This window comes from Phyllobates terribilis, unplaced genomic scaffold, assembly GCF_046119375.1.
Source record: "Phyllobates terribilis strain yellow unplaced genomic scaffold, ASM4611937v1 Scaffold_11__3_contigs__length_659146591, whole genome shotgun sequence".
Taxonomy (NCBI): Eukaryota; Metazoa; Chordata; class Amphibia; order Anura; family Dendrobatidae; genus Phyllobates; species Phyllobates terribilis.
In genome coordinates, this window is record NW_027362771.1 from 190223117 (window position 1) to 190295205 (window position 72089).

The window sequence follows — 72089 nt, forward strand, 5'->3', positions numbered from 1 at the left end:
ATAACTGCACTCAATACTTGATTATTAAACTTAAACATACAGGCTGAAGACTGGATCATACAGTCTTACATGAAAATCCCTATTTATTATAATTGCTAGACCTGAAATAACAAGCACTTTCCACCTATTGTGTCCCCTCAATTCCCTTGTAGCTTGTAAGCTTGCGAGCAGGGACCTCACTCCTAATGTAACTGTTTTACCAAGTATTGAATTTATTGTCTGTACATGTCCCCGCTTAATTGTAAAGGGCTACAGAATGTTGGCGCTATATAAATAAAAACTATTATATTGCTGATACAATGTCTAATTATTAGATCTGAAAAAGAAAATAAATTGCAGATATAATAAAAACATTGTTTCTAAGAGAATATTGCTTATATCTCTAGCGCCCCCTGGTGTTCCTTTGTTTTCATCCCAGCATATAAATTCAATGTGCCCAGACTGGTGAGAGGAAGCCATTTTTAGTGAGCCAGATGTTAGTGCCTGGCCTTCACGGTAGCAGACATCACTCATCGTACAGAAGGATTGCAGGGCTGGACACGAAGGTGAAGTTTCTGTAAGGGAGTTTAAAAACAACCCCCCCCCCCCCCCACACACACACAAACGAACAAGTAGGGGGAAATCTAACAACTACACAAAGGGGAATTTAGAGTTTATAAAATTGTTTAACAGTCTAATAGTTCTAAATTGTCTAAAGCCTTTATTACAAATATACCAAGTTGTATCTGCAAAGTGTTGTACTGATGCCCACAACACACTGCTACTCACTGCTGTGGACCTACACATGTGGTCAAAATTGTTGGTACCTCTCGTTTAATGAAAGAAAAACCCACAATGGTCACAGAAATAACTTGAATCTGACAAAAGTAATAAATTAAAAATCTATGAAAATGAACAAATGAAAGTCAGACATTGCTTTTCAACCCTGCTTCCACAGGATTAAAAATAAATTAAACTCATGAAATATGCCTGGACAGAAATGGCACCCCTGAAAATAATGTGACAAAAGGGACATGTTAAATCAAGTTGTGTCCACTAATTAGCATCACAGGTGTCTACAGTCTTGTAATCAGTCAATGAGCCTGTATATACAACTACAGATACACACCATGTCAACAAACAGCACAGTGAGTAACACACCCAAGATGGACCAGAGGACGCAAAGGGAGAGAGTTGTCTCAGGAGATTAGAAAGAAAATTATAGACAAGCATGTTAAAGGTAAAAGGTTATAAGACCATCTCCAAGCAGCTTGATGTTCCTGTAACTACTGTTGCACATATTATTCAGAAATTTAAAGATCCATGGGACTGTAGCGAACCTCCCTGGACGTGGCCGCAGGAGGAAAATTGATGACAAATCAAAAGAGACACAATACGAATGGTAACAAAAGAGCCCAGGATAACTTCTAAAGAGATTAAAGGTGAACTTCAAGCTCAAGGAACATCAGTGTCAGATCGCACCATCCATCGTTGTTTGATCCAATGTGGACTTCATGGGAGACGACCAAGGAGAACACCATTGTTGAAAAAAAAATCATAAAAAGCTAGACTGGAATTTGCCAAACTACATGTTGACAAGCCACAAAGCTTCTAGGAAAATGTCCGATGGACAGTGGAGACAAAAATGGAAGTTTTTGGCAAGGCAAATCACCTCTATGTTCACAGACGGAAAAATGAAGCATATCAAGAAAAGAACACTGTCCCTACTGTGAAACATGGAGGAGGCTCTGTTATGCTCTGGGGCTGCTTTGCTGCATCTGGCACAGGGTGTCTTGAATCTGTGCAGGGCGCAATGAATTCAAGACTATCAAGGGATTCTAGAGAGAAATGTGCTGCCCAGTGTCAGAAAGCTTGGTCTCAGTCGCAGGTCTTGCAACAGGATAATGACCCAAAACACAAACACCACCCAAGAATGGCTAAGAGGAGTTTGGACTATTCTGAAGTGGCCTTCTAGGAGCCCTGTCCTAAATCCTATTGACCATCTTTGGAAAGAGCTGAAACATGCCGTCTGGAAAAGGCAACCTTCAAACACGAGACAACTGGAGCAGTTTGCTCATGAGGAGTGGGCCAAAATACCTGTCGATAGGTGCAGAAGTCTCATTGACAGTTACAGGAATCGTTTGATTGCAGTGATTGCCTCAAAAGGTTGTTCAACAAAATATTAAGTTAAAAGTAGCATCACTTCTGTCCAGGCCTATTTCATGAGTTTAATTTCTTTAAAAATTCTGTGGAAGCAGGGTTGAAAAGCAATGTCTCACTTTCATAGATTTTTAATTTATTACTACTTTTGTCAGATTCAAGTTATTTCTGTGACCATTGTGGGTTTTTCTTTCATTAAAAGAGGGATACCAACAATTTTGACCACGTGTGTAGTACGGATTACATCTGTGCTATCAGTAGCAGTACAGGGCCTGTTCACATTGCTTTTCAAGTCCGATGTTAATGCTGGAAAATGCTCCAGTTTCAAAGGCGGCTGTTGAGCATCTCATTGTATAGGCCTACAGCGTGACACATTACCCATAATCTACCATCAAATTATCAAAAAAAAAAAAAAAAGACTGCACAGTACATTTTATCTCCATAGCCATGCATGATAGCGCTATGGTCCGGTACAAAGAAACTTCTATGAACGAGTCTCTGAATTGGTCTCACTGGGGTACAATGACAATGTTTGGCCATCTGACCAAATCCCCACCCACCCAGCAATTTCTTTGACTGGCTACAGATGAGAGGTGTTTTGGCTGCGGTGATTTAACCTGAAATATGTGTTCACTTGCAGTGAAGATGCTATTCTTCCATTTTCAGGAATAAGTTAGGTGATTTGTCATAAGAGATTTGCACGCAGAGAAATAGAAAATCTGCATTTTAATGTCACATTGAATTGTAATACATTTCAAGTGCAGAAACAGAAAAATAAACTGACAGACATGATAAGGAGTACAGGATTATATATATATTACAGTTTGCCTTGTTATAATACATCAGCGGCTATGTAATAAAATAAGAGTTAAGGGCAGACGGATTTCAAGCCAATTTGAATAGCTGTCATGGGAAGAAAGCATTTAATATATAAATGTAAGCAATGTCTTATTTATCAATTCCGAAATGAGCGCGCTCAGCTTTAATCTTACTGTATTTACCTTATAGGGGTTAGTTAAATTTAGCAAAATATAAAAAGGTACAACAGAGTATTCACACAGCAAAGCCCCCGTGAAGAGCCTGGTTACAGAGCTGGCACAAAGGAGCAGTACTGCACCAGGTCTAGATATTCGCACATTATCCTTACGTCATTAGCTTCCTGTTCGCTCTTATTCTGATATATTGGAAATCATTAATTACAGTACGTATACCAACCCCAAATGTAAACTGAAATGAATCTAATAAGGTAAATGTTGTGCTGTAGCTGAATTATTGGAATTACAGTGATTTAATAGCAGAGGGCCATGCTGACCAGGCGAGTTGGCAGTTCCAAATACTTTTGTAACCATGTTTATTTATATGCACAGACACGAAAATCATCCAGTCATGCAATGTTCAACGTTAGGCATTTTGCATCTCTTTGCCAATTTTGTAACTAAGAATCTTGTTCCAGTCAATCTTGGTGCGTGTCACTGGCAGTTGCCGGCGTAAGGCCTTGAAAGTAGTGTCCGACATGGTCTGGTAGTTTTCACTGATTGCAGTCTAAAAAAAAAAAGAAAAAAAAAAAAAAAGGAATGCAAATATTAGGGTTATTTTAATGTCTGACACAATGTATATAGAGATCACATGTGTGTGTGTGGGGGGGGGGGGGTGGCGGGTGAGTGCATAATATAATAGCCATGTCATAAAAACAAAAAAAACCACAAAAACCCAACCCATACGTTGTTCTGAATGCCACACGCTAAATGGCAATACAAAATTAGTATACTGAAGTCTCATGACTAGTGATGAGAGAGTATGTTCTGTTAACCCTTTTGCCGAGTATGCTCGGGCCGAGCTCCGAGTATTTACAGCTGCTCAGTGATATGGTTGAATCGCTCCCGTGTGCATGATTTGCAACTGTTGGACAGCTTTAATACATGGGAGGAATGTGTAAGAAGCAGACATTCCTCACATGTAATAAAGCTGTCAAACAGTTGCAAATCATGCACACGGGAGCGATTCAACCATATCACCGAGCAGCTATAAATACTCGGAGTTCGCCCGAGCATACTCGGCGAAAGGGTTAACAGAACATACTCGCTCATCACTACTCATGACCGCAGCGCTCATTGATTACAATGAAAAAAAGTCTACACGCAAAGAGCCCGATTCCTCAGAGCCTTCACATGATAATTCTAGCATATAAAGTTTTGAAAAAAGTCGCAATATTTTGGTGCAACTCAAGACTGCATTAAAATTTAGCGACTTTTGGCGTTATCCTATTTTCGTCCAGCTCTAATGCAGTGATTGAAGCTGGGGCGGTAGGACGAGAGTTGGTGTTCGCTATGGCGTGCACCACTTCATGAATCAGGAGCATCTGACTCCACCACACCTCTTCAAAAGCCCAGCGTGAACACCACCCGTCTGGCTTAATCTGCTCCATTATGCCTTCTTTCGTATGAAAACAAACACTTGATCCTGCAGTTTGGATGCTAGTAGGGTCCTGGTCCTAGACGTCACATTGTTTGGAGTACGTGACTGTCACACTATTTAGATAAGGTATGATTGCAGGATCAGACTACTCCCAGAGTATGATCTGTATTCATTGAGATGCATAGGTCTGTGATGGAGCTTCAGAGACTTAGTTTAGATGAGATTAAATAATTGCAAAGATTTCTCAAATCTTGAAGACATACCTGGTACTCATTTTCAGCATCCTCTATTATTTTAATGAACTCTTTAGCTGTTTGAACTTCATTCTAAATAGGAGAATAAAAAAAAAAAAAAAAAAAAAAAAAATCAAAGACTTGAAAACAATACAAAACACAACATACAGTCTTCGCTGGCTGAGGAATAATGAAACGTCCTTGTAAACATATCAGGACGTACTTTGCTTGGCAACACTGGCAACTAGCCCCCCTAGTAATTTAGCGGGTGTTCCAAGTACAATAACAGTCAAAATTATTCAATTGCCACACTAGATTTCCAGTGCTAGAGGAAATAAAGGAGAGACTGATCATCTCTTACAGCGATCACCAGGCTCCTCCAGGCATATTGTTGATCCATGAGCAATTAAAACTGCACCGTTTGGGGCTTAACAAAACCCTAAAACTTTTTTTGTTTTAATGGGTCAGGAGAGGAGTTGGTCTTTGAGTTTGGGCAGGGAGACCTTCAGGATCTAGTGTGCGCATTAATGTGAAAACTGAAACCTCAACACCTGTTGCCATCAAATCTTGCTGCACGTCTTTTGCAGTCACTTGAGGGTTTTTGACTACCTGCCTTCTCAGGAATGTGTGGCAGCTCCCCCCCCCCCCTTTCTGTCACATCCAGGTAGTGTAGCCAGTGTTCCTATAACTTAACTATGCTTCCAATTGTAAATTTAGGAACATATGATGCCTTTGCTATTTTTTTGTAATATTTTCCTTGTATGTGCGAGGCACTGATCTCATTTCCTAACTTTTTGGACCTCTCTTGACAACCCAAGAGTATTAATGAACTGGAGGCTATTGCCCATGAGGAATGGGCTAATATTCCTCTAATGCTCGCAGAAGCTTGTGTCTGGCTATTCATCACATCTGCAGCAGGTCATAAAAGTTAAAGCGGCTTTGCTAAGTACCAATGACATTTGTAGAATGTAAGCCAGCAAGGGCAGGGCCCTCTCCTCTCTTTACCCATCTGATATTTTTAGTTTGTGAAAGCGCCCTTACAGAGAACATCGAGTTCTGTGTCCCCGTTGGGGAATACTTCCAAATTCCCAGCAAAACGAGGTCTGGACGTATGCTCTGACAGGGGCCATAGACCGCAATGGTGACAGCAGAGCGAACAGGAGCTCTGCCATGCACTTTTTTCGGCAGTGTACGCCCACAGGAGGCAGACACTCAGACGTAGGCTGCTGCCACTGAGTGTCCGTCTCCTGTGGGCGTACACTCCCTAAAAAAGTGCACAGCAGAGTGCACATTTGCTCTGCTGTCACCATTGAAGTCTATGGCCCCCCATGAGAGAATACATCCAGACTCCATTTGGAACGTATGCCCCGATGGGACACAGAACGCAACGTGAAAGCACCCTAATCTATATTTATATCCTGTATGTAACCCCTTGTCATGTACAGCACCATGGAATCAATGGTACTCAGAATTATTCAACACTTTAATTATTATATTTAGAGACTGCAGTAAGCACTAAAACTGGCATTTTGTGTAGAATTTGGAAAAAAACACTTGTTATATTAGTTGTGTCGAGCTATTTAAAATTGTTTGTTTCATTGGTTTATTGCAAACAGAAGAAAATGTGAACATTTTGCTACAGAACCAAATTTGCATTGGAGTTTAAGTAATTGTTATTGCATCTGTACACAGACAATGGAATGGCTACATGCCAGAAAGTATAGCTGCTCTGGTGGACTTTGGCATCCACAGATGACCATGTGTGTGATCGGCCAGCATGTATTGCTACAAAGCAGGCATCCACCACTAACAGCAGCAACGTGAGCTTGCTACCCATCACTGATAGCAGGACTGAAGTGAAGTGATCTAGCCTGGGCATACATTCGGGAAACCATCAGCCCTCCCTGTGATGTGATCACAGTGTGTGGATGGGTTGACATGACAGCCGGGGGCCGGCTTCCATGGCTGTCACGTGAAAAGCCAAGCCACAGCCTGGGAGTCATTGAAGCCCATGATTTTTTCTACATACTGCAATACTGAAGAATTGAATAATATACCGTATTTTTCAGACTATAAGATGCACTTTTTCCCAAAAAAATTTGGGAGGGGAATGGGGGTGTGTCTTATAGTCCGAATGTAGCTCACCAGGGAAGGCGGCAGAGCAGGTTCACAGGAGGCAGTGGCGGCATGAGTGGGGCGATGCTGTGGGCCCTGGGGGTCAGCGCATGCACAGATTTAGAGCTCGGCTCAATGACAAGCAGAGATCTCAATCTGCACATGCTCCACCTTTGGCGCCATTTTCCTGCAGCCCACCGCCAGGAGACCAATGTGTGCAGCAGGGACTCCGATCCTGCCTCACAAAGCTGAAATTTTCCAGAAGCCCACCCCCAGAAGATCAATGGATCCTGCCTTGCACCACCAGGACACCCCATGCTCCTTCCAGTCCAAGGTCTGCAGCATCGCCTTAGTCCTACCGCGGCGACCCTGCTCCTGTGACCCCCGAAGCTGCCCCCCCCCCCCCTCTCCCCCATAAGCCAAATTCGGACTATAAGATAGACCCCCATTTTCACATTAAAAATTATTTATTTCTTTTCCATTTTCGTCTTCTAAATTTGGGGTGTATCTTCTAGTCCAAAAAATATGGTACTTAAACTTGGGGGGGAAAAAAAAGGTGGGTAGGGAGGGTTTGAAGAAATAAAATATGAATAAACGCTATTTTTTCTTTAAAAATAGACATTTGAAAATAAATCAATTTAAACATTTTTGAAATTGCAGTTTAAAAATTGGTTGTTACTTCCCAGTACGTGAATGAGCTTTCCTAGCTTCAGTAACATTGTGAACTCACCGTCACTGTTAGTGATTCTGCAATATCTTTATGGCTCACTAGCTGAACATTACCATCTTCATAATAATGGACCTGTATGAAAAAAAACAACTAAAAAGTGAGAAATGTATAATAACTAAAACATATATAAACTTAGGTTTGAAATAATGTATCAAATCCACAGAAGCAAGAAGATAATGTAGTCCTGTTAAAAACCATATAACGATCAAAATATCAAACATGAAACTGTCCTAAGTTTCCCGAATATTAAATGTCGCAGGACAAGAATGACAAAGGAAAAAACATAAGGTGCCCCTCTAAGCATCATTACCAGTCCATAAATGTGGTGGCTGGAGATGTATATAATTGTTGTATCTTGCAAACCTTGAAGTAGAACAAAATGTTTGGATATGCCAATCAGACAGACTTCAGAAAGTTTACATAGTCTTTTTTCAACCTTTAAAAACTAAGTCCATCTAGTTCAACCCATAGCCTAACATGTTGATCGAGAGGAAGGCAAAAAAAACCCATGTGGCAAACACTAAGCTCCACATTGGGGAAAAAAATTCCTTCCCGACTCCATACGACAATCAGACTAGTTCCCTGGATCAACGCCCTATCAAGGAATCTAGGATATATAACCTGTAATATTATACTTTTCAAGAAAGGCATCCATGCCCTTCTTAAATTTTAACAGTGAATCACTCATTACAACATCATGCGGCAGAGAGTTCCATAGTCTCACTGCTCTTACAGTAAAGAATCCCCGTCTGTGATTATGAGTAAACCTTCTTTCCTCCAGACGTAGAAGATGCCCCCTTGTCCCCGTCTCAGGTCTCAGAGTAAAGATCAGTAGACAGGTCTTTGTACTGTCCCCTCATATACTTGCACATAGTAATAAGATCACCCCTAAGCCTTCTTTTTTCCACAGTAAATAACCCCAAGTGTAATAACCTGTCTTGGTATTGCAGACCCCCCAGTCCTCTAATAACCTTGGTCGCTCTTCTCTGCACCCTCTGTAGTTCAGCTATGTCTTTCTTATACACCGGAGACCAGAACTGTACACAGTATTCTAAGTGTGGTCGCACTAGTGACTTGTATAGAGGTAAAATTATGTTCTCCTCATGAGCATCTATGCCTCTTTTAATGCATCCCATTATTTTATTTGCCTTTGCAGCAGCTGCCTGACACTGGCCACTAAACGTGAGCTTCTCGTCCACCAATACACCCAGGTCTTTTTCAGTTACAGTTTTGCACAGTGTTTTACAATTAAGCATATAATTATACATTTTATTTCCTCTGCCCAAGTGCATTACCTTACATTTATCCCCATTAAAGCTCATTTGCCATTTATCAGCCCAAGCTTCTAGTTTACATAGAAACTCCTGTAATATAAAACTGTCCTCCTCTGTATTGATTACCCTGCAGAGTTTAGTGTCATCTGCAAATATTGAAATATTACTCTGTATGCCCCCTACAAGGTCATTAATAAATGTTAAAAAGAAGGGGCCCAATACTGACCCCTGTGGTACCCCACTGTTAACCGAGACCCAGTCTGAGTGTTTTCCATTAATAACCACCCTTTGTTTCCTATCACTGAGCCAGTTCTTAACCCACATACAAATATTTTCCCCTATCCCCATTGTTCTCATTTTATCTATCAACCTTTTTTGAAAAGTCCATATACACAACATCCACTGCATTTCCTTGGTCCAGTCCAGAACTTGCCTCCTCATAAAAGCTGATCAGATTAGTTTGACAGGAACGGTCCCTCGTAAACCCATGTTGATATTGGGTCATGAGGTTATTCTTCTTCAGATACCCTAGTAGAGCATGTCTTAGGAAACCCTCCAGGATTTTACCTACAATAGAGGTTAAGCTTACTGGCCTATAATTTCCAAGTTCAGTTTTTGTCCCCGTTTTGAATATTGGCACCACATTTGCTATACGCCAGTCGTGTGGTACAGACCCCGTTATTATGGAATCTTTAAAGATTAAAAATAATGGTCTAGGACGTTACTTAATTCCTGCAGTACTCGCGGATGTATCCCATCCGGGCCCGGGGATTTGTCAACTTTAGTGATTTTTAGACGCCGCCGTACTTCCTGCTGGGTTAAGCAAGTGACATTTAATGGAGAATTTTTGTTATCACTAATCATGTTTTCTGTGATGCGATTTTCTGGTGTAAATAAGGTTGAAAAAAAATCATTTAGCATATTGGCTTTTTCCTCATCCTCATCCACCATTTCACCCAGACTATTTTCAAGGGGGCCAACACTATCATTTTTTAGCTTTTTACTATTTATGTAGTTAAAGAATATATTGGGATTATTTTTACTTTCTCTGGCAATGATTCTCTCTGCCTCAATCTTTGCTGCCTTGACTTGTTTTTTTACATAATTTATTTAATTTTCTATATTTATTTAATGCCTCATCACTATCTACTTGCTTTAGTTCCCTAAATGCTTTTTGTCACTTATTGCGCCCCTTACAGCTCTATTTAGCCATAGTGGTTTCTGCCGATTGCTAGCATGTTTATTCCCAAAGGGTATATATTGTGCACAGGTCCTATTCAGGATGTTAATATATGTCTCCCATTTGCTTTGTGTAGTTTTATGTCTCAGGATATCGTCCCAGTTTATTGCACTAAGATCATCTCTCAACCGTTGGAAATTTGCCTTCCTGAAGTTTAGGGTCCTTGTAACCGCAGCAATTCCCCCATGCAACCCCTCCATCCTCAGGGGGGGGGGGGGGGGGAGAGAGAAAAAAAAAAGTTAAAGAGCAGACGCCACGTCAATTGTGCTGCAGGCAATAATTGAGCACACCGACTCTGCCCAAGTTGACAGCATGAGTCACTGAGCTCACCGATTGGCTGAAGCACTGTAGACAGACACTAGGAGCAGCAAAGGAAACTCAGCTGCACCCAGAGATGGCGAGTAAAGCACCTTTTCTTTTTTTTTTTTTTTAAACAAACTGCTGCTAGGGCAGGGTTCCCCAACTCCAGTCCTCGAGGCCCACCAACAGGTCATGTTTTCAGGATTTCCTTAGTATTGCACAGTTGATAATTACATCACCTGTGCACTACTAAGGAAATCCTGAACACATGACCTGTTGCTGGGCCTTGAGGACTGGAGTTGGGGAACCCTGTGCTAGGGGACAGGGATTTAGAAGACAGGTTTAAATACTTGGAACAGAAAGTTTAAAGTACATATGTGTACATGTGTGTTTTAACTCCAAGGCTTCTTTCACACAAATCTTTGTGGATGTAAAAGACAATAAAATGCTCTTTTTTTTTTTTTCACATGTTCAGCAAATCTTAAGACTTTTTAGAAAACGTTGTACATTTAAGCTTTTGCTTGCCTAACACTTCTGGCTACAAACATGAATTGTTATACATGTTTTCTTTGCACTACGCTGTGTAAAGTGGTAGGTGACATTCACAGTTTCTCAGAGGCCTACTTTATCAACATATTTAGACATGAGAGTGTACTGTATTGTATACATCGGATTTAGTTTATTTGCCTTTGTGGGCAATTTGTCTTGGCAGCAAAAATCCTACCTGAATTTTCAGACTGCCAACCACCCTGGTAGTGGATTGTGTGATTGTAAACTTCCATTCTGACCTCCAGCGTCCATTCCTGTACAAGAAATTAGACTTTTTTAATGAGCAAGATCACAGTATGTACATTGTAAACCCTATAAAAAGTAGCTCAGTGAAAATAGGCGATCTATGATTCACCTTACTTCTAGATCTGCTTAAACTTCATACAGTAGCAAGCAGTTGCCTCATCTAGCCGAATCCACAATATACAGTGAGAATCGCACATTGAGGCTAAATAACTTCCTGCCTCATTAACACGTGTCAGTAATTTACTTCTGTACTTTTAAAGGAGTTGTCCAGTACTTTTTATTATCTCCCCAATGTATTCACTCTGAGCCCATAAGGCCTTTTGTAAATAACTTTGGTTGTTCTTCTTGCCTGTGAGCGGTGCTATTGCTGACCGCTCACCAGGCATCACGTGACCCGGCTCTGACATCCGCTGATGTTACGTCAAGTTCCGGCTGCAGCTGGGCGTTACTCAGTTCCACGGTAAGTGATGGGCTGTGGGTGGGGTTACCCCACGCGCCACACCCAGCATCCACTGCACGCTTTCCCTCTCCTCATTCATTGGGAAAGTGTGCGGTGGATGCTGGGTGTGATGCACGGGGTAACCCCACCCACAGCCCAGCAGCCGTCACGGGGAGCGCGTTACTGATGTCACGCCTCACTTGACGTGACCTCAGCAGATGTCAGAGCCGGCTGCAGCCGGGGGTCACGTGATGCCTGTGAGCGGCCAGTGATAGCGCCACTCACAGGCAAGAAGGACAACCAAAAACATTTATGGGCTCAGCGTGAATACATTGTGGAGACAATAAAAAGTACTGGACAACTTCTTTAAGCCAACAGCAGGAGGGTAAGCTACGCCGAAATATTATGGAAAGATTTACATCTGCTCTAGGTTTCGGACCTAGTCCAGTTTCATCAGCTTACAAGCACGGACCCAAAATATGCAAGCACCTACCGACTATAAAGTTCCCCACCAAAGAGTTGCGGCACACTAAGGCTATGTTCACACGTTGCATTTTTTAATGCAAATGAAAAACTGCTTTTTACAGTACTAGCCAAAGCTATGAGATTTCAGAAGTCTCATGCATGCATATTGTTTTTTTTTTTTCTTGACTATATTGGAAAACTGAAGTGTTTTTGAAAACTGCAGCATGTCCATTCTTTCAGCGTTAATGCACTGTTTTTTTTAGCCATAGAAAGCAAATTTGTAAGTGCAAAAGTCACTTTTTTCCAGACATAAAAAAAAACTTCTCCCTAAATAATTTGATCAAGTTGCCAGTTTCTCAAAAATGATTTGTGATTTCACATAGGCCACCAATGCAGGACAGGACGTAACACCTTGTATTAATTTTGCTTGCAAGATGGAAGCAAAGATCTGTGGGAACGTGAAAAAAGCAACACAAAATTCAAGAAAATGCAGTAAAACCAGTGGCTCTGTGGTTAACACTGCAGCCTTACAGCGCTAGGGGTCCTGGGTTCAAATCCCACCAAGGACAACATCTGGAAGGAGTTTGTGTTCTCCCTGTGGGTTTCCTTCCACACGCCATACTGATTGGGGCTCACAATCTACATTCCCTACGGGGACAGTGATGATAATGTCTGTAAAGCGCTGTGGAATTAATGGCGCTATGTAAGAAATGCATAATAAATACTGGTAAGAGATCAAGTTTTGTCTACAGGAAAAAAAAACAAAACAAAAAAAACAGCAAAAAAGCAACGTGTGCACATAGCCTAACAGACTTCATGCTCACAGCTGGTTCACACACAGCATTTTTGCTGTACCAGCAAAGTGAATGAGATTTCTGACATCTCATACACCTGTTGCTTTGCCTTTGCAGATTTGAAGCAGTTTCAAATCTGCACCATGCCCATTCTTTCAGCCTTTTTCACCTATTCAACTGAATGGGGGGAAAAAACCATCACAAACGCACGCAGAAAAGTGTATTTTACTCATTTTTCCTGCCAACACTCCAGCATTTGCAGCAGATGTCTCTGCTGCAAATACTGAATGTGTGCACATACCTTTACAGACCTGCATGAAGTCAGGTTAGTTGTTAAAGTTTGACAATAAATTAAGAAGCTTAAGGCGGCTGCACTAACAAGGGACAAGAGGAGAACATGCTGTCCCTATATATTAGCAAGTGCCACAAAATCTTCAAGAATGACAGTACAATGACTTACCAGAAGTTCTTAGCTTGAAACTGATGACTCTCAATGCATACAATTATCGTTTGTTGCCCATCTATTGTTTTGCCATACACCTGAAAACATTAAAAAATTTTATGGTTCAAACTTGGCAAAGCAGTGCAGAAACAAATACTTAAAAAGGGAACCTGTCAGTTGATTCATACTGCCCAAACCATGGGCAGCATGAATCAGAGCCGGGCTGCACGTGTGCAAATAGGTATGCTTTTCTCTGAAACACTCTGGCATTTCAGAGAAAGCATAATTTAATGATCCAGCCTTGGACTGTAGGGAGAGATGAGAATAGCCCATGGCCGCCCCCAGTCATGCTTCTCCTTGCTGTGCTCTAGTTGTTTGACAAGTCTCATGTGTTTACATAGAGTAAGACCAGTCAAATAGAGCGTGGAGGGAAGAAGCCAGCCAGGGCCAGCATCAGACTAGTCAGATCTCTGCCTATAGTCCCAGGCTGGCTTTTGAAACTATGATTTATCTGAAAAGGATCAAAGTTTAAGAGTAAAACATAACTAGCTGCAATTGCACAGCTAGGCTCTAATTCATGCTGCCCATAATGAATCCAATGACATATTCCCATCAAATTAGAGAGAGGGAGGAGGGGGTCTCAAACAGACTTACAGTACAAACTCCATTTGGATAATGATCTTTCACATAGGATCTCACTGCAGTGTCAACCACATTTCTCCAAGACTCTATGGCATTTTCTCCTTCATAGGGCCTTGGGTCGCTTGCCTCCTTTCTCAAGTGATCAAATTTGAATGAAATCTTGTTTTTAGGATCCAGGTATCTTCCATTGCCAAGATCTCCATGCTCTGTTATTAATACCTGAATTAAAAGATTCAAGTATTAAAATAGAATTGATGGCTTTATGACAACCATGGAGCAGCACCGGGGTGTACGGAAACAGAGGAAAGGTATCAAACCAGTAGCTGAACCGTAGAATGTTATTGCTTCTGGGATATGACAAGTGATGGTGATGATACAGTATAAAAACGGTCAGCATTTCTGTATTTTACTTCGTTGTAGCAAGTATTCCCTAGGAAGCACATGAGAAAAATCCCAGAAATGAAGTCAAGATTGGGGTAGTGGATGTGAACCAAATACCAGAAAATAACCAACAAACGTTGGAAGGAGGGTAAGTAAAGATTATCTACCAAAAAAGACAATTACCCATTAAAAATTAACTTTTAATTTAAAACACACTAAAATAATGTACTCAATAGTACAGTTGGGACAAACTAACATATAAGAAAGGAGACAGAGGGATATAAAGGTGAAAAAGGAATAGAAATAGTGTCAGCTAGGCCGTGAATAATACGCTATAAGGGATAACAGACTAATCCTTTCTGGCAGCGGAGCACATCAGCCCCCAATATTCAAATAGTGCCCCCACTGTGCCACGGCTATCCTTCACCTAGTCCCCAAGGAACCTTAATAATGCAATTCAACAAGTACACATATGAATTTTGCAAACAGCGTCCTCAGTAGCGTATTCAGCAAATATCCAATAATGGCATCAATGGCATATACAGTAGAAAGCTAAATGTCCACAGTAATACTAACACCCCAATAAGTCAAAAAAATATATATAAAAAAAAAAAAATTATTGAGGCGTGTGGAAATATAGTCCACAAGCATGCAGAGTCACAAAAAACAAAAAACAAAAAAAACGCTGCTAGTCAGAAAAAACATGTATACATGTAATCAAAATCAATGGACTTATCTTGTTACATCCAAGAAATGTTCAGGCTGGTGTAAAGGCGAGTTCCACTTGTTGATCCAAAAATATTCAGTTTGTAGAGACGATGCGATCACCAGAGGAAGGAGTTAACATATATCCAAAAAGACATCAGTGCAGCAGGTTTCACTTCAATATGAAAATATACCAATGGATCAAATGTCCAAAAAAATTGTTCCCATAATCCCTACGCGTTTCGCCCTCCCTCCTTGAATGTGGGGCTCATCAGGGGAAAAAAGAAAGTTTAAATGAGGGATAGGGTGCATCGATAATAGATGCTACCAAACCAGAATGCAGGGGGGGCGAAACGTGTAGGGATTATGGGAACAATTTTTTTGGACATTTGATCCATTGGTATATTTTCATATTGAAGTGAAACCTGCTGCACTGATGTCTTTTTGGATATATGTTAACTCCTTCCTCTGGTGATCGCATCGTCTCTACAAACTGAATATTTTTGGATCAACAAGTGGAACTCGCCTTTACACCAGCCTGAACATTTCTTGGATGTAACAAGATAAGTCCATTGATTTTGATTACATGTATACATGTTTTTTCTGACTAGCAGCGTTTTTTTTGTTTTTTGTTTTTTGTGACTCTGCATGCTTGTGGACTATATTTCCACACGCCTCAATAATTTTTTTTTTTTTATATATATTTTTTTGACTTATTGGGGTGTTAGTATTACTGTGGACATTTAGCTTTCTACTGTATATGCCATTGATGCCATTATTGGATATTTGCTGAATACGCTACTGAGGACGCTGTTTGCAAAATTCATATGTGTACTTGTTGAATTGCATTATTAAGGTTCCTTGGGGACTAGGTGAAGGATAGCCGTGGCACAGTGGGGGCACTATTTGAATATTGGGGGCTGATGTGCTCCGCTGCCAGAAAGGATTAGTCTGTTATCCCTTATAGCGTATTATTCACGGCCTAGCTGACACTATTTCTATTCCTTTTTCATCTTTATATCCCTCTGTGTCTCCTTTCTTATATGTTAGTTTGTCCCAACTGTACTATTGAGTACATTATTTTAGTGTGTTTAAATTAAAAGTTAATTTTTAATGGGTAGTGGATGTGAAACCAGAGCTGTGGAGTCAGAGTCGTGTATAAAATGGACCAACTCCTAAAATATATAATAAATTGGGTACAGTAGTTTAATGCAGTTTGTGGAGAACATTTTTTCATAAGAATTTGGGAGAGTTATGAAATGTCCTATAAATGTCTGTCCTATTCCTGATCTAAGGGTCTAGACTTTTAGCTGAGATGAATCTGTGCTACAGTAAATTTATCACTTAAACATGAGCCCTGTATGAGGGAGTCGGAGTCATGGAAATTGAGAAGTCGGAGTTGGAGTCTGAGGTTTGGCTTAAAAACACAACCATAATCATGCTAAATTACCAAATGCAAAGCCTCCCTTTTTACCTTGCACATTCCCATTTGTTGGAAGGTTATTAGTTAAATGCATAGATCCTTTATAACAGAGGTGCACAACCCACGACCTGCTCTGCTCCCAGTTATGGCCGACGCAGTGCTGACCAGATAGACCTGTTCGCACACCTGTGTGATCAGTGTCGCGGCAGAACGCAGGGGGCCGGCAGCTATTGTGGTGCTCCCGAACCAACCAGCACTTTCCTTCACCGCAAAGCAGAGTGTTCAGTGGCAGAGAATGTGTGACAGGAGCGCTCATTAGTTACTGAGAGGTTCCCATCACAGCTTCTGCAGTGGAGGAACTTGTTAATGGTTTACTTAGTCTCCACTGCAGGAACACTCATCTGCTGCTGTAGAGGGGGGAGGAACGTTCCTCCTCTACTTGTATGCCGTCTTGCTTATCACGTGGGGCACAATGAAAGTTGTTTATTTTGTGTACCCCCGGAAAAGGAGCTTAACAGCCAGTGAGGGCGGAGCTGGTCATTCCCATGGATCTGCTACTATCACAATGATACATGTATGTGTCTGAGAAGAGAAAGAAAATGTGCAAGAGAAGAAAAGTATTACACTGACTAAGGACCAGTTTACACTGATGACCACGGCTGTTAAATGACCGTCAGTCAACTACATGTAAGAAGGTAGTCTTCCTTTTAACAGCCTGTTTAAAAAGGTCGACCACACTTCAATGCACACAAAACTGATCGTTCTGTGCACACAGATCATCACATTGGCAGATGGCCTGCTTACACAGGACATTGTGCTGCCAAGATCAGCACTTTTTAAGTAAGCTTAAAGGGGTTGTCTGTGCTGAAAAAGTCTGCAGGCATTGTATGTGACAGCAGACTGACAACTTGTGACAGTGTGTAATTTTCACACTATCACGATTCACTTAGATCCCCGGTAAGGTCAGATGACAACATGTGTAAGATTTACATACTTGGTCACATGCCGACCAGTCGCTTCTGGCTTCTCTCCAGTCTCTTCTATTGAAAAGACAGTGCTCAGCATGCTAGCGCAAGTATGCAAATCTCACATGTGCCATCATGTGACCACCCACCTCATGATAGCGTGTGCATTACACATTGCCCTGTTTCGACAGACTACTTCAGACACCTTACAACCCCTTTAAATATTTTACCTACCAAATGAGCTTTTTGGGTAGCTTCATCAGACCATTCGACAGGAAGCAAGTGGTCCTAGGACTACTTATTCCTGATTCTCTTTAGTGTAAGTGGGTCTTCAGTGATATTGGTCAAATTGACAGACCTCAAGAATTACAAACATCTATCCAATATACTGGTGATTAAAATATATAATGTGTACGTGTGCTGCATGTGTCCGATATGTGAGCGGTGTGCGTGTGCTGCATGAGTCCGATATGTGAGCGGTGTGCATGTGCTGTATGCGTCCAATCATGATAAAAGCAACAATAATCTAAAACAGGGAAACAGTTGCCACATACCTGATCTTCATAGCCTTCAATTTTTACTGGGGTGAACTGATCCAAGTTGTATTGTGCAAAGGCACTAGATATATAAAAATGTTACAAATCAACACGTAGAAATTAAAAGGCCCATCATTAAATTACAGTAAACATTCATTAACCTGAACCATTTATACTTCAGTTCTTGTACAATGCTGTCACTAACTTTAACATGCACAAATGGTGAAATGTCTCCTCTAAACTGGCCACATCATGAAATAGTGGCTGCAGAGCTGAGTAAAATGTAGGTTTTTTGCTTTTCATTTCTCCTCTGCATTGAGTACATATTAGCTTGGAAAATTTAGGTTATAATTTATGATAAGCCCTAGGGAATGTTAGCAAAGATTTGTCTCTGGGGGCGTGTACTGCTTTCCCTATATGAGCTTGTCCAATCATAAGCAAGCAACAACACAATGGGAGAAAAAAAAAAAGAAACACGCTCCATAATTGTTTAGAACTGGTTTCTCCTATGTGAGACCTATGACGACGGAAAGTCTGCTCTCTTCACCAATATCACTGAAAAGCTGTTTGTGATTACAAATAGCAGGGAACAAAGCAGAGATGAGTGTACATACACCTTTCATCTCACTGCAGTCAGTGTGTGTGGGTGTGTGTTGATGGGGGAGCAGAACAGCAAAGTTAAGCCTTGTCTCATTACAAACACCTCTGCAGCGCTCCTCAGTGCTGTCAGCTCTGCTGTACTAACCCCTCCCCCTACACTGACTGCAACAAGATGAAGGCTGAAGCAATATTAGTAATCTCACTTAGCTCTGCTGTGAGATCAGACTTTCATTACATGTCTCACATAGGAGAAAACCTGCTCTAAGCTATTGTGGGTGCATGTTCTTTTCCCCAGTATATTCCTGCCTATGATCGATCTACCTTATGCAGGAGAAGAAGTACACGCCCCAGTGAAAAATCTCCTTGGTCTTAAATTATAACCTGTACTTTACAAGCTAATATCGTTGCAACCGAGTGGAGACATTAATAAATAAAACCTACGTTATATTGAGCTCTGCAGCCACTATTTCATGATGTTGCCAGTTTAACACTCTAGAACTTGTGAAAGTTACTCTTTAAAAAGGGAACCTGTCAGATTCATGCTGAATGAAGCATAGTCAGCCATGCACGATTGCAATCCGGTATGGTGTACTCTGAAACACTGTTTCAGAGAATACATACTTTGAAAAGCCGGACGGGAACTATGTCATGACTAGTCATGTGGTCTCCAGCCGGCTTCTCCCCACCCTACTCAACTAACAGAGAGACCCAGTCAGTCAAACATTAAGGCTATGTTCACACACGTTGGTGTTTTTTTCTGCTGCAAACTTGCTGCTAACTTTTCTCTGGCAGGAGTACAACTGCGTAAAAAACGTGCATATTTGCTGCGTATTTTTAACCACCCATTACTTCCTATGGGTGAAGAAACGCAGCAAATACGCAGCAAAAACATGGGTGCGTTTTCTGCTGCAGAAACACTGAAAGAAGTGACATACTCTATTTTCCAAATACGCAAGCAAGGCAGAAAATACGCAGCAATCAAAAAGCAACATGTGTGAACAGAGAATTCTGGTTTCTCAGACTTTGCTGGTACTGCTAGACACAGCTGAAAATTTTCATAAAAATCTGCTGCAAAATACAACGTGTATGAACATAGTCTTACTCTGTCAGAAAAATATTAAGAATTTCTCTCCCTGAAGCCCCTCTCAGCCCGCCCCTATAGTATTTGTCAGGAGAGAAGAGCTGACAATCCACCATCTGTTTGTATGCAAATCATCACACACAGCAGAAGTAGCTTAAACAAATGCTGGAACAAGGGAGGTGCTACCAACCCAATTAAAACGCGAGTGTAGCTTTCCTCTGACGCAGGCCTGTGATATTTACACCTGGGTGAGGAGGGAAGCACGTTTAGGCTTCAAACACACTCCCAATATTCCCAGAGCTTCAAAGGGAATACAGACATCTTTAGTCGGGCTGGCGCCGATACGGAATATGGAATATCTTAAGTTCCATATGTCTGATAACGGGACCTATATTTTTCGTGGCAGGGTCAGCCAAGGAACAATATTGTTATTTTTCCGTAGCTGTGAGCCCCTCTGGGGAGCTGTGGCGCAAAAGTGCCAGAATTACGGACTGCAGCTATGCCATGTGTAGTCTCTACGCAGAGTTAAATTCATATTAAAAAATATGGTAACATTTTCAGGCTTCTGCGATCAACCAGTGAGGGCTATCGAGGAAGTTAGAGTTTTTAATAAAAACATGGAAGGGTGGAGCCGAGCCCACATGTCGTCAGCACAAGGGGCGTGTGGGCAGCTCCCCCTTCGACATAAAAGATCCAACTGAACATTGATCCATACTCATGTTGGAAGTACATATTGATGTGTAATACGGGTCACGTTTGCTGAACTGGTCCAATAGGAGTGCTTCCCTCCAGCTATACTGAGTCGGATCTGCAAACTTTATAGTAAGTTTCTTCTTTAATCCTGTTTATTTTGTGTAACTGTCTATTCTGTACTGTAAATGTCCCCTTTGTAAAATCCTTGTATACTTTTCATAACACTGCCTCCCTTTCAGATTAAATATAAAATTTAATAGTCTTGTTTCTTTTGCTCTGTAATCGTTCCCTCCCCCGAAGCCATATACGTTACCAAAATGCAGGCGTCTCACCAGGCCTGTATTATATTTCAAATCTGGCCAATGGTGGCAGCAAATAATTGGGCTATCATGAAGCTGGCAGTAACCGTATGGGGGCGTATACACATTCCACGAGTTGGAATCCGGAGGTGTGATGCCATACGCTTTCTGCTCGCTTGCCGATAGCTACGTAGTGGAGTAGTCTGGATCGTGTGCTGCGAATCCCTGCTCAATCCTGTGAATTCTTAAATATTGCAGTTGCAATCACACATCCAGTGTCTGATTCATGCTGCCTGTGGTTCTGGCAGCATGAGTGATGTCAGGTTCCCTTTAAAAGGATATGGACACTTGCGTTTGGGCAAGTTTTTTATATTTAAATAGAAACATTTTTGGATAAAAACAAACTTTTGTTATAAAGAACATTAAAATGTTAGACTTGCTTTTATGGCCTCTATCACAGTATATGAGCTACAGAATGAGTTAACACTGTAATTTGTCAGTGAGTTTGACTGAAAGCAGACTATAGGGTCACTTTAGACAAGCCGATGAAAGCTGTGTGGGACAAAAAAAAAAAAAAAAAATTACTACAAATGGTTCAGACTCCTTTCAGCTTGCATATTATCTGCAGCAAATCTGACTTACATGGGAAGTGCTGCTGATAATGAATATTTTGTAAGCCATATAAAAAGAGGCGATGAGCCAATGTTTGCTTGTTCATCTGATAGCTACCATGTTTATATGGACCAATCATTTTGAACAAAGTGTCCCTAAAGACAAAATCAAAACTAAATTTCCGTTTGGTCTTACATCTACTTAACATGCATTTATAGCTCCCAACTGTGGTTGATAAAGGTTATTGCCTGCAAAGGATTCTCTACAAAGTATTAAAAATAAACATTTTATTTATGCTAAAGTTAATTTATCCAATTACTTTTGAGTAATTTTTTAAGCCTGAAATGAGGAGGCTTTGTAAAAAAAAAAAATGGCTGCAAACCCTAAACGTTTCACAGGATATTTTAGGTTCGACCCCTTTAATTAAACCTGAAAGTCTACACTTCAATTGCATCTCAGGTATTTAGTTTTAAATAAAAAATAGTGACATGCAGAGCCCAAATCACGGAGATTCAATCACTGTCCAAATATTTCTGGACCCAACTGTATCTGGCCTGAAATTCCTAGTTTGGCGGGGCATTATTAGTAATTAGGGAGCGCTGAAGTACAAGTTCATGGAAATACCAGAACTGTGTCAGGACTAACAAACTGATACTTACTGAGCAGCACCTTCCCTGAGTAAATTATCGTTGTTAAGCAGGAATCGAACATCTGCATGGGACAACATTTCACAGAACAATTAGTACAAAAGATTTGTATTAAGAAATAAAGAACACAAATTAGACAAAAAAGAAAGTTTAAAGTTACAGCAGGTAGTATTTAATATCCATCTACAGTAGTTATTTCATATAAATTTAAAGTAGATATATGGATACTTTGTAAGACTAATAAAATAGGAATTTTAGAATGTTTTCCCCAATTTAACTGAAAACACCTAGTTTCAAAATAGTTTCCTGAAAGACAGCTCAGTGAGGTGTGCCCATCAATAACCAGTCAGTCGCTCAGCAGTGCTTGAAGAGTCAATGACAAATTGGCAAACATGTTGAAGGCTGAACCCCTAAAAATATCAATATGGATTAAAAATAGATACAGTTCAGAAAAATCACAAAGCAAGTGACCCTTCAGTCCACATCAATAGTGTGATTATACATGTTACATGTACAGTGAACATTCCTAGAGCCCTCATGCTGCCGTTCCTCTGATTTGGAGCCTTCTTTGCATCTTCCCAAAAATGGCCCCTGTTGTCTGTGACTTCTTTCTGGAGAGTGTTCTTAGAAGTGTAACTTGGAATTGTCTGACATCTAAAAACACTGGGTGTTTAGCAGGGTCCATTTGGAAAGATGCATACAAAACTCTAAAACAGAGGAAGGGCTGCAGGTTTGCTTTGAAAGGTACTAGGTATGCTGGCTACACATTTGACATGTGGTATCAAATTTTCAGTTTGGACAGAGAATCACTTTAACCATACAGAGTACCAACATTTTATATATTTTTTTTTATTAAAAATATGAAACAGTATATTGAAGACAAATCAGATTACTACTTATAAGATTAAAACTGCATGTTCTTACGCACTATAGTCAGTAAACACCTTTCAGCTACATCCATTTTACGTAGGTCTGCAAAGAAAACCGTGCCATTTGCACAGTCTAACGCCCACCCATACACATTAGAACACTGTCAGCCCAACAGTTAGCTCTCCCACCACCTAGATCCACAATAATGCTGGGCTGAGTATGCCTGTGCTCTCTTTAAAGCCCCCGTCACACTAAGCGAGATCGCTAGCGAGATCGCTGCTGAGTCACAAGTTTTGTGACGCAACAGCGACCTCAGTAGCGATCTCGCTACGTTTGACACTTAGCAGCGACCAGGCCCCTGCTGTGAGATCGCTGGTCGTGTCGGAATGGTCTGGACATTTCTTTGATTGTTGAGGTCCCGCTGGCTAGCATGTATCAGTGTGTTTGACACCTTACCAACGACCTTGTTAACGACTCAGACACAGAAACACATAGGCGTGCATCGTTATACAGATCGTTACGGGTCGCCGCATTGTTGCTGCGTCGTTTGGAAGATCTGCCTGTTTGACAGCTCACCAGCGACCACATAGCGATGCAGCAACGATCCCTGACAGGTCGTATCGTTGTCGAGATCGTTGTAGCGTTGCTTAATGTGACGGGGCCTTTAGAGAGCTACTGCTGGACTGTAACTTATCTCCTGGGAGAACAAAAAGATCAGCTGTTGAAATTCCTATCACCAGATTAGTCTCTCCTCCAACATCATCGGTCCAGGAAGATTTGGGAGGTCCTCATACACATTAGACTGTTGACCAATCCTGCCAATATCGCAAGTCTGGCCATGTGTAGGGCACCTTAAAGAAGACCAGTCATCAGATCAAAATTGGCAAGCTTTTATATTATTCCTGCTGCTCCCCTAGGTACTACGCTTTTTTGTTAAAATTTGACATGGGGTCTGTGCACAAGTTGCAGTTTTGTTGCTTTTTTTCTATGAAGATTTGTCACAAAACCTGAAGGATTTCCTAGTCCCAGCAAAGTGAATGAGATTCCTGAAGTCTCATGCACACGTTGCTTATTTTTTCCATGCAAATTTACAGATTTAAATCTGCAGAATGTCAATTCTTTAGGCATTTTTGCTGTAGGATTTCACCCATACTAATGAATAGGAAAAAAAAAAGTGTCAAACACACATCATAAACGACTTTTATGCGGAGTTTTTCCTGCCAACACATCAGTATTTGCAGTAGATTTTTCTGCTGCAAATACTGAACGTGTGCATATACCGATAAGTGTCCAGAGATATGGCCTTTTTATTTAGTGCTTTAAAAAATATGGTCTTCACAAGAGGGCATGGCTCTCGTCTTTAGGCTGCTCTGCATTATTACTCTATGATCCATGCCCCCTTGGTAAAGACCATAGATATTGGCACTAAACAGAAAGGCCCATATCATGGGAACTGTATAGTAAAAAAAAAACCTCAGGGCAGCAGTGGGAATAAAGTGCAAAAACCTAGCCCCTTTTGATTTGGTGACAGGCCCTATGTGAAGGTGGTCATACACATTAGATAAAAGTAGGTTAATGGTTGTACAATCATTATGCCAATACAGCCATGAACATTTTAATCCATAATGGCCATTACAATCTTTCAAACTGGCTATACGTTTTTAATCACACCAGGTTCAGGAGAAATTCTTTGGTTCAACTACCAGACAGAAATTTCAACCACCACCAACTTCTTACCAAACTACGATGGTCTGTTTGGTTGGCTGAAATTAATAGTTAAATTTGACCAGTTGAGTGTTCATTATGGCTGAAATCGTCCATTTTCATCAACTTTCGTCTAGTCTAATGTGTAAGGAGATCTTAAAGATTATCATCGGTCTTAAAAATTAACTTCAACTGGGTAATGAAATCTGAATATTCATTTTGAATGCTAGTCTGGATAAAATCACACATGACCAGTTGCTACCTGCAATTTTTCTTATTGCTCTCATAGAAATAATGCAGTCAGTATCAGGGCTGTGGAGTACGTGTCCATTTTGGTGCAGTCGGTATAAAATGGACCGACTCCTAAAATATATATAATAAATTGGGTACAGTAGTTCAATGCAGATTGTGAGGAATATTTTTCCTCATGACCTATGGGGGGCCGTGAGGATGGGGTTTGGGAAACACTGGTCTAGACTTTTAGTTCAGATGAATCTGTGCTGCAGTTTATGTACATGATAAGTAGTGAAGCTCCTCCTCTACAGATAAGGGAAAAGAGAAAAAAAAAAAAAAAAAAAAAAACACTGAGAAGGAATGCCTGCACTCATCTCAGAACTGCTGGAGTGAACAGAAAAGCAGTATTAAGAACAAAAAAAGAACAGGTTCTTGCTATTATAACTTATAATGCTTCAAACATTGTAAGTACAATTAAACTGATGCATGAGAATAATGAAGGTGAACAGCAGCTAGAAGAACATTTCAGATTCAGTATGTTGGAGATGGAAGGCCACAGTCGTGTTCCCATAACAGAGGAGCAAACAGATATATTACTACAGAAGAACAGCAAAATGATTCTTTACAATTAGATGATCTTGTTGAAGCTGCTTCACACCTCTCTCCTATTCATCACATGCGCTGTGTTGTGCACACGCTGCAGCTGGCAATAAGAGATAGTCTGCAAGAGGGACATGCTGCAACTCTGATTAGCAAACTGAAAAAATTAGCTATTGCTGCAAGAACCCCTAAAATTGATTTCATCTTGGAGAAGTGCTGGAAAAGGGGCAATTGTGGAATTACAAAATTTTTCACTTGCTCTCAAAGAAGTAGAAGAGTTCAATCGTTCATCAAAACTGACAGTGCACGAGGCAATTCCTTTATATCCAGAAACTGTTAGAGATGTTGCCCATGTGGTTACTGCTTTGTCACCAACCAAAGTTAGTGTAGAGAGGTTGTTCCCTAGCCTTAAAATAATTAGATCAGATTTGAGGACATCTATGAAGGAGGATCTGATGGAGGCGATACTATTTCTCAGAGCAAATTCATAGACTGCACAAATGTTATTCAGTACGTTTTTGTTAAAAACTGTTTTTTTTCCCCAACATACTGCATAGGGTATAATAAATTGTAAATATGCAAAAGTTTATCCTAAAGTTGTATTCCAATAAATATATTTTATGTTCTAAGTAGCTTGATTATTGTATCATAATAATGATTAAAAGCCTGATGTTACCATTTAACTACAGTAAATTTATCACTTAAACATGAGTCATGTATGAGGGAGTCGGAGACTGTCATGGAAAATGAGGAGTCAGAGGTTTGGCTTACCGACTCCACAGCCCTGCTCAGTGTTGCCACACATGTAATTTACCAAAACTATAGTAAATGTGAAAATTGAACCTTTTACCACTAACAATCATGAAACCTCCAAAGCTCGATTGAAAAGTGAAATAGAGTTTCATCTATTTCACATAGAATACTTTCTAAGCCAGGTAGTACCCTCGGCTGAAATGAATGACATTCTAGACCCCCCAATGCTATGATCATGCCCTGTGCTACACATTAGAAGCACCATAGTGCATCCACGTAGGGCATGGCTTCATGTATTGTACATTATCCTTCACCCCTACTACAAATCCATTGGTGCTTTACATAATAGACCATCCATACAGTTGTGTCAACAGTACAGATTATATTATATATACATACATGCAAAAGAATTGCAACTATTTAACCCAAAGGGTCTTCTGCTTTTGCAAATATTGTAAAATATTCAATAATATTAGAGTAAAAATGCAAAGCTAAAACTGTTACTCACCATTAAACACTTCATTAAACTCTCCTGGAGGCGCATGAATGATGAATTTTGCTGCTACACGAACCTAAAACACAAAAAGGAAAACAACATTTGTAAGAAACTAAACTCACTCCCAGGAAAAATATAATCAGTCTCCCCTGGGATGGGCAATGCAGTGCCCCAAGACACGCATCTCCAAGTGCTACAGAATTACAATATGTCCAGTAGTTTTCAATGTCAACATTTAGATCAAGCAAAATGGTTATCCAATGACCCTCCACCTCCACCCATGCGGCCAGACTGAAAACTAAATTGAGAACTGAATCCACAATGACCACCAAAGCCAAAACTGAAGCCACCCACAGCCAAAGTAGTAGTTTATTTGAAAGTGCCCTCCAGAGCAGGGCCGGCTCCAGGTTTTTCTGGGCCCCGAGCGAAAGAGTCTCAGTGGGCCCCTTTAACACATACCGCGATTCATGATGCACAGATACCGCAGAGAAATATACAATACAGACCAAAAGTTTGGACACACCTTCTCATTTAAAGATATTTCTGCATTTTCATGACTATGAAAATTGTACATTCACACTGAAGGCATCAAAACTATGAATTAACACATGTGGAATTATATACTTAACAAAAAAGTGTGAAACAACTGAAAATATGTCTTATATTCTAGGTCCTTCAAAGTAGCCACCTTTTGCTTTGATGACTGCTTTGCACACTCTTGGCATTCTCTTGATGAGCCTCAAGAGGTAGTCACCGGAAATGGTTTTCACTTTACAGGTGTGCCCAGTCAGGTTTAATAAGTGGGATTTAATGCCTTATAAATGGGGTTGGGGCCATCAGTTGTGTTGTGCAGAAGTCAGGTGGATACACAGCTGATAGTCCTACTGAATAGACTGTTAGAATTTGTATTAGGCTGTGTGCCCATGATGCGTTTTTCAAGCGTTTACGCTGCGGAATTTCCGCAGCGTAAACGCTTGGTAAACCTTCCCCCATGGTCTCCAATGCAATTCCGCACTTTCAATGCCCATGCTGCGTATTTTTCCGCAGCGTTTATGCTGCGCTCAAAAATACGCAGCATGTCCATTAATTTTGCGGAAGCGCAGTGTAATCGCCGCCATTGACTTGCATTAGAACGCGCCAATTCCGCAAGACTGCATCTGTACTTGCGTAATTGGCGCGTTCTAATGTGCGGATGGTACCCGGGTGTGGAGGAGAGGAGAGTCTCATCCACACCCAGGTACCATTAAAAGCTGGAAAAAAAAAGAATTTAAAATAAAAAAATAAAGTTTATACTTACCTTCCGATGTCCTCCCGGTGTTTTGTCCACGCCGTCTGGTCTCTTGCAATGCTCGCGCTGTTGTGAAAGACCTGCCATGACCTCACTGAGTCATAAGACTCAATGACGTCACCGCAGGTCCTTCACACCACTGCGAGCATTGCAAGAGACCAGACGCAGCAGAGATGACACCGGAAGGTGAGTATAATCTTTTTTTATTTTTTACCATTCTTATTCTTTTTTTTAACTATTACTTGGTCACACTATATAAATCCATGCTGGTTGCATGGATTTATATTGTGTGACCAACTTGTCAAGCACTTTTCCAAGTGATGCTCAAAATCGCTTGGAAAACTGCTTGAAAAAACGCATGTAAAAACGCTCCTCTCTGGCAGAAAAGACGCATGTAAATCTGCATGCGTTTTTTTCTGCCAGAGAGGCAAAAACGCTCTGCATCAAATCTGCTACGAGGGCGCATAGCTGCTTTTTTCTTGCCATTAGGCTAAGTAAAGAAAAACGAGTGGCCATCATTACTTTAAGAAATGAAGGTCAGTCAGTGCGAAAAATTGGGAAAACTTTGAATGCATCCCCAAGTGCAGTTGCAAAAACCATCAAGCGCTACAAAGAAACTGGCTCACATGAGGACCGCCCCAGGAAAGGAAGACCAAGAGACACCTCTGCTTCTGAGGATAAGTTTATCCGAGTCACCAGCCTCAGAAATTGCAGGTTAACAGCAGCTCTGATTAGAGACCAGGTCAATGCCACACAGAGTTCTAGCAGCAGACACATCTCTACAACAACTGTTAAGAGGAGACTTTGTGCAGCAGGCCTTCATGGTAAAATAGCTGCTAGGAAACCACTGCTAAGGACAGGCAACAAGCAGAAGAGACTTGTTTGGGCTAAAGAACACAAGGAATGGACATTAGACCAGTGGAAATCTGTGCTTTGGTCTGACGAGTCCAAATTTGAGATCTTTGGTTGCAACCACCGTGTCTTTGTGCGACGCAGAAAAGGTGAACGGATGGACTCTACATGCCTGGTTCCCACCGTGAAGCATGGAGGAGGAGGTGTGATCGTGTGGGGGTGCTTTGCTGGTGACACGGTTGGGGATTTATTCAAAATTGGAGGCATACTGAACCAGCATGGATACCACAGCATCTTGCAGCGGCATTCCATCGGGTTTGTGTTTAGTTGGACCATCATTTATTTTTCAACAGGACAATGACCCCAAACACACTTCCAGGCTGTGTAAGGGCTACTTGACCAAGAAGGAGAGTGATGGGGTGCTACGCCAGATGACCTGGCCTCCACAGTCACCAGACCTGAACCCAATCGAGATGGTTTGGGGTGAGCTGGACCGGAGAGTGAAGGCAAAAGGGCCAACAAGTGCTAAGCATCTCTGGGAACTCCTTCAAGATTGTTGGAAGACCATTTCCGGTGACTACCTCTTGAAGCTCATCAAGAGAATGCCAAGAGTGTGCAAAGCAGTCATCAAAGCAAAAGGTGGCTACTTTGAAGAACCTAGAATATAAGACATATTTTCAGTTGCTTCACACTTTTTTGTTGAGTATATAATTCCACATGTGTTAATTCATAGTTTTGATGCCTTCAGTGTGAATGTACAATTTTCAAAGTCATGAAAATACAGAAAAATCTTTAAATGAGAAGGTGTGTCCAAACTTTTGGTCTGTACTGTATATATATAGTACAATGCTGAAGATTTCACTTCTTACATTACATGAGTGATCTCTATTGTAAATTCCACAATAGCTCAGAAACTGGCGAGACGCTCCATACAGGATACTGCCCCCCCCCCCCCCCCCCATATAACGCTCCATACAGGATACTGCCCCCCCCCTATATAATGCCCCATGCAGGCTGTCCCCCCCACCCCCCACTCCTATATAATGCCCCATGCCTCCATACATTAAAAACAAAACAAACAAAAAAAAAAACACATACCTCACTCCCGCTGCTCAGGTCCAAACTTCAGCATCGCCGGCGTCTTCCCGCTCTGCGCTGGCAAGGCGTCACCGCACCCTCTGACCTGAGACGTCACAGCGAGCGCACAGCAGGAAGACAGCGGTTCTGCAGAGGCACAGGGAGAGGTAAGTTTCTGGCTGCCGGGGCCTTGAGCAAGCGGGGGAGAAGGGCAGGCACTGGCACCGATTTCCTCTGCCCATAGCCTGGTGGGGTGCCCGACCGCGAGTGGGCCCCCCGCCTGCTCAGGGCCCTGGCACTTGCCCGGGTGCTGACGCCAGCCCTAGTCCAGAGTCAGGATCTTTGAAATCAGTAGATTGGGCTGACATCACACTTATGTTTATGGTTGGCCTCACTATTAATTGGGGTTCTTCACCTCTTTTTACCCTCCTTCACTAGAGGAAAAAAAAAAAAAAAGTGTGCTAGGGAAATATAGTGACCCCTATATTTATTTATTTTTGTTATTAACACAATCTTCTGTACAAAATACAGTAGCAACTTCCCAAACAATAAGAGGTTCTCTTCATCATAAATCTTTAAAAGTTGGCCCTATTTATCAATTGCAACTCAGTTTACCTCTAGAACAATGACTCTTAAAAGGGTTCTCCACTTTTGACAATACCTAGTGATCACAAAGTAGCCCCATACTAGGACACCTCACAATCAGCTTTAATCTGAAAAAAAAACAACCAAAGAGTTTTAATTTACCTGTATTGTCACTAGATGTGAAATTAAACAATATGTAGTTCCTGTTCAAAGCAATGAGGTGTCTGTGTAATGCAGGAAAGGACAGGTACCCCCAAAGCAAGACCCTCTTTGTAACCTCTCTAGCCAAGAGGTGAAGATCCTACACATAAGGACCCTGCATTTATTTAGGATGGCTGTGCAGAATATATGAAAGTTTCTAAACTGAACTAGCCCCATAAATACATTATTTAACCAAGAAACAGATACAAAAGACGCAGTAGATATCAGCGACAATGATGTGCAGTAACATTCCTGACAATTCCCAATCTGGAATCCGCCCTCATTCACAAATCATTTAAATAACAAGGCCCAATATTTCTCATTCTGCTCCTTGCAATCATGGCAGAGCATAAAAGGGCCCAATATTGTAGTCAAATGCAGGTTTGCTTTTAGCTTTCTTTCTGCTTCCCATTTCAAGTGGCAATATTGGTCTTCTCTTCAGCTGTACTTCTGACAGCAGAGAAATCTAAGCGCTCAGTAAGCAATTCTAAAATTAAAGGCAGCACACTGATCCCCCAGCAGGATCTTCACATAGGATACAGGTTCAGTTTGCAACATTTTCACATGATCTGAATTTGTCAGATTGTAGGAATTTATACTGATAGCCAATGACCATTTCTTCCTAAGCAATAAACATGCGCTGATCGTTTCACTTTACATACAGATTACACTACAACCACTTCCTCCTACATATGCTACAAACCAATAGCATCACAACAGTGTGACAACTGCTTATGTGTCCATTTATGGCAATAAAGACTTACTAAATGACATGGGGCAGGGAAGGGACAGGCACGCCCTCATACTTCAGCCTACACAGCAGCAAACAGTATGGGATCAGAGGGAACAGAGTGAGAAAATAGAATATGTATGTATGTATGTATGCATGCATGCATGCATGTATGTAATCATACAAGTCAAGTACAGACACACAAGCAAGGAGTCACCATACAGCTAGATGCAGACATGCTGGGACATGTAGTCTCTTGTTTATAAGACTGTTCAGTATTTTTCATTTGTTAATAAATTTCTAACAAAATTAATAGACATTATTAGATTTCAGTTAGGAACTTTAGCTAATCTAAAACCTATGGGGGCTGCAAGGCTTTATTTCCAGCATCAGGGGAAACATAGGCCTAAAAATAATCATCTTCCACAGCTTATGAACACATGGAGACCATGCACAACCTTATGGGAATGATGGATGTGGTACAAAATCCACAGAAAGCAACGTAGCAGCACAAGATCTGTGCAAACACGGAATATGCAGGGAATACTAATACTAGCTCGAAGACTGGTACAATCATGAAGGCAGTTTTACACTATTATTTAGGCTGCGTGCCCACTATGCGTTTTTCAAGCGTTTTTGCCGCGGAATTTCCGCAGCAAAAACGCTTGGTAATACGTGCCCCACGGTCCCCAATGATAATCCGCATGTGCTGTGCACAAGTTGCGGAAATTTCCGCTGCGGATTATCATTGCGGAACAATCCGCAGCATGTCCATTAATTTTGCGGACATGCAGCGTAATCGCCGCCATTGACTGTCATTGGACCGCGTGACATCCGCATCACTGCATCTGCACAAGCGGATATCACACGATTCAATGTGCGGATGGTACCCGGGTCTGGAGTATAGGAGACTCATCCAGACCTGGGTACCATAGTACCTGTAAAAAAAAGAATTTAAAATAAAAAAATAAAGATTATACTTACCTTCAGATGTCCTCCCGGTGTTTTCTCCCCTCCGTCTGGTCTGCTGTATGGGTCGCGTTGTTGTGAAGGACCTGCCATGATGTCATTGAGTCATGTGACCTGTCACATGACTATGATGACACCGCAGGTCCTTCACACCACCGCGAGCCGCCCAAGACACCGGACGCAGCAGAGAAAACACCGGAAGGCGAGTATAATCTTTATTTTTTACCATTCTTATTCTTTTTTTTTAACCAACTTGGTCACACTACTATAAATCCATGCCGGTTGCATGGATTTATATAGTGTCAACAAGTTGTCAAGCACTTTTCCAAGTGATGCTAAAATCGCTTGGAAAAGCGCTTGATAACCCACATGCGGAAATGTATGCAAAAACGCTTGACAAACGCTTCTACGTGGCAGGAAAAACGCATGTAAAATCCGCATGCGTTTTTCCTGACAGGGAGGAGCGGAAAAAATATGCAGCATTTCTGCATCGTGGGCACATAGCCTAAGGGTATGTGCCCACGTAGCGTTTTTCAAGCTTATATGCTGCGGAATTTCCGCAGCGTAAACGCTTGTGAAACGCTATGTTATCCACCCCCAATGGTCCCCAGGGGGTTTCCGCAAGTTCTATGCCCTTGCTGCGGATTTTTCCGCAGCGTTTTTGATGCGTGCAAAAATCCGCAGCATGTCAATTAATTTTGCGTTTCCGCAAGCGGAATTGCGTCTGCAATGCTATAAAAAACGCAAGGCAATTCCGCATGTCGAAGACGCGCGATAAACGCGTGCAGAATTCCGCATACGTTTTTTCCGGGAGAGGACATGCGGAAATGATGCAGAAATTTTCTGCAACATGGGCACATAGCCTTAGATCAACTCCTGATCCTTTTTAGGTAGAATTCAGTGCTTCGCAGTCAGCATATGTCTGCGATACATAGGGCAGCTATGGGTCTCCTGACCTCAGCCTGACAGCCACAAATGCCTATAAAAATGCTTAGAGTTCAGATCCAGAGACCCACAGCACTTCTCTTACTCAAACCACGGAACACAGGTGTGAGAACCTAGCCAAAAGATTATTACTACAAATGTTCTCACCACTGTTACTAAACAGATGGAAATTATTTCTTTATCTACATTGAGAAATGGTGTAGATGTATTAAAAGGAACCTGTCACTCGACCCAAACCACAAGCATCAATCAGACTGGCTGAACCATTGCAATCCTATATGTATGTTTTACACAATGGTGTCTAAGAGAAAACAGTTTGAAGAGCCGGCATAGGGAGAGACCCGAGTAGTCCGGTGTTACCCCCACCTGGCTTCTCTCCGCTTATGGGCCTGTCAACCAGCTAGTGTGATGAAGGGAGAACCTGTATGGGTGCAGTGCAGGATTAGTCACATGTATTCCTATAGTACCCAGCTATCTCTTTAAAAACTACCGTATGTTTTCTTTGAAACGCTAGGGCATTTCAGAGAGGGACCTACAATCGTGCAGCCAGGCTCTGGTTCATACTGCTCGTGGTTTGGGCAGCATGAATTGACTGATAAGTTCCCTTTAAAGAGAATCCATATAACCGCTTACAGAATTCTGAGTTAACAGAAGGGGGGCATTTAGTCATGATGTTCTACCATTTGTTGTAGTGGTTCTAAAGTATCCCTTTCTGGAGGACCTGTCCTATATTTCACAGACCTTGCCTGAATTTAATTGGGGACTGTGGAAAACTTTAACTTGTATGGTAACTGCATGGACAATAATGAAATTCCTTACAGATTACCACTGTTCAGTGAGTGCTCAGGTTATTGTCAATGGACCCTTCTACACAATTCGATAATCAGCAAATGAGCATTCATGGGAACACTCATTCCCTATTTTCTAACGGTGTAAAATTGCCAGCAAGCATCTGACGCTAGCAAAATTCATGTTCACTGGGTGATCAGATCATCTATACCGGCATAAAAATCACGATTGGCAGCACATCGCCCTGTGTAATAACAAGATGCTGTATGGGGACAGAATGTTCATATTCGTCTGTTCCCATCATCGCCCTTTGGCCAGAGTAAGAGGCCAGAAAGCAAGCTCCACACAACCTGAACATGGCTGGCGATTGTTACAAGCCTGACATTGACCTGTGTATACTGGCCTGAGGGATAGAGAGGAGAACCCCACAAGAAATTTTCTTCAGCGTTTTAAACCACATGTAAACTGTGCCATAAATTTTGTGTATTTTAATGGCATATTCTATTAAATTTGTCATCTCTGTTTTAAGTATAAGGCCACAGCCCCACTATCAGTATTTGTTCTCAGGAGTGGGAGCCAAAACCAGGTGAGGAACAGAGAAAAGGTATAATAGAAACAAGTCACCAATTCTGCATTTATCAAGTCACCAATTCTGCATTTATCACCCACTCCTGAGAAAAAATACTGCCCAAATACTGATAGTGGGGCTGTGGCCTTAGGAAAGAAAACGAAAACCCACAACATTAGCCCGGAAAAAACATTGCACAAATAAAAAGGAAAAACATCACATCAACTTTATTTTTTCTGTAGACTGAAGGGTAACCATCATTTGCAGAAGTTTCTATATAATACAGTGGCTGCAAAATGCCGAGACCCCCAGTGATTAAGCAAAACATCACTCTGAATTACACAGATCCCTCAGGAGCGCGCACACAGAGCAGTGTATACACTTAAAAGTCTGTGGGCCCAGACATCACAATCAGCAGCACAATTTTTATTTTTTTTCTAAATGATAGTTACCCTTGAACTTGGTGGAATTATCCACCAAAACAAGATGTGGAAGCAGGCATGTGGTTATGGTCTTTCTGTAACCTTCAGCATGTGAGCATTAACAGTTTTTGTTCAGAAATGAGTGGGGCATGTTATCCATTCCTAAGGATATTGGACATTGTCGTGGTTCAATGGTTAGTCTTAGATAAAACCCATACCACTATACGCCCTCCTGTTTCTTTTTAGACATATTCTAGTCCTTTCATTAACAATGCAACTTTCCAACTCTGTCTCCCATTACTGGTAGAGACTTTATATGTCTGCCACCTCAGAGACTTGGGCTTCTTGACAATGTGTGCTTGCTTCCCAGGTGATTCACCACTCAACCAGTCTTTACCCAAGCTGCCCATACCTTACTGCATGACTGCCTGGTCACCCCACCTCTAAGTGATCTATGTCCACTTTAGTAAAAGCATAGGTGGTTTTTAAAGGCTATTCCCAAAAAAGAAAATTATCCCCTACAAATAGGATACATTCCGGTGAAAAAAAACAACAGTACAATGTTCTGCCAAGCACTGCACTCGGCTATTTCTGGCAGTCCCATAGACTAAGCACGCACACCTCTGTTCCATTAAGGAATTAAGGACGGGACTGCAAAAGCCCCAGTCCGACTACTTGGAAATTGGGCTGGGCTTGAAATTTTAGGAATAATTTTAAGCCTACGTTCACATATCTCACCAAAAAATTTTTTATTTTTATTTTTTTTAACACTGCGTATTTTTTAAAAAGATGCAAGTAACTTATTAAATAAACTGTTGCTCTACATAAAGATGGCCTAGGCTATAACAACATTATCAACACCCCGATACTAAGCTGTAGTACGGAGGCAAAGACAATACATCGGTTTAACAAGACAAGTTCCACTCAAAACAGGACTTGCCATGGTCGACCAAAGAAGTTGAGTGCACGTGCTCAGCGTCATATCCAGAGGTCGTCTTTTAAAAATAGACGTACGAGTGCTCCCAGCATTGCTGTAGAGGTTACAGGGGTAGTGGGGTCAGCCTGTCAGTGATCAGACCATACCCCACACACTGCATCAAATTGGTCTGCATGTCTGTCCTCCCAGGAGGAAGGCTCTTCTAAAGATGATGCACAAGAAAGCTTGCAAACAGTTTGCCGAAGACAAGCAGACTAAGGACATGGATTACTGGAACCAAGTCCTGTGGTCTGATGAGACCAAGGTGAACTTATTTGATTCAGATGGTGTCAAGCATGTGTGGCAGTAATCAGGTGAGGAGCACAAACACAAGTGTGTCATGCCTACTGTCAAGCATTGTGGTAGGAGAGTCATGGTTTGGGGTTGCATGAGTGCTTCCGACTGTGGGGAGCTACAGTTCAGAGAGAACCATGAATGCCAACATGTACTGTGACATCCTGAAGCAGAGCAAGTCCCCCCCACCTCCTCACTTGGCCGCAGGGCAGTATTCCAACATGATAAAAGACCCCAAACACACCTCAGACGACCACTGCCTTGGTAAAGAAACAGAAGGTAGAGGTGCTGAACTGGCCAAGCATTTCTCCAGACCCAAACCCTATTTAAAATCTGTGCGACATCCTCAAACGGAAGGTGGAGGAGCGCAAGGTCTCTAACATCCACCAGCTCTTTGATGTCACCATGGAAGAGGATTCTAGTGGACACCTGTGAAGCTCTAGTGAACTCCAAGCCCAAGAGAATATTAAAAATAATGGCGGCCACACAAAATATTGACATTTTAGCCATTTTCACTTAGGGGTGTACTCACTTTTGTTGCTCGTGGTTTAGACATTAATGGCTGTGTGTTGAGTTATTTAGAGGGCACACCAAATTTACAAGCTGTACACTGTACATTGTATCAAAGTGTCATATCTTCAGTGAAGTCCCATGAAAACATGTAATAAAATATTAACAAAGATGTGAAGGGTGTACTCACTTTTGTGATATACTGTACCTTTATAGGAAAGCACATACATTCCTAGAAAGGGTCACTGAATAAAAAGCAAACCAGCAGTATATTCTTCTATTCGTGTTACAGTTTATATGTTTTGTGTGTCAGCAAATGCCTTAGAATCATAGAATCATAGAATGGTAGAGTTGGAAGGGACCTCCTGGGTCATCTGGTCCAACCCCCTGCTCAAAGCAGGATTCACTAGATCATCTCAGACAGATGTCTGTCCAGCCTCTGTTTGAAGACGTCCATTGAAGGGGAACTCACCACCTCTCGTGGCAGCCTGTTCCACTCATTAATCACCCTAACTGTCAAAAAGTTTTTTCTAATATCTAATCTGTGTCTCCTCCCATTTAGTTTCATCCCATTGCTTCTAGTCTTTCCTTGTGCAAATGAGAATAAAGATGATCCTTCTACAATGTGACAGCCCTTGACATATTTGTAGACAGCTATTAAGTCTTCTCTCAGTCTTCTTTTTTGCAAGCTAAACATTCCCAAATCCTGCAACCGTTCCTCATAGGACATGGTTTGCAGACCAGTCACCATTCTGGTCGCTCTTCTCTGAACTTGCTCCAGTTTGTCTATGTCTTTTTTAAAATGTGGTGCCCAAAACTGTACACAGTATTCCAGATGAGGTCTGACCAATTTCATGACCCATCAGGTGGTTCTTGAAAATAAAAAGTGCTAAATTGCCCCTTACGCATAAGCCATTCAAGGGGTTTTACCCAGTTTGTAAGTTATCCCCTTTTGGTAACACAGGATAACTTAGTGGTCGCCAACTGCCAGATCTTTACTACAGGGTTCCGCAGAGCTGAGGCTGAGGATGCACACCTCCAGTTCATTCATTCTCCATGTGAGTGTCAGAGACAGCACTCAGCCATCTCTGGCAGGGGAGATAGGGAGTAACAAAACCGTGGTACAACCTTATTCAGGAAAAAATAAATAAAATCTGTAGTCACTATGTACTGCAGACTGCCGAATCGTGACAGTAATGAGACCACTGTCACGATGCCCTTGCAGTCACATGACCTCCCAGTCAGGTGGGTAATGCATTTATGCAATATACATGCTTGTGGTCACCTGCCGAATAAACTCTCCTCCACTTCCCTCAACAGGATACAAAGGAATCGTGTCTGTTCGCACTGCATACAGTGACAAGTCAGCAATCTGGAGTTACAGCCTGGAAAACCCCTTTAAGTGTTAAGAGTCTGGTCTACGATAGTCCTATATTAGAGAAGAACAGAAAATAATCCAATCCAAAAGGACGTGGTATTAATAGTTTAGTCGATACACTATAGGTGCACATTCACAAATTGCAGAAAAAAAATAAAAAAAAAAAACGACACGGAATTGAACGTGATCTGGAGACTGGCAAATCTGTGGCATGTTTATTCTTGGCCAAATTTTCACAGCAGATTACACACTATACAATGCCTTGTAATTGAGTAGGGGAAAGACTGCACGTAACTCAGGTGGATCTCTTTGCATATCTGTAACCAAATCCTAAGCAGAAATTTCCCAGTGTGTGAACACAGCCTAAAGGCTACAGGACACTAATGGGTGCCATGATACAGCTCCATACAATCAGGTCCCTATGGGGGAGTTCAGTCAGAGCAGAATCTCTGTACAATGTCTGAATACAATCCACCGCATGTCATCAAATTAATGGGGAGGAGACAAAAATAATCCCCACCTGTTACTGTGGTTTTGAACTTTTTAATCCCCCCCCCCCCCTGGATTTTGACCATTGGTGAGTACACATCACTAAATATGTCACTAGGACCATAATTAGCAGCCTTGTGCCATGTACCAGGGCGGTCTGTGGGGGGCACACAGGATCTTACACTTTATTGAACAGATCGTTTACACAGTAAACCACAGAGAGAAAAAAAAAAAAAAAAAGACAAAAAACACGATCTGGAGCCGCTGCGGGTTTGGTGCTGTGTGTTATGCAGCATCAAACCCGCAGCAAACAGATGTTACAGCATAGTGGATGGATTTCTAGAAATCCCATGTCCACTATATGTCTCTCTGCACCTGCGGATCACCCGCGGACACGGACATGTGGCGCGTCTTTCCAGACCGCACCATGTCCATTTCTCTTGCGGGTCCGCATGCGGGCTTTATCCATAGACCTAACCTCTATGAGGAGAGTCCGCAGGTGAAAAAAAAATGGCACCGCTCATTATGCTAAGCTGCGCTGCTAATGCAGAGAATCAGGGCTGCAGCCGGCGCTGGACAGTGAGCACATACCCGAAGAGGGCAGCCGGGGCTTCATGCTGAAGTTTAGGGGGCCCTCCAGGCTCTTGTGGGGTCCTGTATGGACACGGATTAGTGACACGCCATGTGAGGGGACATTTCTTTTACTCACTTATATAGCGACATCATATTCCTCAGCAATGTAGATTGTGAGCCCCATCAGTACGGAGTGTGGGAGGAAACCCACACAAACACCTGACAAATGCTGTCCTTAGTGGGGTGTGAGCCCAGGACCCGCACAGGTACACGGCAGGCAGCGCCGGGCACAGGGCGGACACCTGGCATGGAAAGGCGGAAGTAGCGCTACAGGAGCTCTGCCCTCACTGGTGTCTGCAACTTCCTGGCACGGAATGGGAGCGGGCAGCCTGTGCCCACCACAGCCATGCAGGCCCCCGCTCTGGGCGCCCTGTGCCCGGCCTCCACCCTCCAGCCGTACAAGGAGCGGACACACGGGCAGAGGAGGAAGAGCCGAGGAGTCCGCCGCCCCAGGTCTGTCAGCCAGTACCCAAGTCACCTGCTAACCCGGCCCATTAACGGCTTCACACCGGCCCAAACACAGCGCCACCCACAGCCCGACCCGAGCACATACACAGCAGCCCACGGGACTATGGTGATGAGAATTGGACGACCCGCCGCGCATAACAACACACCAACCTTGTCCTCATCGGACAGCTGATCGTCCACGTCCGCCATCTTCTTCACCCCCTTTTCCTGACTGACGGTGCGCGCCCAGTGGGTGGAGCCTGACGTCACTGCGCGGCCCGTAGCGTGGCGGGAACGCGCTCACAGTCACGTGTGCCTTACGTACAGCATCCGCGAGAGCGCTGACTGCTGTGTGCTCGGTTGTCGTTCTCTCAAGCGGCATTCAGGGGCTGATAGTCTGCATTACCGGCACCCGTGTCATTATAGAGGTCCACTCTATTACAGACACCCTTGTTATTACACACACCCGTGGAGTCGTAGACGTCCACGCTCTCAGACATTCACTCTATTACGACACGTTATTACGGACACCCATGTTATCACAGACGTCCACTCTATTACAGATACCCTTCCCGGAATATGCTCCCCCATCCTGGTATATGCTCCCTCATCCAGGAATATGCTCCCCATCCAGGAATATCCTCCCCCATCCTGGTATATGCTCTTCAATCCTGGTATATGCTCCCCCATCCTCGTCCCCCATCCTGGTATATGCTCCCCAATCCGGGTCCCCCATACTAGTATATGCTCTTCCATCCTGGTCTATGCTCCCCCATCCTGGTATATGCTCTTCAATCCTGGTATATGCTCCCCCATCCTGGTATATGCTCCTCAATCCTGGTATATGCTCCCCCATCCTCGTACATGCTCCCCAATCCTGGTCCCCGATCCTGGCATATGCTCCCAGATCCTGGTCCCCTATCCTGTTATATGCTTCCCCATCCTCGTCCGCCATCCTGGTATATGCCCCCCCAATCCTGGTATATGCTCCTAGATCCTGGTCCCCTATCCTGGTATATGCTTCCCCATCCTCGTCGCCCATCCTGGTATATGCTCCCCAATCCTAGTCCCCGATCTTGGTATATCCCCTATCCTGGTATATGCTCCCCAATCCTGGTCCCCTATCCTGGTATATGCTTCCCGATCCTGGTCCCCCATCCTGGTATATGCTCCCCCTTCCTGGTATATACTCCCCCATCCTGGTTCATTCTCCCCCATCCTGGTATCCCATCCTGGCATATGCTTCCCCATCCTGGTATATGCTCCCCCATCCTGGAATATGTCCTCCCCAATCCTGGTCCCCCATCCTGGTTTATGCTCCCCCATCCTCGTCTCCCATCCTGGTATATGCTTCCCCATCCTGGTCCCCTATCCTGGTGTATGCTCCCCCATCCTGGTGTATGCGACCCAATCCTAGTCCCCCCATTTTGGTATATGCTCTTCCATTCTGGTATATGCTTCCCCCGCATTGAGGTTACTCGTAGGGGCTAAAGATAAGTACCGCATGCCCATTCAAAATAAAATAATAAAAAAAAAGCCACATAAACATATTTGGTATCGCCGCTTTCAGAATCGACCGATCTATCAATATAAAAAAAGAATTAATCTGATCGGTAAACGGCGTAATGAGAAAAAAATTCTAAACACCAGAATTACGCTTTTTTGGTTGCCGCAACATTGCAATAAAATGCAATAACGGGCGATCAAAACATCGGATCTACCCCAAAATGGTATCAATAAAAAACGTCAGCCCGGTGCGCAAAAAATAAGCCCTCACTCAGCCACAGATCCTGAAAAGTGGAGACGCTACGGGTCTCGGAAAATGGCGTTTTTTTTTTTTTAAAGCAAATTTTGGATTTTTTTTTCACCACTTAAATAAAAAAGAACCTATACATCTTTGGTGTCTACGAACTCGTAATGACCTGGAGAATAATAATGGTAGGTCAGTTTTAGCATTCTTTGAACGTGGTAAAAAAAAAACATCTGTGGTATTGCACTTTTTTTTTTCAATTTCACCGCACTTGGAATTTTTTCCCGTTTTCCTGTACACGATATGGTATAACCAGTAATGTCGTTCAAAACTACAACTTGTCCCGCAAAAAATAAGCCCGGCCATATTGACCAAAAAATAAAAACGCTATGGCTCTGGGAACAAGGGGAGCAAAAAACAAAAATGCAGAAACAGAAAATCCCAAGGTCCTTAAGGGGTTAAAGTGCGGCTGATTTATTGCAGTCCTCATAAATCACGTCACCAGAAAAAGGTAAATACAGCCTTTGTCCAGCAGAAGGTAAAACATAAAATAACAAGTCCATACATAGTGCTGGTTAGCCCACCTGGCTTAGAGTCCAGCTTCCATGTCCTTTAACAAAGGGATTCACACCAGGAGACCTGCAATCTCCATACATCCAGCATTTGTGAAAAAAACAGCTCAGGTGTTCAATCACCCTAGCACCCAAGATGGCTGTTTAACCCACTCCTGTGCTGGAACCTTTTTCCTATGTTTATATTACTGGAGCTAACAACCTTAGTGCTACATATCGCCCCTCCAGTACTTTGCCAGTGACTTTGTCACATATCTCCCCCCACTGCCCAAAGCTGTAGGTTTTGGAACCTTCAGTCACCAAACAGGGCAGTCTAAACTGGCATCTGCGTTACCGTGCAGCTTCCCAGGCCTGTGTTCACATGAAAGATGAAGATCTGTGACTTGAGTTTCAACTCTTGGACCGCCATCTCTGCTTCAAGAGAATATTTGGTTGTTGACAACTTCGTGCCCTTAAGAAGGTCATTCAGGGGTGCGGCTATCATGGCAAAATTCAGGATACCTGGCTGATAGTGTCTCACCACTCCCAGAAATGCCCAAACTGTTCCTTGGAGATTGGTTTCAGTCAATTTTGGACTGCCTCCACCTTGTTCACTTGCGGCTTTACTTTGCTTATTCCAGCGATGTGGCCCAGGTATTTTCCCTTCTTTTTCCTGATGGTACACTTCTTTGGGTTTATGGTAAACCCTCCTTTCCTCAACGCATACAGCACGGCCTCGACCTTCTGCAGATGACTTCCCCAATCTGGGATGAATATCACAATATCATCGAGGTAAGTTGTGACGTACTTTTTGTGAGGGGCTAAGATCCAGTCTATGGCCCTCCGGAAGGTAGCTGGGTCTCTTTGCAGGCCCAGTGTGCTACTGGTATACTGGATGCAATCATCAGGTGTAAAAGAGGTTGTCTTGTTCTTGGCACTTTGAGAGAAGAAGATTTGCCAGCAACCCTTCGTCAGGTCCAGGGAGGTGATGTAACTGGCTTCGATATGAGTTCATCGTCGCGGGGTATCAGATGCGTGTAAATTTTAGCCCCTTCGTTCGAAATCACCAACACATCTGGTTCCGCCAGTATTCCTTGTTCATCAACCTGGGTATGTCTTGGTAACTCTGAAAACAGGTCCCGGTTCCGCTGAAGAAGTTCTCTACACTATTGTTCCTGGGCCGATGACAGTGTATCTGCCATGGGGACACCCTCAGTGTCACCTTCTGGTCTGTCCAGTCCACATGGAGTTTCAACTTGGTTTCTCTGTTGCCCAGCCTTGACGGATAGCGGCATGAGAAGATTTTGGAATAGAGAGGTGGTAGCGGTTAACTGGCAGGTGGGACAGGATTTGCAATATTTTAGGATTTCACTATGACATCTGGACTATAGTACCTCTGCATGACCCGTTGTTGAGTTTTGTCCACCCCCAGATGACCACCCAAGACATGTGAATGGGATCTGTGCAACACCCTTTGTCTATAGGTTGCTGATATCAATAATTGCTCCACCATCTCTTCCCTCACCTTAGTGACCCGGTAGAATAAGTCCCCACTCAACATGAAATAGGGAAACCTGGTGTCAGCCCCCCCACTCCTGTGCTATGCCATTTATGACTGTTACCTTATTGAATGCCTCTTTTAGAGTTACAGTACAGACCAAAAGTTTGGACACACCTTCTCATTTAAGGATTTTTCTGTATTTTCATGACTATGAAAATTGTACATTCACACTGAAGGCATCAAAACTATGAATTAACACATGTGGAATTATATACTTAACAAAAAAGTGTGAAACAACTGAAAATATGTCTTGTATTCTTATTTCTTCAAAGTAGCCACCTTTTGCTTTGATGACTGCTTTGCACACTCTTGGCATTCTCCTGATGAGCTTCAAGAGGTAGTCACCGGAAATGGTTTCCACTTCACAGGTGTGCCCTGTCAGGTTTAATAAGTGGGATTTCTTGCCTTATAAATGGGGTTGGGACCATCAGTTGTGTTGTGCAGAAGTCTGGTGGATACACAGCTGATAGTCCTACTGAATAGACTGTTAGAATTTGTATTATGGCAAGAAAAAAGCAGTTAAGTAAAGAAAAACCCTATGGCCATCATTACTTTAAGAAATGAAGGTCAGTCAGTGCGAAAAATTGGGAAAACTTTGAAAGTGTCCCCAAGTGCAGTTGCAAAAACCATCAAGCGCTACAAAGAAAGTGGCTCACATGAGGACCGCCCCAGGAAAGGAAGACCAAGAGTCACCTCTGCTTCTGAGGATAAGTTATCCGAGTCACCAGACTCAGAAATCACAGGTTAACAGCAGCTCAGATTAGAGACCAGGTCAATGCCACACAGAGTTCTAGCAGCAGACACATCTCTACAACTACTGTTAAGAGGAGACTTTGTGCAGCAGGCCTTCATAGTAAAATAGCTGCTAGGAAACCACTGCTAAGGACAGGCAACAAGCAGAAGAGACTTGTTTGGGCTAAAGAACACAAGGAATGGACATTAGACTGGTGGAAATCTGTGCTTTGGTCTGATGAGTCCAAATTTGAGATCTTTGGTTCCAACCACCGTGTCTTTGTGCAACGCAGAAAAGGTGAACGGATGGACTCTACATGCCTGGTTCCCACCGTGAACCATGGAGGAGGAGGTGTGATGGTGTGGGGGTGCTTTGCTCGTGACACTGTTGGGGATTTATTCAAAATTGAAGGCATACTGAACCAGCATGGCTACCACAGCATCTTGCAGCGGCATGCTATTCCTTCCGGTTTGCATTTAGTTGGACCATCATTTATTTTTCAACAGGACAATGACCCCAAACACACCTCCAGGCTGTGTAAGGGCTATTTGACCAAGAAGGAGAGTGATGGGGTGCTACGCCAGATGACCTGGCCTCCACAGTCACCAGACCTGAACCCAATCGAGATGGTTTGGGGTGAGCTGGACCGCAGAGTGAAGGCAAAAGGGCCAACAAGTGCTAAGCATTTCTGGGAACTCCTTCAAGATTGTTGGAAGACCATTTCCGGTGACTACCTCTTGAAGCTCATCAAGAGAATGCCAAGAGTGTGCAAAGCAGTTATCAAAGCAAAAGGTGGCTACTTTGAAGAACCTAGAATATAAGACACATTTTCAGTTGTTTCACACTTTTTTTGTTAAGTATATAATTCCACATGTGTTAATTCATAGTTTTGATGCCTTCAGTGTGAATGTACAATTTTCATAGTCATGAAAATACAGAAAAATCTTTAAATGAGAAGGTGTGTCCAAACTTTTGGTCTGTACTGTATGTCCCTATGTTTGGTTAATCTAAAATTTTCTCTGGTCACCCCTATCTCAGGAATGTCTGCCTTAGGGGATACTATCTTCTTCTCTTCACCCATTACACAGAAGGGAAACTCGTCAGACTCTGAGGTTGGTTTGACTATTTTAGGGCCAACCCTTTTCTTACCCGATCAATTAAGGTCTCGGCCCCTCTCCCACAAGTCCCAAAACAACACAAAGTCCCTACCTATGATAATTGGGTGCAATAAATCTTGGACCACGACGACCTTATGGGACTTAGTACCTCGGGCCGTCTCAATGACCACTCTGGCCACCGGATAGTCTTTAGCCTCCCCATAAATGCAGCGGACGCCAACCTTCTTCCCAGGGATCAATTGGAGAGGGTCACCAAACTCCCTGAGTCTAGTAGTCCAGTCGTTTGCAGGCCATTCACCTTTACAGGACAAACTTGGGGCCCCTTGCCAGGTGGACAGTCCACGCTGCAAGCCGGATAAGCGTAGAAGGAACACCGGCGTCCCATGCTACAGTCCATTTGCTCGATGGTCAGGGGACAATGGACTGCTGTATGACCTGGGCCGTGACATCTCCCAACAAATTACATCCCTTCCATGAGGTCCTTGGAATGACCTCTGCCACCCCCTTGGACTTTAGACGCCCCACCCCTTTTTAACCTCCGCCACCCAGTATGGAATGGGTTGCCTCCCTACAGACCCTTCGACCCCCTGATACCTTTCGACCAGTCTGACCAAGTCATCAGTGTTCCGGGGATCTCCCTGGGCAACCCAAGTCAGCATTGGGCTTGGAAGGGAGTGCACGAACTGGTCCATTACGACTCGCTCCACCTTCTGCACTGGGTTAGAGGACTCCGGCTGTAACCACTTTTGGACGAGGTGCAACAGATCAAACATTTGGAAGCGGGAGGGTTTATTACGGTGATATGCCCAGCGGTGGACCTGTTGTGCCCTGACAGACATGGTCACCCCCAAGTGTGCCAAAATTTCTGTTTTCAATTTTTCATATTCTTTGGCGTCCTGTAAAGCCAAATCATAGTAGTCCTTTTGTGGCTCCCCCATTAAGTAAGGTGCCAGGACTTCCGCCCACTGCTCTGGCGGGAGGTTCTCGCGGTGACCCTTTCAAAAATGATTAAAAAGGCCTCTATGTCATTACCTGGAATCATTTTTTGCAAGTCTCTCCTCACCGCATTCTGAACAGAGAAATCATCCGCTGACATTGGAGTCAGAGCCGCTGCCGTGCCACGAACCGCCTCTGTGAATAAATCAATCTGCTGCTGCTGTTGGAGCTGCAGCTGGTGCTACTGCTGCAGCTGTTGCATAAGCAGCTTACTTGTCTCCTCTTGCTGCTCCTGCTGCTTCTGCAGCTGTTGCTGTTGGCTGCTGCTGTTGCAGGTGCTGCTGGCGTTGGCTTTGGACCAGGTGCTTGATCAGCTCCTCCATTTTGTCTGACCGCTGTTCAATGCTCATAGCCACCTTCACCCAGGACATGCAGTCTGCCCACAGTCGTTAGACTTGCTTCCTGGGGATCTTGCCCGCACTTCTAGCACCAACTCACTCGGCTTCTTAAAGAGGCCGACACAGAAACCATTTCTATTTAAAGTGTGACTGATTTATTGCAGTCCTCATAAATCACGTCACCAGAAAACGTAAATACAACCTTTGTCCAGCAGAAGGTAAAACATAAAATAACAAGTCCATACAATAGTGCTGGTTAGTCCACCTGGCTTAAGCCCCCGTCCCACATAGCGAGATCGCTAGCGAGATCGCTGCTGAGTCACGGTTTTGGTGACGCAACAGCGACCTCACCAGCGATGTCGCTATGTGTGACACTTTGCAGCGATCAGGCCCCTGCTGTGAGATCGCTGATCGCTGCAAAGTGTCCTGGACCATTTTTTGGTCCTTGCCCTCCCGCTGGTCAGCACACATCGCTGTGTGTGACCAGCGGGACCAGCGATCAGGCTGGTAACCATGATAAACAGCGGGTTACTAGGGGCACACGCGCACTTAGTAACCCGCTGTTTATCATGGTTACCACTCTGCTACGGTGAGCGGTAACCTCCCGCTCACCGTAGCAGAGTGGTAACCATGATAAACAGCGGGTTACTAAGTGCGCATGTGCCCCTAGTAACCCGCTGTTTATCATGGTTACCAGCCTGCTTCAGCAGCAGGCTGGTAACCAGGAGCAGGACATCGTGGAAAGATTCTTTCCACAATGTCGCTGCTCCCCTGATCGCTGGTGAGCCTGAATGTTTGACAGCTCACCAGCGATCACTTAGCGACGCACCAGCGATACCGGCCAGGTCACATCGTTGTCAGGATCGCTGGTGCGTCGTTATGTGAGACGGTACCCTTAGAGTCCAGCTTCCATGTCCTTTAACAAAGGGATTCAAACCAGGAGACCTGCAATCTCCATACATCCAGCATGTGTTAAACAAACAGCTCAGAGCTTTCACCTCCAGGCCCTCCCCACACCAAATGCTCTCAAGGCTGGGATTTTATCCTCTGACCTCCTCCCTCTCTGCAGGTGTTCAATCAAAGCAGCACCCAAGATGGCTGTTTAACCCACTCGTGTGCTGGAACCTTTTTCCTATTTTTAATTACTGGAGCTAACAACCTTAGTGCTACATATCTCACCTCCAGTACTTTGCCAGTGACTTTGTTACATCTGGTTGAAAGAGGCAAGATTGTTATGCTGTTTTGCCATTTTATCTATAAGGTTGTGGTATTTTGTGTCTGATATGTTTGGTTTAAACAAAAAGAACCATCTTGGGACAAGCTAATGAGTGGTATATGGAATGTTGTGATTACATGAGCTTATAAGAACACCCTATTCCCTGAAAACTTCTTGAGTTGTGTCCCTTTGAGTGGAATATATTACTGATGGGTGCTGGTCCCCTGTTTGGTTATTGCCAACCATTGAAGCTGGCTTAATTGGGTCTGTGTCTTATGTTATGTTTATTGGTCCTAGTTAGGGATTAACAGGGCCACGAGGGACTGCCGTCAGCGGGAGCAGGGGGGCGCCACACTGCGTTCAAGAGGGTGCCAACCTCCGCTGCCGGGTAAGGTGAACCTAGTAATGTGTAAGAACCCTATATTTCTGTTAACAGATGACGAACCTGAGTGGGAACTTGTTTGTGGCATTTTAGGGTACAGAACATTTTGGATCACATTTATCCTGAGCTCTATGTTGAGCATTTACATCGGGGTTTCCACCTACATCTACAAAATACGTGATTCAGATGAAACCCCCAAGGAATCCATTCACTATAATGAGGCAGCAGAGTTAGGCCCACTTCACACGTAACTGTCTACAATATGTGTGGTGACACATACCCATTCTAATCCATGGGGTTGTGCACATCTCCATGTGTTCACATGGACCGTGTGTCCTAAACATGGACATGCCCATTTTTTTCCGGCAGCACGGACATCTATATGTCCTGCACATGTTGCCATCCATGTGACACATACCAAAATAAAATGCAGAATAGAAATGACAGATGTTTAGGTGTTAGATAGAAAAATGGAAGCAGCACTCCAAGGTCAAAAAGTATAAACGGTTCATTGATCCATTGTGATGGTCGTTCCAAAGTGTGGCGAAACGTCGCCATCACAATGGGTCACTAGACCATTTATACTTTTTAACCTTGGAGTGCTGCTTCCATTTTTTTGGATATTACTGAGGTATTGTCTTGCCTGGGAGGCTTTGCACCTGCTTTCTGCCATTTACTAGTGTTGCACCAGTTTTTTGCTTTAGATAGATATAAAGATATCTGTGAGATATATAATTAGTGCCGTGCGTGTGTAGTTTACTATATAAGCATTTAATAAAAAAAATTAAATAAATGACGTGGGGTCCCCTCTATTTTTAATAACCAGCTAAGGGAAAGCAGATGGCTTTGAGCTGGTCTTATTTCGCTGGTATGGCCAAATAACCATGGAGCTTCCCATCCTATTAATATCAGCTTACAGCTGTCTACTTTGCCTTTGCTGGTTATTAAAAATGAAGGGGGACCCTAAAAATAATGACGTCAGGTCCCCCTATATTTAATTACCAGTAAATGCAAAGCAGACAGCTGTGGGCTGATATTAGGCTGGGAAGGGATCAATATCCATGGACCTTCCTAACCTATTAAAAACAGACCTCAGCCACACCAGAAATGGCGCTAATCAGCATGAGACCCGGTGGTTGTGAACTGCAGTAACCTTACTGACGTCACCACTCGTCACAGCCGTCGGGTCTCGAGGAGTACAGCATGAGACCTGGCAGTGGCTGCTGATCCAGTCTATGGAGTTTTGTTGTCTAAACGGGGCTACATACGCTGGACAAAGAAAACGTGCTATGTCCATCATTAGTCATAAAGGGGTTAATGGTATTTGGGTAGACTGAGAATACCTCCAACACCAAAAATGGATGACCCACATCTCTGGTTTCCTCTATTATGGCCGCCATTAATGGGAGAAGTATGGAGATGGGACCAGTCGCATGCAGGGTCCTCACATACAAAGGTTGCAAAAAGCTGACAGGGCTTGCATCTACCATAGACTTGCATGTTGTGGGGCCACACATCAACTAGTCCATAAACCTCCTGCAATCAGCAGCAGACCAAAAACAAGTATGAAGCATTGTGGTCCGTGTGCATTACCTATATCGCTATTAGTTATTAATTATTACAGAGCGGAAGTTTTACATGGACAGAGGTTGTGCTCGCATTAGGACACCTTCAAAACTGATCAACAACTACACAGAAGGCATAGAGAGTTTCCTGTCCCTAATTGTGAAAGGCTGGTGCTTAACTCAAAGTCATAATCTGCATTGCCCCTTCTCCAAACTACAGTTTTGAGTGGATTTTATATAAAAACGTAAAAAAAAAAATACTCGCCAGCAACAATCTATGTGCAAAATGAAATTTTTGCGTTTGGCTCTGGCAAAAAGAAATATGAAGCCTTCAGGGATGTCAGCGGCCAACTACAGATTGGCAGCTCCTATTCCCAGGTGTCTATGGGCCACCGGCACCGGATCTGGTCTTTCCTGTAGAAGACTCAGGGGACCTCAGCTGTCAGACAGTATCGGGGCTGGCAGGACAATCGGCAATACAGGGTCGGCCATATTGCGGACGGTTGGCTTATAACATGCATTATGCATGTAGTTTGGCTAATGGCTGATAACTGCTTCTATTGATAGAAAACGCCTTTATTTAACTTAATAAACTTGTATCTGGACCGATAGGCCTCTGCTGGTGCACTCTGCTGCTACAGGCCCCTTTATTTTCCCAATGCAGCCGGCTTTCCCACCATTTCATTGTTAATTTAATTGTTCATCCTGATCTACCTGGTTCTTAGATACAATGCCAAAACTACAGTCAGGACTGAAATAGATTTGGGGGATATTTATATGCCATTTGGGGTCTGTGTTACCACCCGTGGTCAATAAATTGCTTATGAAGAGGGGATGAGAAACTGTGAGGTCATTCAGAAGTGGATGAACAAATTAAAAGGGGTTTTCCAATTAATATATATTTTTATTTTTTTAAAGGGCTCAGACTGAAAAATATAGGAAAAAGTATTAATACTCACGGCTCATCCATTCTCCCTCCCAGCCTCCATTTTGTTGCTTATTAGATCTGTACCTTTTCTGTTCTTCCTGGTCCCACCTGACCAGACCAAAAAAGGACAGGAAGTACAGGCTCAGCCAATCACTGGCCACAACAGGGACACTCCTCGGTCAGTGATTTGCTGAGCAGGCATTTCCTACTTTTTTCATTGTGTCTAGGACAGGATGAAGAGGTAGAGATCAATAGGGACTGGATAAGGAACAAGAACTATGGAAAATTGCTGAGAGTGAGTAATGTTTGATTTATCAGGGTTATAACTCAGATATCCCCATGTATTAGAAGAACGAGACTCCTAAAAGCGGTGGCAACAGTGTTCCTTCCATAGACGTGAATGAATTTAGACACATGTAATACCATGAATGGCAAGAAGAACAGACAAATCAATTTTAGAACAAGTCAAGCCAGACATGTCACTCGAAGCAACTTGCCTACTGTGGAAACATCATACGAAGAGAGCAATCACTGGAGAAGGACATCATGGTTGGAAGAATAGAAGGCGAAGAGGAAGACAAGCAATCTGATGGCTTGATACTATCAATATAATGGTGGAGAAGACCCTGATGGACCTATCTAGGCTTGCACAAGATCGATCTTCCAACAAATCATTTATCCATCAAGTTACAATGGCTCAAGACTGAGCCGAAGGCCGTTAATATAATAATAATTGGCTTCCTCTCTATTCTTTGCCTTGCATAGATGCCAGGGCTAAGTAAAGTGTACACATGTTCTTCCAATAGTCTAGAGTATGTCTAATCAATGCCATAATGAAGGGATTGTTCAATGTACGAAAGTCGTCACCTAACAACAGGATAGGTGAAAAATTACTGATTGATGGGAGTCCCACATCGATCAGCAGATTGGGGTATTTTTATCCCAGTAATGGCATTTTTAACGCTTTTATAAGAGGGAGCCAGAGGTCGGACATCAACCAGCGCTCCATTCATTTTCTATAGGCCTGCCAGAAAAAAGCAGAGCACAGTGCTTGGCATCTGCATAGGGAATGAATGGACTGGTGGTGGAGCAGGTGCACTGCCGAAGTTTTCTTACTACGATATAAAAGAAAATAAATTCCCCTTCAGTGCAGGTCCCAGTGGTCAGACATCCTCTGGATAGGAAACTTATTTTTGCCAGACAACCCCTTTAAAGGAATTTTAACCAATAATCAAATTTACACTCATAAGCGGATCACCGCAATGAGAAAACTTTTTTTTATAGGACACGTTCACCATCTTGGATGTAGTATTTGTCTGCAATAGGTAAATGATGTATTAGTATTAGGCTCAACAAGGTGATTCCACAAATATTGCATAGTTGTCATCCTAGTTGCTTCAATTTTTTTTCTTCCGTTTTTTTACACTGAAGATGTGCTCACTTTCAGACCAATACAAAACATTTGGAAGGTCACATTTTTATTTAAGTTTATCACCATGCAGCAGATGCAAAACAGAAGCCTTCCGATTTGTATCCGTGTCTCACTGATCCCCATAGACTTTAATGTCCAAATCTAATCTGCAAATCGTATCAGAATAAGAATTCTGAGTTACACGGATCTCAAACACAGATCTGTAATTTAACAGATGTGTGAATACATCCATCCTACTCTAAGGGACCGAGTGCTGGCCAAGGAAAAAAACAAAACATCGCTCGGACAAGTGACATGGATGTGTGAATGTAGCAAGAGGCTAAATTCCTTCGATGAGGATTTGGTCAATTTTGATGCTGCAGATTTTATGCAACATTTCTGCACCAATTAGCTGAATTAGGTTTCTTGCATTTTTATCATGTTTTTCAGCTGCAGTTGTGTCTATTTGTGGTGTGTCATGCTTCAAATAAAATTGGTTTGTTTAGGATACTTCGACTTTGACTTTGTGCGGAATACATGCACTTTTATTGCGAAAATGAACTAATAACGCATATGTGTTTATCTGCGGACATTCCTCATCTCATTCAAGTCTATGGGGAAAATCCACAAACAAAAAGCATATTTACTACAAGAGAAATTGACAAGTTCCGGATCTCAAAGTTGCACAAAAGGTCAATTTTCGCAGCACAAAACACAAACACAGTGGGCATGAAATTTCTATCAATCCCATACACACTGCTGGAATTGTTGGATGCTGCGGTTTTTGAGAACGAAAATACAAAGAGGAGAAAATGCACCAAATTCTCATCATGCGAACTTAGCAAAATATGTATGGGGGCCCCTGAAAGATGATTATCAGGGTGAGATAAGGATCTGGCATGTCAGATTTTGACTGCAGATGCTTTTGTTCTCTAACGGGTCATTTACACTGCAAGGTAATTATGAATGAGTGTTAAAAATGCTTGATTCATGAATATCTTGCCGTGTAAACAGGCTGCTGATTACCTGATGAACAAACAAAACACTCAGTCATCAGGTGAAATGATCTTTCGTGCAGCACAAAAGCTCATCGTTCTTGGCAGTGCATCATCCTGAGAACTATGGCAGCCAATCTAGTGTAGATCACTCCGTGCGCATTGTTTACTTTGGTCTGCTGTATAAACTGACATTCAAACATCTGCCGATAGGTTAAGGTTTAGGGTATGTGCACACTGTCAGGAGCCACCTGCGGCCCCAACACTGAGGAATAGCCGTGCAGCTTCTGCTCATTATTTTTTTTTTTTCACTCGCGGACTTTCCTCATAGAGATTAGGTCTATGGGGAAAGTCCACATGCGGACCTGCAAGAGAAATTGATATGCTGCGGTCCTGAAAAACGTGTACATGTCAGTTTCCACGGGTGATCCACAGGTGCCCAGAGACGGATAGTGGACATAGGATTTTAAGAAATCCATCCACTATGCTGTAACATCTGGCCGCTGCGGGTTTGACGCTGCATAACACGCAGCTTCAAACCCGCAGCGGCTCCTGACCGTGTGCACATACCCTTACCGATGGGCAATTGTATTGTGTGTTGTCGGTCGGTCCTTGTAAACGGACCTTAACCCCTTAACAACCGCCGATACCCTTTTAACGGCGGTCATTATGGGACCTTTTTATAGGCGCTGAGGAATAAGATTATAACGCTGCCTCGCAGCTGAAATTCCTGCGGGTGTCAGCTGTACATAACAGCTGACACCCTGCGGTATTGGCCCTGGCCGGTTTTGAAGACGATCTGGGCCGATTAACCCCTTATATTTCGCTGTCAATTGTGACAGCGGTATTTAATTGTTACAAGGGGGTTACAAGACCCCCTTTGTAACCATTGGAGCCCCTCGATGACAATCTCTTGTGCCGATGGTTACCATGGTACCCTGAGGTCATGTGATGACCCCAGGGTACGGTGGCCTGTGAGATAAAGCTATAAGCTGTGTCTCACAGTCTCTGTCAGGACCAGAGTTCAAAATAAAAATTATGCATGTCCCACATTGGGACTAAGAGAAAAAGTAAAAAAAAAAAGTAAAATAAAATATGTAAAAAAACAAACAAAATGAAAACACACACACCACACAAAAAAAGTACACACAAATAAAACAAAATCACTAAAAGCTGTTTCGCCACACAAAATGCAACGTTTGTGATGAAATAAAAATAAACAAAAAAATACACATAATTGGCCACATCCGGAACAACCCGTTCTATAAAACTGAATGTTATTTATTACGAATGGCGAACGCCGTAAAAATAAAAAAAAACACGCCAAAAATGTTGCTTTTTCCTCATACTGACTCTCAAAAAAGTGAATAAAAAGCGATCAAAAAGTTATATGTAACAAAAAAAAATGTACAAACGAAAATGCCAAACCATTCTGCAAAAAACAAGCCCTAATATGGCTCATTCGGCAAAAAAATAAAAAAGTTACAGCTCTCAGAGTATGACAATGTAAAAGCAAAATCATTTTTGTAAAATATTGTTTTTAGTGTGTAAAATTACAAAGCTTAAAGAAACAATATAAATCTGGTATTACTGTAGTCATACCGTCACGATGGACAAATCAGTCTTATCACTTTTACCGCACAGTGAACGGCACAAAAAATAAAAACAATATCTGAATTGCTGTTTTTTGTTCATTTTGTGTTTGAAAAATCTAAATAAAAAGTGATCAAAAAATATTATGTGCCCCAAAATGGTACCAAAAATATCTGCAATTCATCCCGCAAAAAATAAGCCCTCATACTGCTCTGTTCGCCAAAAAATAAAAAGTTCTCAGAATATGGCGATGAAAAAAAAATACTTTTTATAAAAAAGCATTTTTACTGTGTGATAGCAGCAAAATCTAAAAAAAAACCTGATATAAGTCTGGTATCGCTGTAATCGCACCGACCCGAAGAATAAATCCGCGTTATCACTTATACCGGACGGTGAACTGCGCAAAAATAAAAATAAGGACTATTCTTGTACTGCTGTCTACTTGTTCATTCTGCCTCCCAAAAATCAGAATAAGGCTCGATTCACATTTATCCTCCTTTCTCCGCTGAGTGCTTACACCTGGCTTTCCGTGTAAATTCACCAAAACTGTGATTCAGACAAAAACCCCCAACGGAACCAGAGGAGGCAGAAGGAGTCACTTTGGACTTTTCTGTGTTTCTACATTGTCCCATCATTTTAGGTGTTTTTTTTTAGCACACAAGTGTTGTCAACCACAGTTCTGTGCACGCCTAAAAAGATGGATACCACCGGAGCAACATGAAACGGAGTCCAAAGTGTCTCCATCTGCCTGATTATGATGGGTGGTTCTGTTGGAGGTTTCATCTGAATCACATTTTTGTGGGATTTACACGGAAACCCCGACGTAAGTGCTAAGCATAAAACACAAGATTGTGATCTAGTCTTATTCTGGAAGCATCAAAAAATATTATGTACCAAAATGTTACCAATAAAACCCCTAATTTACCCCGCACAACACCAGCCCCCATTCAGGTCTGTCATTTGTCACTGGAACTATAGGGGTTCCCACAATACTGCTAGAAAAAAAAGACCCTAGAAAAGCGACATGGCTCCCGCCCCTTCAAATAATATCCAGTGAATTCTGCGTTCCCAGGTCCAAATGCCACCCTCATTCTGAGCCTGAACAACTGTAAGCAAACACATGTTTGGCATTATTGTAGTGGGAGAGAACACTTAGCAATTTACAGGGTGTGTGTCTCCAGAAGTACAAGCTGGGCACAATGTGTTAGGGCACTACATTATATGGGGGCATTACACTGTATGGGGGCACAATGTATAGGCACAAAACTGGCATATTTGCAATTCTCCAGAAAAAAAAAGCCTGGCGTGGATGTTACAGAATAGTCACTTAGATGAATTCATTGAGAGGTGCAATTTCTACAAGTGGGGTCACTTTTGGGGTTTTTCTTTTGTTCTGGCTCCATCGGGGCTCCGCAAATGACGCCCGCCAACTATTCTAGCAAAATCTGTGCTCCGAAAGCCAAATAGTGCTCCCTCCTTCTCAGCCCTGACGTGAGGCCTAACAGTAATTTCTGATGACATATGGGGCATCATCATGTTTGGGAGAAATTGCGCAATAAATTATGGGGTCCAGTTTCACCTATTAACCCTTGTGTACCTGAAAAATTTGCAGCAAATACAAAAATTTAATTTTTACCACAAAAATGTCATATTTCGACGTCAATGGTATAAAATTCTGTGAGGCACCTATGGGTTCAAAATAATCACAACACTCCTAGATGAATTCCTTAGGCAGCGAAGTTTCTAATATGGGGTCACCTGAGGGAGGGGTGGGAGGGTTTCTGCTGTTATGGCACTTCAGGAGCTCAGCTAATGGAGCCCACAATCTATTCAAACTAAATATGTGTTCCAAAAGCCAAGTGGCACTCCTTCCCATCCCATCCCTGCCGTGTGCTCAAACAGTAGTGTACAACCACATATGGGGTACTGCCACATTCGGGAGTAATTGCTTAACAAATTGCTTGGTTCAATTTCTCCCATTACCCCTTGTGTAACTTATAAATTTGGTGTTAAAACAGTATTTTAGTGGAAAAAATTACATTTTTCGTTCTCACATCTAAAAGTTATAAAGTTTCGAGAATCAGCTGTAGGTTAAAAATGCTCAGTACACCACTAGATGAATTCCTTGAGGGGTCTAGTTTCCAAAATGGGGTCACTTGTGGGGGGTGTCTGCTATTTTTGCATGTCAGGGGCTCTCCAAATGCGACATTGAATTCACAATCTATTCCAGACAAAATAGCTTCCTAGATTTCCTAGCCCTGCCATGTGCCCAAACAGAAGTTTTTGACCACATATGGACAAAGTCATATCGAAGACATTTTACCACTGTTTTGAATATGTCACAAAAAACAGTCTCATTATCAGTGGGATGCATTGAAGCATTCCAGAGTTATTACCTCATAAATTTGACACTGGTCAAATTTAAAAAATTTGGACTGATCATTCGGGTCAAAATTATCTCAGTCACTAAGGGGTTAAGGCTTAGTGCCCACGATGCAGAAATGAAGCAGAAATTTTCCTGAGCATTTCTGCATCTCCTTGGCAGAAAAACGCATGCGGTTTTTACATGCGTTTTTGACGCGTATTTGCATGCGTATTTGCCATGCGTTTTTCCAATGCATTGTATAGGCAAATACGCATGCAGAAACACACAAGAATTGGTCATGTCCGTATTTTTTCTGTGAGTAAAATCTGCGCAGAAAAAATACGGACCATGTACACAGAACTTGCAGAATGTCATAGGAAGTCATGGGATAAGGTATGCAATGCGTTTCTGGAGCGTTTACACGCTGCAAATACCCACCAAAATACGCACCAAAAACGCATCGTGGGCACACAGCCTAAAGGAACTCTGTTAGCACAGAATGACTGTACAGGCGCTCAGTGCTTCATATAGGGGCCAGTCATTTAAATACACCTGCTTGTTTTCCCTCTCTCTCTATCCTCCCCCCTTTTTTGATTGACTGCTCTGGCCTCAAAGGGTCAGAGAAGGGCAGAGATAGAAGAAAAACAAGCACATGGGAAGGTGTATATAATGATTGGCTATGTGCCCACGTTGCAGAAATGAAGCAGAAAATGATAAATGATATCAATTAGTTGGCCTTTAGTACAATAACTAAATGTAGTCAATCCACAATGCAAAATTTCCCAAAGCTATAATAGCAATATTATAGTCAATTAATAGTCAATCCACAATTCAGAACTCCGCGGTTGGACTCCGGTATACAAAGAGCTATTATGCAGGCATCTATTATGGCTCATCTCCTCTAATATTTCTTGTCCCCTGATGAGCCCCACATTGAGGAGGGGGTGAAACGCGTAGGGACGAAGGGACTAATCCTAAGGAATAACTTTACTGCTGATGATTTTACACCAGTCTGAGGGACCTTGAAAATTGATGCCTGGAGTGCTGTTACTATTTTGGGGAGTTCTGAATTGTGGATTGACTATATTTAGTTATGTACAAAAAAGGACATCTAATGGACACCACTCAAGGCACCGTGTGAATCTCAGATGGACTAGAGATTAAGATAAGTTTATTACTATTTCTTATTTGGTCTTACACATTTCTACCTATTCCAGTGGGTTGGGACGAAGGGATTAATTATAACCTTATTTGCGGATGACTTTACACCAGTCTGACGAATTTTATAATATTGATGTCTGGTATATTGCCATTATAGCTTTGGGAAATTTTGCATTGTGGATTGACTACATTTAGTTATTGTACTAAAGGCCAACTAATTGATATCATTTATGGCATCGCTTGAAGCTTAGTTTGATTGGGGATGAAAATATTCTTAATATTTTTTTCGGACTTGCTCTGACTGGTACACATTTCTATCTATTTATATTAGTGGGCTACTGTAAATCAAAAACCTTCTATTTGTGCAACTATATCTATTTTTGCCCACTCCCCACTGACATGGTATTGTTGTAATTTTTTACATTGAGCATGTCAATTATGACATGAATAGTCTACAATTGGTCCATTTATATGTATGTGTGTGGCATCTTTTGACTGTGTAGGGATACCTAGGGAAAGGAGAGGGACAGCCTCCGAGGAGCGGGGACACCATCTGAACCTTAGGGTGAAAAACACTCCGCTGTTAGGTAGGGAGAGCAATCCTATTAGGTGCTATTCAGGGCAAGTTTGTCTGAATTAATTGCTAATTTCATATTATATTCTCCTTACATGGTATCCTGTCTTTGAGATAGATGTGTAGTTTTTTCTCACTTGTACTATAGAGTACACTTTTAAGGATAATTATTAAAAGTTAATTTTTATTGGGTATTTTTTCTGTCTATGGTTCTCTGGTAAATATATATACCCTATTACCAATTTAGTTTGGTGAATATTTTTCTGGTTCTACTTCAGGGCATATGTGCAACCCAGGAGACGCTGGGGGCATATGTGCATCACAGGAGATGCTGGGGGCATCTGTGCAACACAAGATACGCTGGGGGCATATGTGCATCACAGGAGACGATGGGGGCATATGTGCATCACAGGAGACGCTGGGGGCATATGTGCATCACAGGAGACGCTGGGGGCATATGTGCATCACAGGAGACGATGGGGGCATATGTGCATCACAGGAGACGATGGGGGCATATGTGCATCACAGGAGACGCTGGGGGCATATGTGCATCACAGGAGACTCTGGGGGCGTATGTGCATCACTGGAGACGCTGGGGGCATATGTGCATCACAGGAGACGCTGGGGGCATATGTGCATCACAGGAGATACTGGGGGCATATGTACAACACAAAATACGCTGGAGGCATATGTGCATCACAGGAGACGATGGGGGCATATGTGCATCACAGGAGAAGCTGGGGGCATATGTGCATCACAGGAGAAGCTGGGGGCATATGTGCATCACAGGAGATGCTGGGGGCATATGTACAACACTAGATACGCTGGGGGCATATGTGCATCACAGGAGACGCTGGGGGCATATGTGCATCACAGGAGACGCTGGGGGCATATGTGCATCACAGGAGACGCTGGGGGCATATGTGCATCACAGGAGACGCTGGAAGCATATGTGCATCACAGGAGACGCTGGGGGCATATGTGCATCACAGGAGATGCTGGGGCCATATGTGCATCACAGGAGACGCTGGGGGCATATGTGCATCATTGGAGACGATGGGGGCATATGTGCATCACAGGAGACGCTGGGGGCATATGTGCATCATTGGAGACGATGGGGGCATATGTGCATCACAGGAGACGCTGGGGGCATATGTGCATCACAGGAGATACTGAGGGCATATGTACAACACAAAATACGCTGGAGGCATATGTGCATCACAGGAGACGATGGGGGCATATGTGCATCACAGGAGAAGCTGGGGGCATATGTACAACACTAGATACGCTGGGGGCATATGTGCATCACAGGATACGCTGGGGGCATATGTGCATCACAGGAGACGCTGGGGGCATATGTGCATCACAGGAGACGCTGGGGGCATATGTGCATCACAGGAGACGCTGGGGGCATATGTGCATCACAGGAGACGCTGGGGCCATATGTGCGTCACAGGAGATGCTGGGGGCATATGTGCATCACAGGAGACGCTGGGGGCATATGTGCATCATTGGAGACGATGGGAGCATATGTGCATGACAGGAGACCCTGGGGGCATATGTGCATCACAGGAGACGCTGGGGGCATATGTGCATCATTGGAGACGATGGGAGCATATGTGCATGACAGGAGACCCTGGGGGCATATGTGCATCACAGGAGACGCTGGGGGCATATGTGCATCACAGGAGACGCTGGGGGCATATGTGCATCACAGGAGACGCTGGGGCCATATGTGCGTCACAGGAGATGCTGGGGGCATATGTGCATCACAGGAGACGCTGGGGGCATATGTGCATCATTGGAGACGATGGGAGCATATGTGCATGACAGGAGACCCTGGGGGCATATGTGCATCACAGGAGACGCTGGGGGCATATGTGCATCACAGGAGACGCCGGGGGCATATGTGCATCACAGGAGACGCCGGGGGCATATGTGCATCACAGGAGACGCCGGGGGCATATGTGCATCACAGGAGACGCCGGGGGCATATGTGCATCACAGGAGACGCTGGGGGCATATGTGCATCACAGGAGACGCTGGGGGCATATGTGCATCACAGGAGACGCTGGGGGCATATGTACATCATTGGAGACGATGGGGGCATATGTGCATCACAGGAGATACTGGGGCCATATATGCATCACAGGAGATGCTGGGGGCATATGTGCATCACAGGAGACGCTGGGGGCATATATGCATCATTGGAGACGATGGGGGCATATGTGCATCACAGGAGATACTGGGGGCATATGTACAACACAAGATACGCTGGAGGCATATGTGCATCACAGGAGACGCTGGGGGCATATGTGCATCACTGGAGATGCTGGGGGCATATGTACAACACTAGATACGCTGGGGGCATATGTGCATCACAGGATACGCTGGGGGCATATGTGCATCACAGGAGACGCTGGGGGCATATGTGCATCACTGGAGACGCTGGGGGGCATATGTGCATCACAGGAGACGCTGGGGGCATATGTGCATCACAGGAGACGCTAGGGGCATATGTGCATCACAGGAGACGCTGGGGGCATATGTGCATCACAGGAGATGCTGGGGGCATATGTGCATCACAGGAGACGCTGGGGGCATATGTACAACACAAGATACGCTGGGGGCATATGTGCATCACAGGAGACGATGGGGGCATATGTGCATCACAGGAGATGCTGGGGGCATATTTGCATCACAGGAGACGCTGGGGGCATATGTGCATCATTGGAGATGATGGGGGCATATGTGCATCACAGGAGACGCTGGGGCATATGTGCATCACAGGAGATACTGGGGGCATATGTACAACACAAGATTTGCTGGAGGCATATGTGCATCACAGGAGACGATGGGGGCATATGTGCATCACAGGAGACGCTGGGGGCATATGTGCATCACAGGAGATGCTGGTGGCATATGTACAACACAAGATACGCTGGGAGCATATGTGCATCACAGGATACGCTGGGGGCATATGTGCATCACAGGAGACGCTGGGGGGATATATGTGCATGACAGGAGACGCTGGGGGCATATGTACAACACAGGAGACGCTGGGGGCATATGTGCATCACAGGAGATGCTGGGGGCATATGTGCATCATTAGAGATGATGGAGGCATATGTGCATCACAGGAGACGCTGGGGGGCATATGTGCATCACAGGAGATGCTGGGGGCATAAGTGCATCACAGGATACGCTGGGGGCATATGTGCATCACAGGAAACGCTGGGGTGATATATGTGCATCACAGGAGACGCTGGGGGGATATATGTGCATCACAGGAGACGCTGGGGGCATATGTGCATCACAGGAGACGCTGGGGGTATATATGTGCATCACAGGAGACGATGGGGGCATATGTGCATCACAGGAGACTCTGGGGGGATATATGTGCATGACAGGAGACGCTGGGGGCATATGTACAACACAGGAGACGCTGGGTGTATATGTGCATTACAGGAGACGCTGGGGGCATATGTGCATCATTGGAGATGATGGGGGCATATGTGCATCACAGGAGACGCTGGGGGCATATGTGCATCACAGGAGATGCTGGGGGCATATGTGCATCACAGGATACACTGGGGCATATGTGCATCACAGGATACACTGGGGTCATATGTGCATCACAGGAGACGCTGGGGGGATATATGTGCATCACAGGAGACGCTGGGGGCATATGTACAACACAGGCGACGCTGGGGGCATATGTGTGAGGGTCGTGATGACATTCCACTCGTCCTCCAGTCACTCCAAATTCAAACTATGAGCATGGGTCAACCATTCAAAGAATGAGTCAGACAACAAGCTGATTCAAACTCAGAGCACGCTCAAAAGACTACTACAGACAACGTTCTCAGCAATGTTCTGTGTTTATTCCTACATACACAAACCTAAATACACTACATAATGGGAGGGAAAAAGGGGTTGTCCGGAGCGGGGTAAGCCATGAAAGTCCAGTGTCTGACCACTCCTGATTGGTCCTCATCTCCTTATCTCAGTCTCTGGGCAGATATTGCAGCCGTCAGCTTATAATCTTGTTTCGTTTCTCTGAAATAAGTCTTGGCAACACTGGAACTGTCTTAGTTTAAGTTTCGATTTAAGTAATACGTAGCAAGGAAAGCTTATTGTTATAAGACACAAAATGGTGGTTAGTACATTAGCAAAAAAGCGTATAAAAGTATAAAAGTATAAAAGTTACAAAAAAATATATATTCTCTTTTACCCTGACATTCCCCCCTAAACACTAAGCTTTCCTTTGCTTCGGGGCCTTTGAGACTGTCCATGTGTGGGGAGAGGGGAGGTGGATTTCTTCACCCAATCATCTTAGAAGCTGCCCCCTTATGGGACGCCCCCAGACAATCGAGCCCTATCCTGGGTGACACATGGAGTTCTCCCAACTGTCCCTAAACTAAATCTCTCAATTGGACTTTGTCATGGGGGGGCTGGTCAGGCTTGTTCAAAGGAGTGTATTTCTCCATATCTTCTCTTGATTCAGAAAGGTCCCGGAGGTTGGGACAGCATTGGTTATAGCTTTCCTGTATAAGGGGACTATGCAGCACAGGACCACCAGGCCTAATACTAGTAGACCTCCCATTACTAGACAAACTTGTTGGAGGAATCCCTTGAGCCCTCCCAACCAACCTGAGAAAAAAAAGGTATCTACCCCTGTGTGGTAGCTGTCCACCCTGGGACAGACAGTAAGCATATGGAAAGGATATAGAAGAAGGTAGTCATCTTTTATAGACTCGTTCTGTCTCTCTTGCAGTGGGAGGCGTGAATCCAGGTGCTCTTGCCCTCAAGCTTCAGAGCCGTCGGGGTGGTGAGAAGCACAGTGTACGGTCCCTCGAACTGCGGCTGGAGGCAGTCTTTCCGGACAAACTTCTTCACATACACTAGATCGCCTGGGATGAAATCATGTACTGCATCACCTGTAGATTCTGGGAGAGAAGCAGATACTGGAGAGCGGGTGTTAGTCAATTCTCTAGACAAGGCAATCACAAATTTTACCACTCTATCATGTGTTTCAGACAACTCTTGGGGCCTAATCTCTCCTATCTTGGGTGGGGTCCCAAACAAAATTTTATAGGGAGTCAGCCCATGTTTGGCCTGAAGAGTGTGTGTGATATGATACAATACTATGGGGAGTAGGTCGGGCCAGGGGAGGGGATGATCTTAGGTCATTTTCAAGAGCTGGGTCTTGAGTGTGGAATTCATTCTCTCCACTTTGCCTGAACTGGCAGGATGGTATGGAGTGTGGAGGCCCAAATCTGTTCCCAACATGTTCCAGAGTTCTTCGTAGATATTTGCTGTGAAAGCTGGTCCTTGATCCGATTCTATGACTTGGGGAACTCCAAATCTGTAGGCAATTTCGGTGATCAGTTTCTTGGCTGTGACTTTAGCAGTCATGTTGACAACCGGGTAGGCCTCGGGCCAGGCTGAGAACATATCCACGGCTACCAAAACGTACTCCTATTTTCCTGCTTTAGGCATTTGGATATGGTCGACTTGTATTCTCTGCCAAGGGTAGTCTGGTTTAGCCAGGTGTTGGAGAGGGACCCGTGCCGTACACGTTGGGTTGCAGGTAGCGCAGACAGAGCAGGATTTTGAGTACGCAGTCACAGTGGAAGAGATTCCGGGTGCAAAATACAGTTTCTTGATACATGCCAAGGCTTGATTCTTTCCTCTGTGTGTAGGCCCGTGAGCTCATGCTGCCACAGCTGAGTACATGCGTCTAGGCAAGCAAGGCTTCCCATCCACTTGGTAAAGAGTCGAGTTGACCTTTGAATCTTTGCGACCTGCCAGCACAGCTCCTGCCGCTTTCCATTGCTTGACTTCTTCAGTGGCGGGTCTTCCTTTGTTCCTCACACAATTTTTCTTCAGGCATCCTGACCCCCCTGGATTCCACTCGTGTCTCTGCTGGACTTGTATGATCTTCCGCCGGCTGTTCTTTGGCTCTTGCTCTAGTGAGCGCCACAGCTACGGTTTGCAGGGTTTCCCCCATCTCTTCTTCCTTTTCCTGCCACTTTGATGACACATTCTCCACTGCTGCAGTCTTGGCTGCTTGGTCAGCTAGGTGGTTGCCCCTGGCTTCTCTGGATTCTAGTCTTCCATGAGCCTTGACCTTGATAACAGCAACCTGAATGGGTAGTTCCAGGGCCTTCATTAGGGCCTTAATCCATGAGACATGTTTCACTGGTGTACCTGCAGCTGTGATGAATCCTCTAGACTTCCACAAGAGTCCAGAATCATTGCAAATTCCATGTCCATACCTGGAATCGGTATATATATATTCGCCTTTGTTCCTGCTGCCAGGTGGCAGGCCTCTGTGAGAGCCACAAGTTCAGCTTCTTGTGCAGACATGTATGGTGGTAGAGCTTCAGCCTTGAGGACTGTTAGGTCTGTTGTGACAGCATATCCCGTGTGGAACTTCCCTTGAGGGTCTGCGAAACGGGATCCATCAGTCCATAGGTGCAAGGCAGGGTCTGCGAGCGGATGTGCCACCATATTCTCTGGAGCAGAAGTCTCTTCCTGCAAAATTTTTATACAATCATGAGGTTCCACCAATGGACCTTCACCCTCTTCACCTTCCCCCCTAGAAGGTGGAAGCAAAGTGGCAGGATTGATAGTCAGACATCTGGTAAATGTTATATTGGAGGGCAACAATAGGGAACACTGCAGCCGCAGGTGTCTTTGGTTGGTTAGATGTTTTGGAGATGTTTGTTGCAGAACAGCTGTCACACTGTCACAGAATACTGGAGGTAGGGGGCCTAAGCTGACCCTAAGCTGGGGCCCTGACTAATCCCTCATCCTGGAGGTACTGTTAAAGGTACAGAGGTCCAGGCCGCCAGCGTAACCCCTACCTCCTGAGGATCCCTGCACCACAGTAATCTAGTCCTGAGAAGGACCCCGATCACAACAATAGGGAACCAGCAATAATATGCCCACACACAGTATTTAGACGAACGAGACAGTACAAGGGAAAAACCAAAACCACCTTGCATACAACTTCAACAAAACTACAACAGAGGGAACACCAACGGGAAAGGAGATAAATGATAAAGCGAGGAAAGAGAAATAACACTTTCAAATACACTTATCTCAGCAACTCCAAACACCACGATCCGCTCTGTAAGTCTGAATGAAAAGCTTTCACCGACACCTCACAAACAGACCTGCAGGAATATAAAGGAGTCTCACTAACGAAGCATTGATTGCAGCTGGGCGAGGCTGGACCTCAGCTAGCCCAGAGAGAGAGAGAATTAACTCCTTCACTGCCGAGAAAACACAAAGCACCAACAAGTCAGCTGCGAGAAGTCAGGCTGTGTACTCGTGACGATCTTCGTGGCAACACACCCGTGACAGTACCCCCCCTTCTACGAGGGGCCTCCGGACCCTCAGGGCCAGGTTTATCCGGGTGAGTCGTGTGGAAGGCCCGAACTAATCGGTCTGCGTTAATATCCGACGCAGGAACCCACATCCTCTCCTCAGGACCATACCCCTTCCAATGAACCAAGTACTGAAGGGACCGGCGATTAAAGCGTGAATCAATGACCCTCGATACCTGGAACTCCAAGTTACCATTGACAACCACAGGAGGGGGAGGTAAAGGTGACGGTACCACCGGCGCCACATACCTCTTAAGCAATGATCTGTGAAACACGTTGTGAATTTTAAACGTAGGGGGGAGGTCAAGACGGAATGCCACCGGATTAATAACAGAACTGATTCTGTACGGCCCGATGAACCTGGGACCCAGTTTCCAGGAGGGAACCTTAAGTTTAATATTCCTGGTAGACAACCATACCTGATCGTTCACACTTAGGTCCGGACCAGACACTCTCCTCCTATCAGCCATACGTTTGTATCGGTTCCCCATAGTATTCAGATTCTTCAGCACCCCTCTCCATACTGAAGCGAGAGATGAGGAAAATCGTTCCTCCTCCGGAACCCCCGAAGAGCCCCCCCTACTGAAAGTACAAAACTGGGGGTGAAAACCATATGCCCCAAAAAACGGGGACTTACCAGTGGACTCGCTTCGCCTATTATTGAGAGCAAACTCTGCCAGAGGTAGGAAAGAAGCCCAGTCCTCCTGGTTCTCTGACACAAAACACCGAAGATATGTCTCCAAGCTCTGGTTCATACGTTCCGTCTGACCATTGGTCTGAGGATGAAAAGCCGACGAGAATGACAAATGCATCCCCCGCCGTGCACAAAACGCCTTCCAGAACTTGGACACAAACTGAGACCCCCGATCAGACACCACCTCGGAGGGTACCCCGTGAAGCCTCACAATCTCCCCAATGAACACCTGCGCAAGAGTTTTAGCATTAGGGAGAGCCGGAAGAGCGATAAAATGTGCCATCTTGCTGAACCTGTCCACTACAACGAGTATGACCGTTTTACCCGAAGACGGAGGGAGGTCCGTAATAAAGTCCATAGACAGATGAGTCCAAGGACGCTCCGGGATCTTCAAAGGTAAGAGGGCCCCAGACGGACGGGTATGTGAGGTCTTAGAGCGCGCACAAACCCCACAGGACGCGACAAAAGTTACCACCTCTTTATGTAAGTTAGGCCACCAAAACCGACGCGAGAGGAGATCCACAGTTGCTTTACTCCCCGGGTGTCCTGCAAAAACTGAGTTATGGTGTGCCTCGATCACCTTTTGTCGCAACTGATCTGGAACGAACAGTCTCCCCGGAGGTCCAACAGGGGCGTCCCCCTGAGCCTCCAATATCTCCTCCTCCAGCTCAGAGCATACTGCCGAAACCACCACCCCCTCCTGAAGAACAGGAATCGGGTCGTCCGTATTCCCGGCCCCAGGGAAACTACGAGATAAGGCATCCGCCTTTACATTTTTAGACCCAGGACGATATGTAACGACGAAATTAAACCTGGTAAAAAACAATGACCACCTAGCTTGTCTGGGATTCAGACGTTTAGCGGACTCCAGATATAGCAGGTTCTTGTGATCGGTGATGACGGTGACCGGATGAACTGCCCCCTCCAAAAAATGGCGCCACTCCTCAAAAGCTAACTTAATGGCCAGGAGTTCCCTATTGCCGACATCGTAATTCCTCTCAGCGGACGACAATTTTTTAGAGAAAAAGGCGCACGGATGCCACTTACCAGGGGACGAACCCTGTGACAATACTGCTCCCACCCCTACCTCGGAAGCGTCTACCTCTACAAAGAATGGCTGAGACGCATCAGGTTGAATGAGTATGGGTGCCGAGGCAAAACATTTTTTCAAGGAGGAGAATGCTTGACAAGCCTTGTCAGACCACCTAGAAAAATCCGTCCCCTTTTTAGTCATGTCTGTGAGAGGCTTAACCACGGACGAGAAATTACGAATGAACTTCCGGTAATAGTTAGCAAACCCCAGGAAACGTTGTAGTGCCTTAAGATTCTCCGGCCGATCCCACTCAAGAACTGCCCGCACTTTCCCAGGGTCCATACGAAAACCGGACGCAGAAACCAGGAAGCCTAAAAACTGGAGTTCCTGTACGGCGAACACACACTTTTCCCACTTGGCATACAGTTTATTATCCCGCAAGATCTGTAACACCTGTCTAACGTGCTCCTGATGAGACACCAGATCCGGCGAGTAAATTAAGATATCATCCAGATATATGACAACAAACTGTCCCACCAGGTGGCGAAAAATATCATTAACAAAGTGTTGAAACACCGCCGGGGCATTAGTCAGACCGAATGGCATGACAAGGTTCTCATAATGCCCCTCCGGAGTGTTAAAAGCCGTCTTCCACTCATCCCCCTCCTTCATCCTAATCAAATTGTACGCCCCCCTGAGATCCAACTTAGAGAACCATTTGGCGCCCACGATCTGATTAAAGAGATCGGGAATAAGTGGGAGCGGATACGGATCTCGGACCGTAATCCGATTAAGTTCACGGAAATCCAGGCAAGGGCGTAGGCCTCCATCTTTCTTCTTAACAAAGAAGAACCCCGCGGCCACCGGTGAAGATGAAGGTCTAATATGCCCCTTAGCCAGACTTTCAGAAATATAATCCTTCATGGCCTGCCTCTCAGGACCAGAAAGGTTATACAACCTAGCTTTAGGTAACTTGGCCTCAGGGAGCAGTTTTACAGAACAGTCATACTCGCGATGAGGAGGTAGTTCCTGACACCCATTCTCCGAGAATACATCCTCAAAGTCTGCCAGAAATGGAGGTAAGACCCAAGGAGTAACCGCACCGATGACCGTGTTCATGCAGTTTTTATTACAGAATTTACTCCATTGGCTTATCTCTCTGGTTTGCCAATTAATAACAGGGTTATGCTTAGCTAACCAAGGAAGGCCCAACACTATAGGAGTGGGAAGACCCTCCAACACGTAGCAAGACAACAGTTCTTTATGTATTGCCCCCACTTGAAGTTTTACGCCATGCACAGCTTGCAAAAAACTTCCCTGACCGAGAGGCCTGGCATCGATCGAGAATATGGGGATGGGTTTAGCCAACTCACTCAATCGCATACCTTGAACCCGGGCAAACCGAGCATCAACCAGATTAGCCCCGGCCCCACTATCCAGAAGAACAGATATCCTCTCAGTTCTCGTACCCACCACCACCTCCGCCGGTACGAGAAACTGAGACGAACCTAGGGACGAAATACCTACTCCCAGATTGCCGTCCACCACACAACCTGGGATCAACAGTTTTTTCGACGACTCTTTACTCAGCAAGGGGCGGGATGGACACCCCCCAATAAAATGTCCCTTTTTCCCGCAGAGGAAACACCTTCCTGTCTTATGGCGCACCACCGGTCCCCTTCCCCGAAATGATGTCCCTCCTAATTGCATAGGCTCCTCCGGACTGACCAGGGGAACCACCATATGAGGGGACCTTGTAAGAGGTGGAGACATTACAGGGGGTAGAGTTATCCCGCACCTCTCCCGAAGCCGTCTGTCAACGCGAATAGCAAGGGCCATAGCGGCTTCCAGTGACGCGGGAGAGTCATACTGTGCCAACACATCCTGTAATTTGTCGGATAAACCATGACAAAACTGGCTCCTAAGAGCCGGGTCATTCCACTGGGTGTCCGTGGCCCACCTACGGAACTCCGAACAGAATTCCTCCGCCGGACGATCTCCCTGCTGAATCCTACGTAACTTAGACTCAGCAAGGGAGATCCGATCTGGGTCATCATACACGAGTCCCAAAGCAGCGAAAAACCTATCCACTGACTGGAGAACTGGGGAGCTAGGGGGAAGAGAGAACGCCCAAGATTGTGGGTCCCCTTGTAGGAGCGAGATGACAATTCCCACCCTTTGTTCTTCACTGCCCGATGACCGAGGCCGCAGCCGAAAGTACAATTTGCATGCCTCCCGGAAAACAAAAAACTTGTCCCGCCCCCCAGTGAACCTGTCAGGGAGAGCTACTTTAGGTTCTGGTCCGGCTTGCTCCAGAGGATGCAAAACCTTGGACCTAACGTCCGCCAGCCCCATGGACAAACTCTGCAACTGCTGAGCTAGACCGGCTACTGGATCCATGGTAGCTGGAGAAAAACTAAGATGGTCGGTGAAAATGTCACACTGTCACAGAATACTGGAGGTAGGGGGCCTAAGCTGACCCTAAGCTGGGGCCCTGACTAATCCCTCATCCTGGAGGTACTGTTAAAGGTACAGAGGTCCAGGCCGCCAGCGTAACCCCTACCTCCTGAGGATCCCTGCACCACAGTAATCTAGTCCTGAGAAGGACCCCGATCACAACAATAGGGAACCAGCAATAATATGCCCACACACAGTATTTAGACGAACGAGACAGTACAAGGGAAAAACCAAAACCACCTTGCATACAACTTCAACAAAACTACAACAGAGGGAACACCAACGGGAAAGGAGATAAATGATAAAGCGAGGAAAGAGAAATAACACTTTCAAATACACTTATCTCAGCAACTCCAAACACCACGATCCGCTCTGTAAGTCTGAATGAAAAGCTTTCACCGACACCTCACAAACAGACCTGCAGGAATATAAAGGAGTCTCACTAACGAAGCATTGATTGCAGCTGGGCGAGGCTGGACCTCAGCTAGCCCAGAGAGAGAGAGAATTAACTCCTTCACTGCCGAGAAAACACAAAGCACCAACAAGTCAGCTGCGAGAAGTCAGGCTGTGTACTCGTGACGATCTTCGTGGCAACACACCCGTGACAACAGCTGAGAGATCATGGCCGGCCTGTATAACTAGATCATGTCCAAGGATGATATCAGCTGAATTGTCAAGGAGGATGTGAGCAGCGTGGACCGCCTTAAGGCACGTGGGGGCAGTTCGGGCGACAGGGTCCAGGCGGGCTGAGTAGTAGCCCAAAGGCCGATACTTATGATCATAGCGTTGTGCTAGAACTCCAGAGGCATGACCTTCCGATTCCGAGACAAAAAGGTGAAATGGCTGAGTATAGTCTGGTAAGCCCAAGGCCGGGGCAGAGACAACAGCCTGTTTAAGGCGGTCAAAACATAGTCTGTGTTGATGAGAAACGAGCCTTCATCCTTGAGACAGTCGTACAGAGGTTGCATGAGCTTTGAGGCATCAAGGATCCATTGCCTGCAGTAAATGATGAGGCCAAGGAAAGTCTGGATAGCGGAGTAGGTGGTTGGGAAGGTGATATCCATGATGGCTTGTTTTCTTTCTTCAGTCAGATGTCTAGCACCTTGTGATATACAATGTCCGAGGAAAATGACCTTGGGCAGACATCATTGGACTTCGCCTTTCGAGACTTTACAGTTTTTCTGAGTGAAGAAACCAGAGAAGGGATACTGACATCTCTGGCAAACTTTCTTCAGTGCCACAGAGTAAAAGATCATCCACATACTGTAGAAGGGTGACCTGAGGGTTCTCTTGAACCTATGGCTCCAGAATAGACTTCATAGAATGAGTGAATTGGTTAGGAGAGTTCTGGGCTCTTTGCGGAGTCCTGGTCCATGTAAGCTGTGCTCCTTGAAAGGTGAAGGCAGAAAGAAACCACGAATCTTCATGTAAGGGTATACTGAAGAAGGCGTTGGCCAGATCTAACACCGTAAACAAGGTGGCCGTTGGACGCAGCT

General features: G+C 44.0%; 1 protein-coding gene across 1 annotated transcript; it reads right to left on the reverse strand.

Moving 5' to 3' along the window:
* Positions 1 to 2850: 2850 nt before the first annotated feature.
* Positions 2851 to 40089, reverse strand: CAPZA2 (capping actin protein of muscle Z-line subunit alpha 2). Its single transcript, XM_073651912.1, has 10 exons — positions 39947 to 40089; positions 26635 to 26698; positions 21978 to 22029; positions 18052 to 18115; positions 14036 to 14242; positions 13400 to 13479; positions 11171 to 11249; positions 7633 to 7704; positions 4818 to 4880; positions 2851 to 3681 (listed from the first exon to the last, which is right to left on the reverse strand). The coding sequence occupies exons 1-10, from the start codon at positions 39983 to 39985 to the stop codon at positions 3541 to 3543; spliced, it is 861 nt and encodes a 286-aa protein (XP_073508013.1). The 5' UTR covers positions 39986 to 40089; the 3' UTR covers positions 2851 to 3540.
* Positions 40090 to 72089: the final 32000 nt, after the last annotated feature.

What these genes read in the sequence shown, in the direction of transcription:
- CAPZA2 (XM_073651912.1), bottom strand. Translation starts at nt 39,985, where the DNA reads ATGGCGGACGTGGACGATCAGCTGTCCGATGAGGACAAG. An exon ending in TTGAAGGCTATGAAGATCAG is followed by an intron (nt 14,243 to 18,051) that starts GTATGTGGCAAC and finishes CTTTTAATTCAG; the next exon opens with GTATTAATAACAGAGCATGG. An exon ending in TTGGCAGTCTGAAAATTCAG is followed by an intron (nt 7,705 to 11,170) that starts GTAGGATTTTTG and finishes TTTTTCATACAG; the next exon opens with GTCCATTATTATGAAGATGG.